The 72,089-nt window shown below is 45.4% G+C and overlaps 1 protein-coding gene and 1 pseudogene across 1 annotated transcript; one reads left to right on the top strand and one right to left on the bottom strand.

Moving 5' to 3' along the window:
- Window positions 1-30,561: 30,561 nt before the first annotated feature.
- Window positions 30,562-32,632, bottom strand: LOC123430102. Its single transcript, XM_045114014.1, has 2 exons — window positions 31,359-32,632; window positions 30,562-31,012 (listed from the first exon to the last, which is right to left on the bottom strand). Exons 1-2 carry the CDS (start codon window positions 32,449-32,451, stop codon window positions 30,981-30,983), a joined length of 1,125 nt encoding a protein of 374 aa, XP_044969949.1. The 5' UTR covers window positions 32,452-32,632; the 3' UTR covers window positions 30,562-30,980.
- An 8,018-nt stretch (window positions 32,633-40,650) lies between these two features.
- LOC123427357 lies at window positions 40,651-43,436 on the top strand (annotated as a pseudogene).
- The last annotated feature ends 28,653 nt before the right edge of the window (window positions 43,437-72,089 follow it).

Genomic DNA, 72,089 nt, shown 5'->3' on the forward strand with positions numbered 1-72,089 from the left:
CGGTCCGGATTCAGATACAAGACGCACATACGTTAATTAGCACCAGCCATTGATGGTTGTTGGTTAATTCTGAAACTACTTATCATCATAGTACTAATATTATCTATTGATACTGTTGTCATAGCACCAATATTTTTTGTACATACATGCATTACGAGCCGAAAGCTTTCTGGTAGCAGACTGGTGGTGTGATGATGCACGCGGCACACCCATTTTTAAATTCCAGCATTGAACCCTTTCCACCCCGGCTGATTTTTTTGAGGGGAAAGCTAAGCTTTATTAATCATAGTCCACATGGGGTGCGATACAATTCGGATCATGGGAGTGAGCCAGCGAAATGTGGCGCCCCGGACCGAGAGATCGGGAGTACTTAGCTAAATCATGTGCTTTGTCGTTAACATTCCGGCTTTCAAAAATAAAACTACAATTAAAATTGATGCTCGATGCTTGATCTCCGTGATGATAGCCCCGTATCGGCCTTGGTTCCCCTTAGGAATGTCTTCCACTACCTGCTTGGAGTCTGATGAGATGGTAAAATTCTGTAGTAGAAGATCTTCTGCCAAGGCCAAAGCTTCTCTGCACGCTAAAACTTCCAATGTAGCGGGATCGGTAACACCCGCAACCACCAACGAAGAGCTGCCGAGATAGTCCACGAATTCGTTTCAGCAAACTGCAGCCACAGAACCACCCCTTGATCGTAGTACACCTCCATCCACATGGATTTTGGCCTGTCCCATTGGTGGCGCGGTGCACCTTTTCCGGGTTGCTTGAACTGCACCAACCTGCTGCTCAGCTTGAGGGAAAGCCCGAGCATTCGAGTTCAGCAACTCTAGCTCCGAGATGAATCTAACAATGAAGGCGTTGGTCGCATGCGGACTCTGAAAAGATCCCTCATGGATGACCTTCCTTCGTGCATACCAAACAACCCATAGTGTCACTGCCAAACGAATGAAGTCGGCATGTGATAATGTATCCATCATTGTGAAGATCCATTGCTTTGGATTTGGCTCTGTGTTAGATATAATTCGTTCCACCAAGTCACCCTGATCTAGGGCCCAAACACACCTGGACATTGAACACTCGAAAAGGGAGTGCGTCCATGCATCTCGAGAGCCACAGAGTTCACAAGTATTCGAGGTTTTCATGTTGCGGTGTGCTCTGACGTCCTCGGTAGGGAGTGAAAGTTTCGATAGCCGCCAAAAGAACATACGGATCTTTGCCGGTATCTTTGTGTTCCATAGGGATTTCCACGAATGTGCATCAGTGCTTGAGCTTGACGGACTTGAAGTGCCATTCAGCCAGGCCTCTCTGCGTTGGCGAGTAGCTACTAGCATCCTGTAAGCCGATCGGACGGAGAAGATGCCGTTCCTCTCAAAATTCCATGCCCAGTAGTCGTTGATGTTCCTGGTGCACAACGGGATAGAAAGGATCGCTGGAATGTCAATGGGCAAGAACACCTCCTCGATCTTTTTACTAAAAAATATACATTAATTAGTTCATAATGAAAAATATTCTCTTCCATTTGATAAGTGACGAATACATAATTTTGTTACTTGTTGCAGCACACGGATTTTTTTCACCCGGTACAACGCACGGGCATTTGTACTAGTATAATAATATACGATGAACAATTTTATTATATACATTGAATATTTTTTTAAATACATTGAAAACATAAGCTGAAAAATATACGATGAATTTTTTCTAAATATATGATGTTCATCATATATTTTCCATAGTATAAAAAATCATTGTATATTAAGAAAATACCCATCATACAAGATCACTGTATATTTAAAAAGTTCAATGTATATAACAAAATTGTTCATTGTACAGTATGAAAAAATAAATGTAAATTACTGTACATAGTTCATTGGTATAAAAGATACGTGCACCATTTATTAGTAAAAAGAAATGAAAAAAATACACACTGCTTTTAGGTTATATATACCTATATAAGAAATAAATATAAAGAAATTTTAAAGGAAAACGTGAAGAATACCCAAGATTTGAAAAAGGATAAAAGAATCTAACACAAGAAAAGAAACACATACAAAGAAAAGGGGCAGAGAAAATGGCAAGGACGTGTCTAACGTGAGTATATATATACATATGCCTCAAATCCATATCAGCTGCATTTGTTTTTAAACCTTTTTTCTCGAGAAAAATACACATACAAAAATAAATGGAACTATTGAAAAGAGCTAGGATGTTGATGACTCACAAGTATAGGGATCAATCGTAGTCGTTTCGTTAAGTAAGAGTATCGAACCCAACGAAGAGCAAAAGGAAATGTCAAGTGATTTTCACCAAGGTGGTTTCTGCAAGCACTGAAACAAGCGGTAACAGATAGTTTGGTAGCAAAATAATTTGTAACGAGTAACTAGGGACAAAACTAAATAAAGTGCAGCAAGATAGCCCGATCCTTTTGAGTGCAAAGGACACGCCGGAACAAGTACTTATAATGATGCAAACGTTCTTCAGGACACACATGAATTTCATCTAGTCACTTTCATCATGTTCTTTTGATTCACGTTCTCTACTTTGATGATTTGATATGTGGGTAGACCGGTGCTTGGGTGCTGTTCTTACTTGAACAATCCTCCCACTTATGATTACATCCTCTCGCAAGCATCCGCAACTACGAAAAGAGAATTAAGACAAAGTCTAACCATAGCAATAAAAGTTTGGATCCAAATCGGCCCCTTACGGAATAACGCATAAACAGCTTCTATCACTCTAGCAACCCATCATCTAACTACTACTCCACAATAAGTTCCCTTAGGCCCATGAATGGTGAAGTGTCACATAGTCGACGTTCACATGACACCACTAAAAGAATCACAACATACATATCATCAAAATATCAAACTAATACCAAATTCACATGATTACTTATGACAAGGCTTCTCCCATGTCCTCAAGAACAAAAGTAAGTACTCACTCATCATCATGGTGTTCAAGATCTGAGGGGTATTGAATAACATAAAGGATCTGAACATTTACTATCTCAAGAGGCAAACCAACTAGCATCAACTACGATGAGTAATCAACACTACAAGCTAATCACACATACCAATCTGAAGTTCTGACACAAAGATTGAATACAAGAGATAAACAAGGGTTTGAGATGAGATGGTGTTGTTGATGGTGATGATGAAGATTGGTCCTCCGATAATGAGAGGGTTGTTGGTGATGACGAAGCCTTCGATTTCCCCCTCCCGCGGGGAAGTGCCCTGACGGAATCTGCCTGTTGGAGAGCAAAAGTGCTCCTGCTCTAGTTCTTCCTCTTGGCGACGGCGCCTCGTCCCGAAAGTCTCTCCATAGAAGTTTTAGGGTAAAATGACTTATATACTAGAAGGAGGAGGCTAGATGTGGGCCAGGGGCTCCACACAACACCCTGGGGCGCGCCCTCGTGCTGTGTGGGCACCTAGCTTGCCTCCTCGAGTGGATGTTTGGCCCAGTACTTTTATATATTCCAAAATAATTCTCCATGAAATTTCAGCCCAATCGGATATGTGCGGAATAGGTATCTCTGGTGTAGCCTTTTCAGGCCCTGAAATCCAGCTGTCGGCATTCTCCCTCCTTGTGTAAATCTTGCATATTAAAAGAGAAAATGCATTAGAAATACTCCATGAGGTGTTATATTGATCAAAAACTTTATAAGTAGCAGAAATAAAACATGATGCAAAATGTACGTATCAACTCCCCCAAGCTTAGATCTAGCTTGTCCTCAAGCGAAAGCCGAAGTCAAAAAACATGCACACATGCTTAGAGAGAGAGAGAGGTGTCGATAAAAGTAAAATACGGACATGGAAGCATCATGAACAATAACATAACAACAATAAATATCATCATAGACTTCTCATGAGCAAGTAATAATTCACCACAATATTGATGTATTAAGCATAATCTTTCTTGAAAACTAACAAACTATGTTCTCAGTCAACAATGCAATTGCAATTCATTGTACTTTCAGGAAGGGTCACATGCAGGAGCCTTTTGGCAAGTCCAAATACTCCACTATCATCTAGTCTTTCATGATTGTTAACACTCACTCCATACATATGGAGCATCAAGTTCAAGTCGGATACAGAGGAAGATAGGAATCCCAACTTATTCACCTCAAGGGTGATGTCAACAATAATAACTCATGCTCACCCACATTCAACTGGATATATGTGCCTAGATCTTTCCCCAACACATGATGCTTGCCAAAGGATAAAATAAAAAGTAATATAGGGAAAACTTTGCCTCTTTGCATAAAATAAATGATAGGCCCTTCGCGAAGGGAAGCACAGGTTGTCATGCGCTTTTAATTTTGGATGCACTCACTCTTAGAGCAAAGGAACGTCACCTGGTATTTCCCCTTATGATAGAAACCTTTATTATGCAGTCTGTCGTTTTTATTCTCTGCCATCACAAGTTCGTACCACGCTTATTTTCCCTTACAATAAAAGACCGCACATATTTAGGAGCATTTTTTATTGCTTTATTGCATCGATGACAACTTACTTGAAGGATCTTACTCAATCCATACGTAGGTATGGTGGACTCTGATGACATGTATTTGGTTAAAGGGTTTTGGATGCACAAGTAGTATTTCTACTTAGTGCGGAGTTTTTGGCTAGCAAAGGTATTGGGCAAGCACCCCATGTTGGAGGATCCATGACAATATAACTTCTGTGTGAATATGAACAAACATAACTCATTACGTTGTCTTCCTTGTCCAACATCAACCGTTTGGGATATAATATTTAATGGGCGCTCTCAATCATAAAAGATGTCCAAGATAGAATATCTGCATGTGAATCTTATCTTCATTATTAACTTTTTCATGAATTGCATCATTGACCGATGCTATGTTTGTCAACCTTCAATAAATTTTACCACTTATACTCTTCCTAATGTGATGTTCTTACTCACCATAAGATTAGCATATGATCTTTTTATTTTCATTATTTCATTGCTTTTGATTAGAGCACAAGATTAAAGAAAAATAAAATCAAACTACTCTTTATTATATAACACACACACGATTACATAGATAGATGGAAAGAAACTGGCACTCAAAGATAGATCATACTAAACTTTTATTCTACTAGATCACGAAATAACTAAGGATCGAATTGAAAATAGGTAAAGATAATAAGAGTGATGGCGGTACCCATATCATCAAGCTTCCTCCTTAGGCGATGGTGGTGATGAAGCAATCATGTCTTTTAGTTCCATTAGAGCAATCAATCTGCGGTTCACGCTTCTAAGGGCCGTGATGTGTTCCTCCAACAAAATAACTTCACGGGTGAGATAAGTGTTACGAACACGAGTTATTTCACATAACCTCAAGGCCTCGATAAGATATGGGGGTAGAAGGTGATATTAAGGTTGAAGGATATCCTCTTCCTCCACATCCTTTTCCGTCAAAGCAGATTATCCTCCTTCTGGGTCTTGATTCTCTACCTCCATCTTGCCCTTTCATTTCAACTCGTCCTTGACCTCCGTAACATCCACCCTCTTCAGATAAGAATCCCTTCCTTCATAAGCTTGGGGAACATGGTTCTCCCCGACAGATTCCTGGGACGAAATATTTTTAGATCTGACAGAAAACAACAAGAAACATGAACATAAGATATCTTGCGGTCCGCTGGCCAAATCAACCCGGGGAGTATATATAGACTTTTTATCTTGCATAACAAGTAAAATGGGAGGAAAACGGAGTCGGGAAGGGGCACCAGGGACCCACACAACATCACGCCGCACCCGAGGGGGGTGCCCAGGTGCTGTGTGGACACGTGGTGGACCCTCTCGGCTTCCTTTTATTTTTATATTTTTATAAATATTCCAAAACTGAAAGAATATATTTTTGCGGAATGTTTGGAGTCTGTTTAGTTACCGTATCACATACCTATTCCTTTTTCAGTATTATGGAGTGTTCCGGAAGGACTCCTTGATATGTTCTTCCGGTGTAATAGTCTCAATAATATTAGTTTCAACATTAGTGGGTGTACATGAAATGTAGTGCTTGATCCTTTGTCCATTTACCACCTTCGGGTTAGTACCCGCGGCATTATTGATCTTTATGGTTCCGGAACGATAAACTTCTTCGATAATATATGGTCCTTCCCATTTAGAGAGAAGTTTACCTGCAAAGAAGCAAAGACGAGAATTATATAATAAAACATATTCACCCACTTCAAATTCCCTCTTTTGGATCCTCTTGTCATGCCATCGTTTGACTTTTTATTTAAACAACTTGGCATTATCATCGGCCTGGTTTCTTCATTCATCAAGTGAGCTAATGTCAAATAACCTCTTTTCACCTGCAAGCTTGAAGTCATAGTTAGTTTCTTTAACACCCCAAAAATCTTTATGTTCCAATTAAAGAGGTAAATGACATGCTTTTCTATAAACCATTTTATAAGGAGACATACCCATATGATTCTTATAAGAAGTTCTATAAGCCCACAAAGCATCATCTAATTTCTTAGACCAATTCTTTCTAGATCTATTGACAGTCTTTTGCAAAATCAACTTTATCTCCCTATTACTCAATTCAACTTGAGCACTAGATTGAGGATGGTAGGGAGACACAATCCTGTAATTAACAACATATTTAGCAAGCATCTTACAGAAAGCACCATGAATAAAATGTGAACCACCACCAGTCATAATATATATAGGGACTTCAAACCTTGGAAAGATTACTTCCTGTTGACGCTCAGAAGTGGAACAATCGTAAAAGTTGCTTAAAACTATGTTAAGATTAATTCAAACTTATGATTGGAAGTCGCCACGGGATGACTTTCTTCGAGAAGATCAAGATGGATATGAAGATGGTCTAAAACAAATCTCGAATGCAAAAATTAGGACAAGTTCAGAGATGCTCATATTGACACCAGATTAAAGAATGGCATGAAATTCGATTGAAATGACCTCTCATGTAAAATATTTCAACACAAAAGTTGTGTGTCTCGTCCAAACGGTTGATTCTGATATAAAAGTCGCCTCAATCCAAGACCATATGTAAAAGTTAGAGCCATCTGAATACGGCCCTGTCATGAGGCAAGACTGGCTTGTCCCATCACACATGGTGTGTGATGGATTGTGCGAGTAACAGTCTGTTTTGCGCGAGCTATTCGGCCCTGAAGATGGTCTCGAATCGAAAAACGTTCAACATGAAAGTTGTTCTCCTCGTCAAAACAGTTAAATTTGCTTCTTTTTTTACATTGATGTGAGGTTGTTTACTACCCAAAAATAACCTGCAAGCTGCAACCAGTTTTTAACAAACGGTTTTGGAAGGTTTGGACCAAACAAATCCGAATTGGACTAGGGTTTTGGACGTGAATTGAAGCCCTTTTCTTACACGGGAAGTACAACCGCCTCTTATATACCTAAGGGGTGACGGTCTATTGAGCGACACACAATCGAACAAATCAATCTACTACTTTTTATCCTTTACTTTTACCTCCTCCCTTGTTCTTCTTCTTTCTCGTTCTTCGCTTGGAGGACAATGATCCACGAGGCCCTAGGGGTGGTTAGGCCGACCTAGGGCAGCCCATAGACGCCGCACGCCCTAACGGGGTCCCTCCCGGGCGTGTGGGGTTTCCGTTCTGCAAAAGCGCCCACCGGATTGCGTGTGTACCGCGCTTCTGTACGGGTCACCTTCGACGTGAGCTGCGGTGCATCACCCTCGGCGTTGGAGATACACACTGACGTGTTCGTGTGCGAACACACTTTTTGGTGACTCTGCTGGTGACGAAGCTTTGAACGGTCTCCATCCCATTCTTGCTATGAAGAGATCGTCATTTAGGGTTTGCAATCTACAAAGGTAATATGAATACCCAATTCACTTATGTAGATGCAAATAATGCATATGTAGATCGTTTGATGAGCATAATGTATTGGCTGGCCCTAGTTTTATCCATCATGCATCTACTTATGTGCAACAACCGATTCAGAATAATCTCCATGCTTCAATTTCATATAATTTTAGCAACATGCAACATATGCATTCCAACTCCCGTGCATCGGCAACCCCACGAATCCATATGACGATGAACAACATGATGAGTTCAGTTAATCAAGTTGAAACACCCCATGTAGGAACTTTCAATAGCATGCAACACATTGTTTCACCTTTTTATTCAATGGCAACTAACTTGCAATATGTTGATCTAAACATGCCGATGGATAGAGGTATTGGCCATGCTACTACTAGTTATTTAGCCAATTACCCTCAAACATCATATGCTATGCCTCATACTATTAATTTTATGGCACCATACGCAACTGCTGATGTTCAGAATTCGGCCCCGCACCTTCACGGTCATGGCCGAATAAGTGAAACTTCTACAGGAGCACAAATGCCTTCACCTACTACCATGGCATATCATGTCCCCCAACACAATTACAGAATTGCGGCAACATCTCATTGACGAAAGGGTCTAAAAGCATTGGGGGGCAACCATATCCAGACTGGGTAATTGAGAACAAGCTTACATTCTCTTGGGATTTGTGCAACTCCATTCACCAGGAACTAATGGATGACAGGAAGCCTCATGATTTTGCCGCTGTAAAAGCTAGAGTTGTGCAAATGATGCATTTTCTCAGTGTTGTAGCATCCTATGTACCCCCTAAACCATTGCAAAGTTTCAACACCTCACTTCCGAAAGAGTCTCAAAACATTGGGGGCAATCTCATGAAGAGTTGATTGGAATTGAGATGAAAAAATTTAAAGCTCGCCAAGCTGACATGTGGGCAAAAATTAGACAAGAGCAAGAAGCCTTGCAAATTACAAAAGCAAACAATGTTGATTCGGAGAACAAAGACAATTCGGTTATTGAAAAAGCTGAATCAAATAATACATGTACCGAATCTATTCAAGAAAAAGAGGATGATAGGTTGTTGGGGAGCTATTCAAAAAAGGAAGAAGATATCATTCAAGTCATACAACCATCATGCTCTTTTAACATATTTGAAGAGGTATGTCTAGCAAGTGATTTACCTATTTTCCAATTTAGTCGTAACATTATTGTTGACACTTCTATAAGAAAAATTCTCATAAGTAATGTTGAAAGACCAATGAAGAAGGGTAATTTATTTGTTAGCAATAAAATCATTATAGAACATATCGGTCAACACATTGTACCATTCGCAGAGAACGATAGTGACTTATTGTTGCAGTGAAAGCTTTGCTCATTGCTTTACTTCAAACTTATATCCAAGTGGGTAGATTTGTTTGTTTCATACTTGGCTTACACATGGTCTCAATTGAGACATGTATGTCCTAATTATTTTGATTTTAGATTGTTAAAGCCAAGGTTATGTTGTATTGATAGAACCGATGCTGACATAATATCTTATCCAAAGACATCGGAAATAGGGCATAAAATACAATGCATAGCCTAATTGGGAGATTCCAAATCCGAACCATTCGTTTTCTTACCTCCAAAGTCGTTCGCACACCAAGATTGGCTAGAAAACAAGAAGTATACCTTCAATTCAAGCATGTGTGATAAAATATTTGATTTGTTGCTAAAAACAATTACATTAGAATTCTTGATCGCCATGTCAAACCATCAATCCAAGGACAAATGTATTGTAAGTTGCATGATTCGTCCGAGCATAATTTTGAGGATTGCAACATGTTTTGTCGAATAGTTAAATCGGCCATTGATAAAGGACGATTAAAATTTGTTGAAACACCAAGGGATGGTCCTGATGGAAAACGTTTTTTGCATCAGCTGCTTCAAGTTGATCCATTTAAGAAAGAGAAGGTAAAGACTGTGGACAGTGGGATCAAACTTTCAAGTAAGGAAGTTGTTCAAGTGCACGATGATAATATTCTTGAGGGCAAAAATTCCATCAAAGTTGCAATGAAGACGCCAAATACTGGGGGTCAGCAAGACGATCCAAAGATTGATGCAAGCACAACGAAAGAAAGCAAAGGCCGAGGCAAGCGTAAAGGTAAAAAACTGAATGTCACTTTCGCGCAACTATTGAAAAAATATCAAAAGATAAGTGATCATGAGAGTGCTTGTCGGCCAAATAATTCAAAAGCATCAAGATTACCCCCTAGGCACAAATCTGAAGACCGGTATTGGCAAAGGGCAAATTTTAATGCATCAAATTCATATCCATATTTTCAGCCGCCAATGCCAATGCCATGGATACCTCCCTATGCTCATGTGGATCCATATATATCATGGGACAAGTATGATACAAGGGCACGTTCTCCATCTTATGTTAAACCATATCACCAATATTATGCAGCTCCAAGAGGATCAACATTTGAACAATCACATGTCAAAGACCATTTTTTGATCATAAAGAATTGGTCTGGAGCTCGAGAAAGAAGAAAGAGGTGGCCAAGCAAGCCCGCCGTGTCAAAAGAGATGGTGATAAGAGTGCCACTTCAGAGTTGACCTCAAATGAAAAATATCCAATTAAAGTGTTGACACTGGCTGCTAAAGGATGTGAGGCGAATCAACCAAGTGCTGAATCTAAAGAAAATAAGTTAAGAGTGCACAAGGCCAAAAATGAATTACCATTGAATAAAACAGAATCACACCCGAGGTGCCCACTCGGCTTATCATATTGGCAAAGGAAAAAACTACAAAAGCTTGGTGAACAAGAACTTAAATAGAGGAACATGGCATGGGTTCCCAAAGGGGGCAATCAAAAGAAAAGTGATGTGCAAGCTTCGACTGCAATAAGTACAACAAAAGCAAACAAGGAGAAAAATGAAAGCAATAAACAATTCAGCCGAAGGTTTCCATCACCCCATCACAATCATCGGTCCTGATATTATTCATATTCTTCAGCTATGCCATCGATGCCAATGCCATGGAGTTCATCCTATGGTATGATTGGTTATCCTCCATGGACTTATTTTGACCCATGGATGCAATATAATCTCTTACATCATGCAAGGGTATTACGACATCATCATACATTCGATTAGCTGCACTTTTGCTGCTAATGGCCGATACACAATTATAGTCCTAAGAGTATAGACGGAAGATAGATACTTATCCTCCAAATAATATACAAATGGCCGATGAAGTGTTTACATCGTCCTTAAAACAAACACTGAACAAGTTATTTTCCAGCTCGCAAGCTTCGCCGAAAAATAGAGGGGCATGTGTTGACGCTTCAAAGTGGCACAATCGTAAAAGTTGCTTAAAACTATGTCAAGATTAATTCAAAAACGGTTGAAAACGGAGCTCGGATGCAAAAAATATGACAAGTTCAGAGATGCTCATATTGACACTAGATTAAAGAATGACATGAAACTCGATTGAGATGGCCTCTAATGGAAAATGTTTCAACACAAAAGTTGTGCGTCTCGTTGAAACGGTTGATTTTTATATAAACATTGCCTCAAACAGGATCGTATGTAAAAGTTAAAGCCATCTGAATACGGTCCTGTCACGAGGCAAGACTGGCTCGCCCCATCAAACATGGTGTGGGATGGGTAGCGCGAATAACAATCCGTTTTGCGCGAGTGATTCGGCTCCTAAAATGGCCTCGAATAAAAAAAGGTTCAACATGGAAGTTATTCGCCTCGTCAAAACGGTTAAATTTGCATCTTACATGATTTTGATTTGAGATATTTTACTACCTCAAAAAGTAACCTGCAAACTGCAGCCAGTTTTTAACGTACGGTTTTGGAAAGTTCGGACCAAACAAATCCGAATTGGACTAGGGTTTTGAATGTAAATTGAAGCCTTTTTTACACGAAAAGTCCACGGCCTCTTATATATCTATGGGGTGACGGACAATTGAACAACACATAGTTAAACAAATCAATCTACTACTTTTTACCCTTTACTTTTACCTCCTCCCTTGTTCTTCTTCTTTCTCGTTCTTTGCTTGGAGGGCAGCGATCCACGAGGCCCTAGGGGTGGTCAGTCCGACCTAGCGAAGCCCATAGCCGTCGCACGCCCTGACGGGGTCCCTCCCGGGTGTGTGGGGTTTCGGGTATGCAAAAACGCCCATCGGATTGCCTGCGTACCGCGCTTCCGTACGGGTCTCCTTCAACGTGAGCTGCGGTGCATCACCCTCGGCGTTGGAGGTATACAGTGACGTGTTCATGTGCGCACACTTCCTTAAGCATTTTAATAGAAGTGTTATGATCAGCACTTCTAGTGGGGATAGCCTGAACCCACTTAATGACATAATCAACAACAACAAGAATATGAGTATACCCATTAGACTTAGGAAAAGGTCCCATATAATCAAAACCCCAAACATCAAATGGTTCAATAACAAGAGAATAATTCATAGGCATTTCCTGACGTCCACTGATATTACCAACCCTTTGACACTCATCACAAGCTAATACAAACTTATGAGCGTCCTGGAAGAGGGTAGGCCAATAAAAATCGGATTGCAATACCTTATGTGCGGTTCTAACTCCTGCATGGTGTCCTCCATAAACTACGGAGTGACATGTGATAGCCCGAGACCGACACTCCACAAGATTCCCCTCTTATTTTGTTGTCGCCGTGTTATTATTTGTTTGCTGCATGCATCATCGCATCATGCACATCATCCACATTGCATCGACACTCCGTTGCCGCCAGTTTTCAAAACCTGCATCCGCTATTAGTTGATGGTTCTCTCCGTGTTCGTCCTTGATTGTTTGAGCCCGACGACACACGCACGCACCCGAGGTATCGTTAAAATCTTGTTTTTAAAAGTGTGTATAAAATATTCTCGAATTGGGTTGAAAGTTGGCGTGCGGTCCTACTTTAGTGTAGGTAGGCCGCCTGCAAATTTCGTCGCAATCGGAGTCCGTTTGACACCCGAAGGGTCGACCGTAGCGGCACCGTTATCGGTTTATTCGTCGAAAGTTTTTGGTGTTTTAAAATGGTGTCGGGCCGCAAAACCCCTCTGTTCTCTCAACCCATCATGATTACACAGCCCAGCCTAGCCCATCCCCGTGTTCGGGGCCGTTCGATCACGATTGCGTGGTTGAAATCGGTGCTAAAATCCCCTAACCCTAGCCCCAATCCTATATAAACACCCCTACCCTACCTATTTGGGCGCTCCCCTAATCCTCCTCGGGATACGCGCCCAAAACCCTAGCCAGCACGACCCAGCTCCTCCTCTCTCCTCAACGGCCAGGCCCGCGAGGCCCAGATCCATTCCGCCCGTGCCCGGATTGCCTCGCCGCCGCCCGCAAGCCAGCCCCTTGCCTCGCTCTGCCCCGAGCTCCCACCGAAGGCAGCAGCCCGAGCTCCACCCAGCATACCGCGCTGCCTCCACATGCCTTCGCCACCGGCCACCGGTGCCCTGCCGCCAGATCTGCACCGCCGCCCCGGCCACCTTCCGTCGCGCCGGCCACCGGTCGCAGCCAAGCCGGTCATGGCCCCGCGCTGCCCGAGGTCTGCGGCCGCCATGAGCTTCGGTGCAGGCCATCTCCGGCCCGGATCCGGTGCGATCCGGCTGAGACCCGTCGTGCACAGCCTCCTCCGGTCGCCCCGGTCATCGCCGGCCGCCCTAGCAGCTCGCCGTAGCGTCGGCCTGCCAGCCGTCGGTCTTGCCTCGCTCGGGAACGAGCAGGAGGCCAGTCGCCCGGCTCGGGCACGTTGACCGCGCGAGCTCTCCCCTTGGGTCGGCCTCTTCCAGGCCGAGCTCCGCACCACGCCGGCCTAGCTCGCTCCTTCCTCCTCGGGCTGCTTCGCCCCTCCAGGCCAGCAGCTGGTCAGGCCCAGCTCAGCCCCGTCGCCCCTCCTCTCCGAGCCGAACATTAGGCCCAGGGTGAGCATCCCTCGAGCCTGCGCTATTTCGCGCTGCGTGCGAGTTGTATTATATTGCGCCCATGCATGTTTTAGCCTATAGTGAGATTCGGCCCATTAGTACAATTTTTTTTATTAATTCCTCAGATTTTAGTTATTTACACGAATAGTGCCTATTTGAAAATGCTCGTATAATTTGATCCATGAGTCGGATTGCAACAAATTATATATGCAACTTGGCTAGAATTTCGCGTAGATTAATATTTTCCAACTCTGATGCATAACTGAAATTGTTTGACGTGCTATTTGCATCGGTTTGTGTGTCGACGTGTTAGAAACTGTTTAGGTTATAGTTAATTAACCGTAGCTCCGTTGGAGATGAGCCATATATGTAAATGGACTAAAACGACGAGTAGAATCGCGTGAACCACTTTGTTTTGCCGTTTAACAAACATAAAATATGGTTAGGACAAATCTGGACAGAATTAGAATGTAATGCGTGGGGTCGTTTTGGAGATGCTATATGTCATTTCCGGCATCATTTAAAATGCCTAGATAGGTAGTTTAACTTGTGCGTCACCCCTTGCCATGTTAACAACATTTTAATATTGCGTGTTAACAAACCGGAGTGAACTAAATAATTAAACGTGGAGTTTCGTCAATATACAACTCGTTGCATATTGAGCTTCACTTAATGTATAGTGTTTGATTGTCGTGAATTGCCATGCCCTGCCTTGCATATTTGAAATTGAACATGCATCATATTAGGTGTGCATCATGTCGTGCATGTGCTGTGGTGAATATTGTGTGTTGATTCTTGTTTCCGGTTTGCTTCGTCTCGATAAAGTTCCGCAAGCTTGTCAGAATGTGAGGATCCGTTCGACTACGTCGTTTCGTCTGCTTCACGGAGTCGTTCTTCCACACAAGATCTCAGCAAGATGATCATTTCCGCACATATCATTACTATCATTGCCATGCTAGTTGTCTCGTTTCTTTCGCTATGTCTTGCTGCCTACCACCTGTTAAATTAAGCCTTCCAACATTGCCATGAAAACCTTCAACCTGTTCACAACCTAGCAAACCATTGTTTGGCTATGTTATCGCTTGCTTAACCATGTGTTAGCGTTGCTAGTTGCAGGTGCAGTGCTTCCATGTGCTACCATGGGTTCCTTGTTGTATCACCATATTACTTGCTAATTAATTTAATGCACCTATATACATGGTAAAAAGTGGAAGGCCCGGCCTTCTAGCCTGGTGTTTTGTTCCACCTTTGTCGTCTTAGTTTCGGCTACCGGTGTTATTTTTCATGAATGAGCGCTCCTAACATGCTTGGGATTGTTATGGGGACCCCCTAGATTCTCTTTTTGGGATAAAACTCGTCTAGCAAGGCCCAACATTAGTACTATTTCCTAATAACAAACTGAAATATGCATACGGTTTGATCACCCCGTGGATAATTAATCAACCCCCGGGCCAATGCTCCTTATGAGTGTTGGTCCAACTTAGAGCACTGTGTGGGGTTAACCCAGGGCAACTGTGGTGATTTCTATCAGGCCACCGTCCGCGTCTCTTATCCGTTTGTCCCGAGAACGAGATACGCGACTCCTACCGGGATGGTCGACACGCCGGGCGGCCTTGCTGGACTTGTTTACCTTTCTCGAGCATCTTGTGCGAGGGATTCCAAGGATACTTTGGGCTATCTCGAGGTTCAGGTTTTCCAATATGAACCCGAGGAGATCATGGGTTTCCCTGATCGAGGTCATTCCGTCGCAGCGTGTGGTAGTTTGTGATGGACTAGTTGGAGCACCCATGCAGGGTTAAATCTTTCAGAAAGCCGTCCTGTGGTTATGTGGCAACGTGGAAACTTTGTTTAACATACGGTTCTAGATAACGCAAAGTAAACTTAATTAAAACTTGCCAACTGAGTGTGTAACCGTGTCTGTCTCTTTCGTGAGCTCCTTCTATGATCGAGGACATGGCGGGGTTATGTGTGACATAAGTAGGTGTTCAGGATCATTCATTTGATCATTTTTAGTTCACGTCCGACTATGCGCAGATCATCTCCCTCTTATTCTTGTACTCATAAGTTAGCCACCTCAAATAAATGCTTAGTCGCCTGCTGCAGCCTCATCACTTAACCATATCTTACCCATTAAGCTTTGCTAGTCTTCATATGTAATGCCCCAAGAGTGTAACTTGCCATACTTGGAACCTTCTGTATGTGGGTCCATCTTTTCATTGCAATGAGAGTTATATTCCATGTGGTATTTCATGTGCTCATGTCTTGTTTTCCTTTGCATGCATGCATCCATTCCATTCATCCATGCCTATTTGTGTTTGTTGCCTTGTGATCATGTGTATGTGGTGTGATGACATGTGATGATGTGATGATGATATGTGAAATGATGTGGGTGTTGTTTGAAAGTAGGAAGCACTATGTGGATTGCAATAGGATTCAAAACTTTCCCTTTCTCTATTTATCTCAGGCTCAGGATTCAATTGCTCCTTTCCCATTTGAAAAATGCCCATGCTTTAGTATGTATTGTGGTGGATGAGATGCTATGTATTTGTTGTGTTGAAACTATGTTTTAGTGGTGCAAATATTCACAAAACAGATCAATTAAATTCTGTTTTGTAAATATTTATTTGCTCCTAATATTCCTTTTCCATTTTATTTAAATAGGTCATAATTCCTTATGACCAGGGGCATTTTCGTTTTATTTTTAGCCTCAACAGATTTGCATGTGCTTTTGTTTTGCTTCTGTTTATTTTCTAAATAGAAAACACGAGAGGGTTTTATTTTTTTCTTATCTAGCGGCTTCGAGTGGGCTCTCTCCCACTAGCCGGCCCAGCTTCCCTCGCGCGCAACCCTTTCCCGGTAGACGGCATCTTCTTCCTCTCCTCTTTCATCAGTTTCGTCAGAGAGAGAGACAACGCGCCAGCGAGCAACGCCGTCTCACGGACGTCGAGGCCACGCGTTCCTCGCCTACTCCTCCTCCATAAATACCCCTTGGCGTCCGTGCAAGGCCTAGGGTTCCTCCCTACCGCCGCCACTCTTTCCCCATCTCCTCCTCCCTCTCTGTCATCGGCATCAGGTAAGAGAGCGAGCTCCTCCGCCATGGCCGTGACTTGAGAAGGTCCTCGCCGTCGCTGCCGTGGCTCTACGTCCTCTCCAACCCCTCGGCGAGCACGCGGGACCTCCAGGGAACCCATTCCCGCAGCTAGGAGGAGCGGATCTGCACTCCTTCCCCTACATCAACGGCGGGCTTCTTCATCTCCGTCGATCAACCTCCGCCGCAGCTTCTTCCACTTCTTCCTCTACCTCCTCTCCGACAGGCACGACGATCTCATCTAGTGGGTGAGCACGAGCTTCTTTCCCTTCCCCGTAGCTAGATCTTGCTCCTAGGGGCCCGTAGCCGTGCCGTGCTATTCTCTCTATAGCCGGCGCCACCGCACGTCGTGGAGCCATAGCTGTAGGCCTCCTCGAGGAGAGTTAGCTTAGGAAATGGATCCGTGGGAGCTCCTACTCCCTTCCATCGATGGGTCGTAGGCCAATTTGATGTAGAACGCTGGTGAGGTGCTTCCCCTGTTCCGGCCACCGGCAGGCAGAGGAAGGACTACAAGGGATGCTCAATAGAGTTACCTCCCCTACTCTGTTAAGTTCCGAAGCAGCAGCGTAGTGGTAGGGGGTCTTTTGGTGCAGCGTTAGGTCGTGGGTTCGAAACCCCTTGGCGCACCCCTTTTGTTTTGTGGATTTCGGCACAGTAGCGTCAGGGGAGTGCATAACCTGTTTACCCTCTCCCTTCTGTCGAACCAGAGTGGCGTAGTGCAGTGGTGTTGTTGCTGGGGGTGAACCAGGGAGTCTTGGGTTCGATTCCCTCCCAAGCCTTTTATTTTTTTCATTGCTTATTTCTTTTGTTGTTTCGTTTTCTTTGCTATGTAGTTGCTGTGGTGTACCAAGTTACCTTGTGTGATATTTTTCTCCTCACAGCAAGTAGGTGTTCCTAGTATTTTGCTAGCAAGTGTAGATATGCATGTGTAGGTAGTTGAGTGCAAGTGTATGTTGAGCTAGCTCATGTACATGGGTATGTTTAGCATGTGTGTATTGCACTAGGCTAGTGATGCAAGTGTGTGTGTGTTACTCTTGTGTATGAGTGATGAACTTGAGCACTAGCTTGTGCAAGTATGTGGGGTGTGTGTGTGTGTGTGCCCCCCCCCCACATACCTGGTGTGTAGTGCATGTGATCTTGGTGTGTGTGTGTGTCACACATGCCTAACGCATGATGTGCCTTGATAAGCACTTATGGCAAGCTTGTATGTGTAGGTGTAGGAAGCATGATGTGGGTGAAAACTAGAGTGTGTGTTCTAACTAGCATGTGTAGGTGTTGGAATAGTTGTGCTTGATGTAAGTGTGTGTCTGGTGGTGTGCTAAGGCACATGAACATGAGGTCTACCCCTCATGTGCACCATTGGATATGTGAGTGTGTGCAAGTGCATATGTAGGTGATGATCTACTGAGAAGCATGTGATAATAGCACTATTCATCCCTTTGTGATTCCATGTTTATTTTCTTCTTAGCTTTGTGCCCCTTTGTTCTATGCAAGTACCTAGGTATTATATATGTTTTTGGGGTAGAATCATCCCAGGAATCCAATGGTGGGATCAGATTCCACTTTGGAACACTTCCTGGAAATGTCATATTTCTGTTTTGTTCAATGTTTATAGCTTGGTCCCATGTGATGTGATGAGCCCAAGAGGTTGATTCCTTGTTGTGGCAGTACAGGGTGAACCTCTCTACAACATGGTGGTGTTGTTTCATGCTTAGGAGTTTATATATGCAAGTTGTGCTTAGTCAAAGTAGGCATGTGGCTAAAAATTTCAGCTTAGTGAAAATCTGTGATTTTCACTAAGTCTGAGAAACTGTTGTTATTTTCTTCCCTTGTAGTTGTGTTTGCATAACTTCATGTGTTGGGAATCAGCCCCTGCAATCAACTGAGAAGTTGTAGCTTTTGTGTTTGTATAGCTCTTTGTCAATTTTCATTCCATTTGGCTTCATGTAGATATTGTTTTGGGTGTTGTCAAAATGCTTTAGAGCATAAACAGCTAGTGAGATTTTGAGAATTTCACTAAGTCCGTGAAAACTGATATTTTTGTCCAAGTTAGTAGTTGTAGAACTTTCTGTGTGTAACTCCTTTGTATTATCTTTTTGCTCATGCTTGTAGAGCTTTTGAATAGATTCTTCCACATATCTTATTTGGCACATTTGGGTGGGTGTAGGTGCTTTGCATGTAGCTCTCAAACTGTTATATTGCTGTTTAGGACAGAATGTATAGTTTTGATGTTTTGATGCTTGTGAGTGCATAGTTGATGGTGTGGTGAGATTCCGTGCACCACCCCCTCCATACTTGTTTGTTTTGTGATTTGGCAACCTGGTAATACCAGAAGTAAGCCATTGGAGTGTGTTGTGATGGATTTGATCCGTAGAACTCCATTTCTTGTTTTGTTGTTTCCGGTTGATCTGTAGCTCCGTTCCTAACGTTCTTTATATGTTTTGGCATCGTTTTTGCGTGATGCATCTATTCATGTCATCTTCATGCATGTCAAGATAGCTTAGAGTGAAGTTATGTCCAAAACTTTGTAGTTTCTTCTCATGCATGTGCTAGTGACTAGAATAGAGATGCATGTTCATTCTCATCTCATGCATCATGTGTTTGTTACATCTTGTTGTGCTGTTGTTCATTGGATGCTATTTTTGTGTTGGGTAGCACCGGGATCGGAGAGCGATTACGTGGATTCGGGAGAGTACGTGCAGGACGAACACGAGCAGTTCCTAGCTGAAGACATCACAGGCAAGATGACATGACCTTGATACCATCTCTAGACTTGTTATGCTAGATTCACGTTTCCTTTGTAATATGCTCGCTGCCTACCACTGAAATAATTGCCTCCTGATATTGCCATGAAAACCAAACACTTTTCCCCTCCTAGCAAATATTGAATGGCTAAGTAGGCTTTGCTTAGCTTCTAATGTTAGTGTTGCTAGTTGCAGGTGCAATTGTCTCATGTGATAACATGAGTTTGATATCATTATGTTAAATCTGTTATTTAATTAATGCACCTATATACTTGGTAAATAACGGAAGGCCTAGCCTTTTGCCGGGTGTTTTGTTCCTTTATTGCCGCCATAGTTTCCGGCTACCGATGTTTGATTCCATAACTGAACGCTCCTAACACGTTCGGGATTGTTATGGGGACCCCCTTGATAAATTGTATAGTGTTAAGACTTGTCCGGCAGGACCCAACATTGGTTTTAATTTGCTAATCACTTAATAATAATCTTCATAGGGAATAGCTACCCTGAGGAATTAATCAACAACCCGGGCCAGTGCTCCTCATGAGTGTTAGTCCACCCACCTAGCAGTCGGCAATACCACCTCGGGGAAACTTGAGGCATTGGTCATTGTCCACTATGCATAGACGGTGTTGTCCTGAGACTGAGATACGCGGCTCTTATCAGGGTCGTCGACACACCGGGAGGTCCCGCTAGTCTTGTCTTACCTTAGCGATATATCTTGCGTATAGGAATCCCGGTGAAGCTTTGGTTCTCCCCAGAGTTGAGGTTTTCCTCTAAGGAATCCGACGAGATCACGAGATTCGTGATAGAGGATTACTTTGCGGCCCGTGACCGTTTGTGATGGACTAGTTGGAGCACCCCTGCAGGGTTTCATCTTTCGGAAAGCCGTGCCCGCGGTTATGTGGCAACTTGGAATATTTGTTAACATCCGGTTATAGATAACTTGAACCTGATCTAATAAAATTGCCAACTGTGTGCATTACCATGGTTGTCCCCTTCGAAGACCTCTCTTTGATCGGGAACACGATGGGGTTATGATTGACGTAAGTAGGTGTTCAGGATCACTTAGTGATCAGCTAGACTTCGCCTGTTAGTATAGACCACCATCAATAACTTGTTCTACGTAAGTTAGCCACCACAAATTCTTAGGATGCTGCAACCTAAACACAAAACCTTCCTTACCTAATAACTTGACTAGTTCTGGCACCGACGTCATAGATTGATGAGTCCCCGTGGCTCACAGATTACTTCAACACCCCAACAGGTACAGGTACGCCCGACACAGGTGATCCCGACGGCAGGCAGCTGGCGTGGCAGTACGATGAGGAGAACGACCGCCTGTACGTGAACTATCCAGAAGGCTGAGGCATGGTCGTGATCGTGGGCAAGCATGCGGGGTAGCATAGCCTTTTATCATGTTATGTAGTCCGTAGCGGAACTACCTTGTCTGAATAAATGTGTGATGTAAACTCTGATATTATCTATGAGATGGCAGATGTTTCCCTATTTGTCATTCTATTATTATGTATGTGCTATGTTACCGTGCTTGCGAAACGCTTAGATGCGCTTCTTTCCATTTTGGGGCCTCGTTCCCTAAGTCGGAAAGGACAGCATCTTAGTCGTTACATGATACCTTTGGAAATGAGATTGATGAGTCCCTTGGATCACAAATTACTACAACACCAGTTGCAGGTACAGGTAAAGAGATACTTTGATGTGAGCGCACTGATTGTGCTATTTGGAGTTTCTTCTTCTTCATCATCATCATCGATCTAGGATGGTTCCATGCCGGTAGCCTGGGATAGCAAGGATGGACATCGTTCTTTTGTTGTTTGTTTTCGTCCATAGTCGGACCCTGCTCTTCTTCATGATGGTTGATTATGTTGTTATATTAATGTGACTCTGATGTAGCTTGTGGCGAGTGTAAGACAACTCCTTATACTCATCTTTTCAGTACATGTACTTGTAACAATATCCATTCTTGTGAAACGACGAGATGTGTTTCTATCCCTGTCGAGGCCTTGCGCCAAAATAAGTATAGGACCGCATCTTGGGCGTTACAAGTCGGTATCAGAACAGTACCGACCTAGGATCCCCCTTGATTGATCGAACTTGGCCGAGTCGAGTCTAGTGAAAAACTACTTTGAGTCTAGTTATATATCGGAGAGTAATATTCTTTTTTCTCCTCTTCTACGCTCTGGTGAGGAATCTTGACGTAATAATTTTAATTCCACTCCTCTTCTAACTCAAAAATTCTTTTTAGGATGACGCGGATATTTTTGTAACTATATGATGTCGATGTGATGGAGTTCTGACTTGGTGCCTCCTGCTATGTTGATTTTATTCCGGGGAATTGAGCTCTAGGGGATTCTTGAGCACATCGTCATAATTCAGATTTCTTAGTATCTCAGGACGGAGGATGTTCGAAATTGCTTCAGTATTAGTAGTGGTGAGATAACCCCGACATCCCCAATACTGGTGCATAGAGTTCGGGGGTACTGCCATACTTGGTATCGTTGTGATTACGAGGATCTGAGATAGATGAGTTTCCGAGATCTCTGGTTATGTGTTGATGGATGTGATACACTGTACGGGTTAGTATAGGAGTTGAGTGATATATTACTCCTTGTATCCATGGACCAGATTGCATGACCAGAAATTTCGGGAGTTCTTAGGTGGGAATTCAAGTAGTTACTTATAGGACAATCTTCGAACAGATGCATGATGTGAGGTTGGGGTTCGACATTTAGTGGATTTGTTTGTTCACGTCCGTCTTACAACTGTTCTTGTTGTGTCTTAAAGAGTCCTTGTAGCTTGCTACGACTCGGGGATGCTTCGTATATTGTGTGCACTGCCTTGTACATGATGTCTACTGTAGGATAGAGCCCATGTGATCCTATCCATGAAAATATCGAGCGGAATCTCTGTCATGAATTTGTTCTGGCTTGTGTTGTAAGCTTCATCCTTTGTTTTGTTGGAATATGGAAATTCGAGTTGCTTCGATGTCAAGTGGTGATTTCATATCTTTCCTAAGTGGTCTTCTCATATTTTATGGGAATAGAAATTATTTTGCTCAATCAAGTTGTCTTTTCAATTCTTTTCAACCGGAGTCGTCATGTCAATTCTTTTTCACCCTATGTGCTTCTCCTCAAGTCATTTCTATCATATTCAAGATTTGCAAGGTAAATCTCTCATTTCTTTCCGGAGTTCATCTCATCTGTCCCAAGTTGTCTTTGTTTTTCCACGCCCCTCCCTTTTTCTTCAATGTTTCAGTTATCATCCAAGTGGAGTTCAATTCATGGATGCTTCCGCTATCTTCTCTTCCGTGTCGTATCTGGTGATTCCTTGTGAAGATTTTCAGGGGTTTCAGTTCATCATTTCATCATCTCCGTGTTCTTCTTTGGTGGATTGAATTCAAGCTTTCGATGTTCATCATATCCTTTTGATTCGTTCAATGCTCTCCCATGTTGGAAATTCTTATTCAAGTCTCTTTTGTTTATTCATCCTTCTCTATTCTATCCATAGTGTTGTAGATATCTCAGAAGTTTCTTGTTTTCAATCCTTTCAATTAATTTGAGGTTCTCACCTCTTCAAGTTTTCAATTATACGGGTGCACTTCCGTGTTGTTTTCATTTCTCGATCCTCTGAAGGCCATCATTTTAGAAGATTTCTTCGTTCTCAGTTTTCAGCTTTCATCCTCAAATTCTTCTCAATTGTTGTCTCTTCATTCGTCTCTCAATTATTCTGGTGCCTCATTCAAGTTCTCTGTTAGGCGGCTCAGGATCTATTCATTCTCAAGTATTCTTGTGGGAGTACCTCAAGTATTCTTTCTCTTGCATTTCGAAGAGCAATTGTTCCTCCTTTATCCTTTCTGGTGGTATTATAACATTCTTGTTAGTGGAGGAGTCTTGAAGAGAAGTTTATTTAAGAATTAAATATGTAAACCCACTGAATCCTTTGATCATGAGATATTTTGACCCATGGTTTCTTCATTGAGTTATCTTGGATTAGATTTCACCTAAAACTTTTCCTAGGGATTGTTGCTATTATGGTGATTATCATTGATCCAAGTCCTCTATGTATTCTCTTGGTGTAAGAAGTTTTGCCTTCTTGTTTCATCCAATCAATATTTGTTTCTGTTAGTGGTTGGTTGTCACCTCATTGTTCACATGGTTTTCATAAGTCCACTACAAGCTTGTTCTTTTCGTTGTTGGTTTGCCAACAATTCCGTTCAATTCTTCTTGCAAGGATGCTTCTCAATTCAATTGTGATAGTAGTTTTCCTTTTCTTCTTCATTCTTCTTACCAATGAACTAGTTTCTATTATGTTGTTCTGGAGTTGTTGTGATGTTCCTCTCTTTTACCCATTATCTAGTTTTGTCAAAATCGTGTTCTTTCCTTTCTTATTCATTTAACCGGAGTGTTGTGTCTTCTTTCATGTTCTCTCCTTGCTTAGTCAATGTAGTTGGTTTGTTGTGAATCTTGTCAAGATCTTTCCATCTCACTAGTAGGAAAAACCTTATAGGTAGGAGCCTAGTAGTAGCGATGGAAAATAGCACACGTTGCTTCTACTTAGCAGTAGCGTTGGAAATAGGACGCGCTACTGCTAACTACCGTAGTAGTAGCGCAGGAAGAATTTCCAGTGCTACTGCTAAATGGGGCCCAACGAGGCCACCCACCGTATCTGTAGTAGTAGCGCTAGACTGTAGAAAGTGCTACTGCTAAGTTCCATAGCAGTAGCGCTTCCCTGGAACCAGCACTACTGGTGCCCAACGAGGCCACCGACAGCAGCTATAGTAGCAGCGCTGGTTGGGGAAAAGCGCTACTGCTAAGTGCAATAACAGTAGCGCTCCTCTGGAACCAACACTACTACTACGCGTGGGCAGCTTCATTTACACCCACACACCCCCTCTCCCCTTCCTCCCCCTTTGCCCTCCTTTCTCCTTTCCTCCTCCATTGTTACTTCTCCACCATTCTTGCCCTTCTTCTCTCTTTCTTCTACCTATCACCCGCACACACACCCTCTCCCCCTTCCTCCCCATTTGCCCTATCCCCTCCTTTCTCCTTTCCTCTACCATTGTTGCCCTTTCACCCACACACACCCTCTCCCCCTTCCCCCCTTTTCCCTATACCCTCCTTTCTCCTTTCCTCCACCATTGTTGCCCTCATTTCAGCCACACACACACCCCCTCTCCTCCTTCCTCTCTCCTTTGCCATATCCCCTCCTTTTTCCTTTCCTCTCTCTAAGTTTTCCACCATTATTACCTCTCCATTATCTGGCCGTGCACAATCTCTCTCGGGATATATATAGGTGAGTAAAAAGTGCATTTAAATAATGGGAATATGTGTGTTTGCGATATGAAGGGATATTGTGCGAGTGACATGGCCCGTGAGTTGCTTATGTTTTCCTGAAATGTCGATTTATTTCTGTTTCGGTGAATTACGAGCAAACTCGATATGTCCTATTTTTAGGCAAGGTCATGCCAAATTTTTATATGCATGCATTTTGTTTATGACCCTTTTGCTTGTTATACCTTACAGTCATGAAGGTGAGTGGTAGGAAGGTGGAGCGATACTTGCAATCCGCGATTATGGACATGTATGAAAATAAACGGACTCGGATTAGATGTCTGTGTACAAGATGCAGAGTAATTTTGGACCCTTTTGATCGTGGCAGTTTGAAGGCCCACTTGCTAATCAATGGTTTCATGGATGTCTATACTCGATGGATAAGTGCAGATGATGATGAGGACGTCCACATGGTAGGGAATAACGACATGGTTCTAGACGAAGAGATGACCGATCGACAAGAAGACGATGGCGCCGGACACGACGGCTGTGAAGAGTCCGGACACGGCGGCGGGGAAGAGTCTGGACATGGCGTCGGAGAAGATTCTGGACACGGCGATGTAGCAGAGTCCGGACATGGCGGAGAAGAGTCGATGGACATGCCGCAGACTTTGACGCTACTAAGTTCAGTCATGTAGGAACCTCATGTTCGAGACCTCCTTCGCAAGAGTACGAATAGCGACACAATTGATTATAGAGAGGAGGCCAAGCTGGCGCAACTTGAAGTAGACTCGAAGACTCCATCATATGACGGTTGCGATCCCGAGGTTACCCGCTTGAGTTTCATGCTCGAACTTCTAAATACGAAGGCCAAAAACAAATGGACAAACAAAAGCCTCGATGAGCACTTGAAGTATCTACAAAATAAAGTTCTTCCCACAGGGAACATGTGTCCTACTAGTGTCGATGAGGCCAAGAAAATCGTTTGCCCTTTGGATCTGCCGCACATTAGATACCACGCATGCACCAACAATTGCATCATTTATCGAGGTGACCATGCGGAAAAAACCAGATGTCCAGTGTGAAATGCTTCTCGATACAAGAAGGCAGGAAGGAAACCTCCTCAGAAAGTTGTATGGTACTTTCCGATCACTCCCCGTCTGCAATGGTATTTCATAGATCTATGGAAGCAAAGCTCATGCGCTGGCACGCGGAGAGAAAGAAGCCTGACGATGGAGATGATCCGAAGCTGAAACACCTCGCAGATGGTAGCCAGTGGAGAGCACTCAATGCGGAATATCATTTCTTAGAGAAGATGCAAGGAACATCGTGCTTGGTGCGTGTACCGATGGCATGAATCCATTTGGAAACCAGAGCACCAACCACATCACATGGCCCGTCTTTGTATGGATGTACAACCTCCCCCCATGGAAGTGCATGAAGACAAAGTACATACACATGAGCATGTTTATTCAAGGGCCGAAACAACCGAGAAATAATATTAACCTATATATGGGGCTTCTGAAAGAAGAGCTAGACACGTTATGGAAATCGCCAGTCAAGACATGGGACGCCAGCACAAGAGATTATTTCTATATGAGAGTTGCGCTGATGACGACGGTGCATGACTATCTTGGTTATGGGTACATACACCTCAGGCCAGGTGTTCCACGGATACATCGGATGCATGAGGTGCATGGATGATAAAACGTCTCAGCAGCTTACGTCAACGAAAGATGGCGGGTCTGGGAAAATCGTGTACATGGGGCATCGTAGATGGCTCGAAAAGGATGACCCGTGGAGAAAACGTGGAGATCTATTCAATGGTTTGGATGATCATCGAGGGCCTTCACGTAAGAGGAGCGACACCAAAATCAACGAGCTGTTGAATAACTAGCAACAGTGCCTCGCGCGGGGAAAGATGGAAAAGGCGCCAGATCCGCTACTGAAGGTATGGAAAACGAGGTATGTTTTCTGTGACTTGGAGTACTGGCCCAATCACGACACACCTCATTGCCTTCATCAAATGCATATAACGAAGAATGTCCTCGAGAGCTTGCTTGGCACATTGATGAACATGCCATAGAATACCAAGGATGGGCCAAAGGCAAGGAAAGACTTGGAGGATTTGGAGATCAGGGGGGATCTCCACATGCCCCATCAAAATTTGACGGAGGAGACAGATACGGAGACGGTGACGGGGCCAAGGGGAAGAAAAGTCAACAAGAAGGAGCAGAATTGTTCCCTCCTTCTTGCTTCACCTTAAGTCCGAAGGAGATCGATCAATTCGTCAAGTGCCTTACGGGAATCAAATTTAGTTCCGGTTATTGTGGGAAGATAAGCAGATTTCTAGACACCAAGAAGAAAAGGTTCAGCGGGATGAAGTCTCATGACTGTCATGTGATGATGACGCAAATACTCCCGGTTACCATTAGAGGGATAATGGACAAGCACGTCTGTGAGACACTTACTGGTCTCTGCAACTTCTTCGACGTTATCTCTCGAAAGTCCATCAGTGTGAAGCAGCTCCGAAGGCTACAGGAAGAGATTGTTGTCATACTATGTGAGCTTGAGATGTACTTCCCGCCCGCATTCTTTGACATCATGGTGCATCTGTGTGTCCACATCGTGGATGACATCATCGACCTCGGGCAGACATTCCTTCATAGCATGATGCCATTGGAGAGGATGAATGGGGTGATCAAAGGATTCGTTCGTAACATGGCCCGTCCCGAGGGGAGCATCGTCCAGGGGTATCTGACCCAAGAGTGCATCTCCTTTTGCGAGAATTATATGGGCAAAGAAGACCCTGTTGTTGGTTTGCCCGTCAACAAGCACCATGGGAGGCTCGGAGGAGAAGGTCACAACAATGGTCAGAGGGAATTGCACGTGGACTACTCGGATCGACGGGACGACTTTGACAGGGCTAACTTAGTAGTGCTACAACACCTAGATGTGGTAGATGATTATGTAACACCGCACGCAGAAATCATCGCAAAGAAGTACCGTGATCAGGGGATGCGCAAGACGGACGACAAAGTTACTATAGACACAACGCCACTTTCTTGCGTTGGTTCAAAGAGCAGGTTCGTCCTAATCCCCCCGAAGAGGGCAGTGCGGACGGGTTTCTCATACACGTCTTAGCACACGGCCCCGCTCCCAAACTCGTGTCCTATGAGGCATACGATATCAATGGGTACACGTTCTACACGGAGGCCAAAGACATGGGCAGTGATTACCAGAACTCGGGGGTGACGACTGAATGCGTGACCGACTCCAACGGCACAACTGAAAGATTCTACGGAAGGGTCGAAGAGAACTTGGAGCTTAACTATGCTGGAAAGCACGATGCGACGATGTTCCGTGTCTGGTGGGCTAAGGCCGTCGTAAGAGAAAACAAGTATTTCACTACCATGTCTATACCCGACGCAAAGAGCGCTACCGTTAACGTTAACGTCATCGCTAAAACTGAGCGATGGATACACGCTAAGCACGTGACACAATGCTTCTTCATAACCGACCCGACCAATCCCAACCGTGTTGTCGTGAGGAGAGGCAAAAGGAACATCGTCGGAATGGGTGGAGTCACCAACGAGGAAGACTACGACCAATACAACAACCCAATGAGGGAAGATGATGATGACGATGAAGCATATGTGAAAAGAAGAATCAAGACTACATTACCTAAGAAAGATCGTACTCCATGGTGCCGGAAAAGAACAATCAAGACAACGAAAAAGAAAGGGAAGAAGCTCAACATGAAACGTCTTCGATGCAGCTGAGAAACAATCATTTATATATATGTACATATTTTATGTACGCAACAACACATGGTTCTGGTAATATTCGCGTAGTGTGGGAGGGAGATGTTCTCTTCATCGAGTGCATGCGTGTGCGAGGCCGTCGGGAGAAAAACAAAAAAAAGGGAGAAAGCAATACAAAAGAAAAAGGAAAGTAAATAGAAAAGAAAAGGAAAATAATAAAAAGGAAAGAAAGGTAATAAAAATAAAATAATAAAGAAAAATAATTAAAAGAAATTAATAAAGAAAAGCAATAATGAAAATAGTTATTGACACGAGAGTGTCTCACGTCATCTCTACATAGTTCTCGAACCCGCAGGGCCTCCACACTTAAAGTTCTGTGACGTTTCAATGTAGTTGAGTTATGTATGTTGGTGACAGAAGGTTCGGATTCCCGGATGAGACCCGAACGTCACGAGGAGCTCCGGAATGGTCCGGAGGTAAAGATTGATATATGGAAAGTTCCGTGTTGGTCATCGGAAAAAGCTCAGGCGTCACCGGTAGCGTACCGGGGGTGCCGGAAGGGTTACGGGGGTCCACTGAAAGGGCCCACTAGCCCCGGAGGGCCACATGGGCTGTGAGGGATGCGCACCAGCCCCTGGTGGGCTGGGCGCACCTCCCCACCTAAGGCCCATGCGGCTGGGCTGGTGGAGGGCCAACCCTAGGGGGTGGCACCACCCTAACTTGGGGGGCCAAGCCACCCCTAGGGCAACCGCCCCACCTCCTTTTGCCGGCGCCCCCCTCGGGTGGAAACACTAGGGCGCAACCCCTCTCCCCTTCCCCCCATACATATATATGGGGTGAGAGGGATGCAACACATCAATGCCACGGCGCAGCCCTGTCTCTCCCATAGATCAATTTTCTCCACTAGATCGGTTCCGGTTTTGCTTGGCGAAGCCCTGTTGAACAGCTCCACCAACACTGCCGACATGCCGTCGTGTTGACGGAGAACTCATCTACTTCTCCACCCTCTCTCTTATTGGGTCAAGGAGGTGAAGATCGTCATCGAGCTGTACGTGTGCTGAACGCGGAGGTGCCGTCCGTTCGACACTACATCAAAACAGATCGTGATGGGATCGCACGATGGATAGCGATGAGATCGCGGGACGGATCGTGATTGGATCGCAAAGACGTTGGAGTACATCAACCGCGTTATATACGCTTTCACTTAACGATCTAAGAGTATGTAGATGCACTCCCCCCGCTCATAGATGTTAGTCTTCATAGATCGACCTTGATGAGCGTAGAATTTTTTTTGTTTCCCATGCGACGTTCCCCAACATCGATCTAAGGGATCACAACTTGCCGCGACGTTCCCCAACATCGATCTAAGGGATCACAACTTGCCGAGACAATCGATATTGTTGTTGCCGAAACGCACATATCATACACCAGAGAATATTTGTTTTGCCTCAGCCCGTGAGCTTCATCAGTTGTTTTTCTTTTCTATTTATAAGACATAGATTACATGACCAGACCTTGGACTCATACAGGGACATGGCTAGGAATAACTTGCAATCTAACTCCAACTAGGACTCCTATACTAACATCACCGTGACAGATCGAGAGTTTGGAATATCCAACATAATTGGTTTCAGACTTGGCTAACATGGTTCTATGTTAAATTCTACTTCCTCCGTCCCATAACGCAAGACGTTTTTACAATTTGATAAGAGCAATATTGTGCAGCAAAGCTGAAAAAACATTTCCATGCCTCCAAAAGGTTGAATTACTTAGATAACCTTGTCCCAAGAATGAAAAGTAAAACAAAAGCACGTGTAAGAATTTTGTTTTTAAAATAACTCAAACAAACAGTAATGTACGCCAAAATGACCAGTATCATAGTCACCTCCTTTTGCGGTCACAACTGTGAGTAGATCAACAAATCTGCATTGTAATTTACTCTGCAGTATCAATTCCACAGGAGCTTACTAAGCATGAAATAAGTATACACTAATAAAACCAGAATGTAAATCTGCTACATAGATCATACCGGTTGGTACAATCTAGACACTCAAAGACACAATACCAAATACTAATTGACCATCACTGTCTTGCTTAAGCTTCACAACTGCAAAGAGAACATACTAAATTGACCGTGATTAGATAACTTTTTTCCTTGTGTCAACTGCCACACTGTAAACTAAACATACCAACATTGATCATGGTAACTACTTAAACAGTTCAGCTTGAAAGCAAAATACTTCTGAAAGCAAAATACTTGGAGCGTCATTATGCAACAAGCCAAGAGCAGCTGGTCCTTGTTACAGGATGACAGTGGGTCCTCATGACCTCATGGCGATTGCAGTCTGCCCATAGCATGATCTGGAAAGATACAATTGATTAAGCTTATAACCATTATGCAGCTCTTTATTCCGAGTAATTAGGTATGAAATCTAAAATAACAACATTATTCCGAGCTATATCTAAGCCAATTTCAAGAATTGTAGATAAAATTTGAATGAAGCAGGTTCTCCAAGGAGGGGCTGAAACAAACAAAATATTACAGCCTTGCACAACCTGAAGATAACAAATAGGGGCAGTAGAGGCAAGGAGATGCATATAAGATTACACAGCCTTGCACAACCTGACTAGGGGCAGGAGCAGTTCGGAGCATATGACATTGCAAATATTCACACATCATAATTCTCAAACGAACATCAATATGTACCTGGAGTGTAGAAGCTCATGTAGGGAACAACGATGACGTCGTAGTTTCTTGATCTGCAGGTGTATACCTTACAAACATGGCCTGACTTGAGCTCCATGGAGAACACTGTGTTGCCCGTCCTAACGAAAATGAGTCCGTGGCCGTCCGCGAAGCCAACGACCTCAGGTGGTGTCGAGAGGCCACGAGTGCGGAGCATCGTCTTGTGCTGGATAACTCTGCGCTGCACCCATTCCACATCTCCGTCGGGGCCGTCCTTCATCGACCAGAGGTAGAGCCTGCCATTCTGCACGCCGGCGAACCCCAGCGTGCCATCCTCCGCTTTCACGAGGACAGTGCAAGAGTAGTACTCGTGCTGGGACGGCGGCCAGATCACCGTGAGTTCCTGCCTGACGATGTCGTACCCCAGCATTTTGAAATTGATGTACGGGTCGCAGGTGAAGTAGAGCGTGTTCCCCACAAGGACGCTCGGTCGCCCGTCAACTGACGCCGGCTGCTCGATCTCAATTCGCTGGCTCCAGGCACCGGCCTCCGACGAGTAGGTGCACGCGAACGTGATGCCGCGTTCGCCGCATCCCACGAAGGCGACACGGAATGGTCCGCCGTGACAGTCGAGGTGGTCGCAGCCGACCGCGGCGCAGAGCACGGCCGCGTTGAAGCCGAGTGCGTAGGACGGCACACTGGGGATCTTGCACTCTACACCCGTGACGGGGTCCCAGACGACGAGACGCTGGCCCTGTGCGGTGTGGAGGAGCACGCGGCCGTGGCGGGCGTCCAGCACATTCAGGCCGGGGCGGTCGGAGGCGGCGGGGCGGAAGGATGAGGTGGGGACGAGCTGAGCCATGCCTTGGAAGTGCTGCTTCAGGTTGAGGACGAAGCCGAGCATGGGAGGTGTTCGATGGAATGCGCGGTAGCGGTGGAGGTACGCCGGGTTGGTGAGGAGGCGGCGCCAGCGCCAGCACACGAGGGAGGCGCGCACAAGGCGCGCGGGGTCATCTGGAGGGAGGCGGAGGAGGATCTCTGGGGCCATGTCGGCGATTGTCCAAGGCGCCGGTGCCGGCACGAGGCGAGGCCGTTTCGGCACGGACATGTCCATGGTCGGTTGCTGGCTCCCGGCGCTAGGGGTAAGCAGGCTGCAGGCCAGAGAACGGCGACCGGAATGGGAGGAAGTAGAGGGGGTCACCGGTCACGCGGCTTGCGGAGGGCGGAGGGCAACGGCGGCGGTTTGGGAGGGAGGAATGAGCTGGCGCGTGATTGCCTAATTATCCAACAGTAGATGCACACTAATAAACAGAAAACGTGTACGTACAAAATAGCATCGCATACATAAGAGCATCTTTAGCCGAACCGTATAACACCGATCCGTAAAACGCGTTTACATTTCATGAAAAAACGGTTTTACGAACCAGCACGGTCGAGGACAAAGTCAGATCTTACAAAATAAACATGTAAAAAATGATATTCGTAAAATATGTTTTTTTACGGATCGACTTGAGCTGCGGTGGAATAGACCCCTTAAACTTAAACTATAAATCGAATTTTCGCTTACATTTCCCCCCACTTCTTCTTCTTCTTCTCACCCGTGTCCATGGTCAACTAAATTTGTTCCTAAATACGGAGTCGTCGATCCCTCAATCCATCCAGGAGCTAGCTAGCTAGCTAGCTCCTCCGTCCACGAATCCATCCGGGAGCTAGCTAGCTTCGGTGTGCACGAATCCATCCAGAAGCTAGCTAGCTAGCTCCGGTCGTGGAATCCATCCAGAAGCTCGGAGCTAGCTAGCTAGCTTCCGCCGCCGACGTCGAATCCGGCCAGGACGAGCAGGATGGCTGCCAGGACGGGCGGCCGACGTTCGGGGACGTCCGAGGCGGCATACGTTGGACGTGGACGGCGGACGTCGAAGTTTCCGTGGCAGATGGACTCCCGCCAACTGCTTTCTCTCGATACAGGGCACCGTAGAAGCGTCCGCGAAAACTGTGCTTTTGTAGATCGGGAGGAGCTTTTTACCGCTCTTCGCAAAAATATTTACGGGTCCGATGCGTTTGCAGGATCTGATCGAGCAACTTTTTTCGCGCAGAACTGTATTTTGACATTTATTTTACTGGTCAGGGCATTATACTGGGTGTGCTAAAAATGCTCTAATAGTAACAAAATTACAGACATTTTTTTAAATAAGATATGTTCACGTCTCACTTAGAGACATAAACAGATCATGACACACGTGCTACTGTTTGTAGCCGTAAGTGTTACAAAAGCGATGTTGTTGACCATAACATTGGTGAAGACTCGTCTAAGTAGATGACTGTGACATTCTTGACTTTTGCTACAGTAAATATTGTAATTAAGTTACAGTGATCACCCGCAGTGATGCCACATCATCGAGAATTACCGTCGATGACCTGCATTGAATTTCTATCTGGATTCAGAAATTGAAAACAAAAGATAATTATAATTGTAAATTCCTATTAACTATTAGAGAAAGAAAGTATTAAAAATAATAAGAAAAAAAAGAAAGAAAAGAAATTAGAAAGAATGAAATAATAGAAAAGGAAAAAAAGCAAAATAAAACAAAACAAAACAACAACAACAAAAAAAAAGGAGAAGAAAACCCCCACCCCCCTGGCCGAGCTGGGCCAAGAGGCCCAACTGGCCAGCCCACCCCGCGCCCCTCCCCCTCAAACCCTAGGGCGAGGCAACCCCTGCCCTGCCTCGCTCCCTCCCTCCCTTTGCGCCGCCGCCAGGGGGCTCCTTCCCCTCGTGGGGGGTCCCACCCCCACCGACAGCTCCCCACCTCTCTCGTCTCCCACCCCCCCACACGACAGACCCTCTCGCACGACCCCATCTCGTCCCCACCCCAGGAGCCCCTCTCCCCCACGAACACCTCTCCTCCCGTCGCCCCCCTCAGATCCACCCCCTCCCTGGCCGGAGAGCCCTCCCGCCGGCGAGCTCCCCCACCAGCCCTCCTCTCCACCTCGCCCGACTCCCCACCCGCCGGCACCCCCCCCGTCGGCCCCTCTACCTCCCCCGGCGGCCCCCCTTACGGCCTCCCCCTCCTCTCCCTCGGCAGCCTCGAGGAGCCCCGCCGGCGGGAACCCCTCTCGGCCCCAACCCCTGCCCCCGTCGGCCTTCCTCCCGCTCGGTCCAGGAGGGACCGGGCAGGGAGACAGGCCCCCTCGGCCCTCCACCCCGCCGGCGAGCCCCTCCCCCATCGGGCCTCCCCTACACCTCTTCCTCGTCGGAACGACTGTCACCGTCCTCACCGGAACCGCGCCGTCACCGTCACCGCCTCGTCCTCCTCCTCGCCGTCACCTCCATTTCCCGCGAACTCCGGCTTCATCGGGCCGTCTCATCAACGTTGGTGAGCCCCTCCTCGGGCTCCTCCCACCGTCGCGTTCCCCTCACCGTCCCGGTTCCGTTCCGGCAAACGGGACCCCGATCCGTCGACGGTAGTGACCGGTAGGAGGATTTGAAGAAGGTGTTTTCCCTATGTTGAGTTAGCAGAGAGTTCTGTGTCTCTGTGTTAACACAGAGAGAGATGGGAGTGTTGTTGAGTTAAAAGAAAATAAAATCAAATGATGTATTCCGTATATATGAATGTATGTATGTATGAGATGCGATGTATGTATTGCGTATATAGGTATTGGAGGAATACGATATTTGCTTGTTTATATCTATGAGTAAAATCGAGTATTTTGGCCTAAGGTCACTTATCGGTGGGGCCAACGCACCCGCTGTCTATGACAGGGAGGCCCCACGCGATAGTTAAAATAAAAATAAAAATAATGTTTTTATTAAAAAAATAAATAGATATATTAGTTAAATTAATTAATTAGAATAATTAGAGTATGTCACGTGGGTCCCCCACTAAATTAATCTGATTAATTAATAATTAATCTTAATAAAAACTTGTGCCTATGACGTTGGGGACCCGCTGGTCAGTTGACCAGTCAACTGCTGATGTCAGCATGACATCGCGATGATGTCATAATAGGATTTTATTAAAATAATTAAATCTGTTTTTAATTCCTAATTATTAAATAAAACTTTAAAAATTAATATTAAATAATCCGTAAGTCAGATCAAAATAATTTCAACATGAAAGTTGATCAGCAAAACGAGACGAACCCGGGTACACGGTCCATTCGTCTGTCACGCGTCCCTAGCATAGCAAACATGGAACATTTCCATCGTTTCCAGTATAACCGGTAGTAGCCCGAGACCCGGAAAATATCATCAGATATTCTTCCGACCCGTCTATGACGAATGTTGCTGCGTTAGCTCATGTCTAGCCTGCATCTTGCCATGTCATGCTTTGTGTTGCATCGGTGCTATTATTTATTGTTTCTTCCCCCTCTTCTTACCGGTAGACCCCGAGACTGACGCTGCTGCCGGGTACATCTACGACCGTGCCGATCAGTCCTTTGCCGCAGAGCAGCAAGGCAAGCAAACCCCCCTTGATCATTCCTATATCGCCTATGTCTTTCTTCCTACTGCTTGCATTAGTATTTTGCTACTGTTGTAGTTAGCTCCTATATCTGATGCATAGCCTATTTTTGATGAACTGCTACTTTCAGTCCTGTACCTTTAAAATGCCTAGTATAGGTGGAGCAGTCATCCCCTCTGACCCCGTAGTCCAGTTGCCCCGCTTGTTTTCAAGTCTCGATCTCTGATCGACGAGCCAGACCCGACACAGCACATACACCCCCTTCGTTGTACGACGCTACAAAGATACTATCGGGTACCGAGGGTGACACCTCGCTAAGTACTCCTGATGATGTCTCTGTAGTATAGCTAGTCGGTCGTGGTTATCGAGGGTGATTCCTCTTTCACCATTCCCGATGACGCCTCTGTCGTGCCACCCCGCGAGTGTGGGACCCCCGAGGGTGATTCCTCTAAGCCCACCTTGACGGGTACATCGTTCGGAATCCAACGAGGGTGATACCTCGGATTCCCCCCGATGTTACAACCACACAGTTACTCGACCATGTTACTGGGATCATTGGTGATTAGTTGTAAGACGGGTGGATTCCCGTGAGACTGTGTTGATGGCCTAATTAAAATGCTAATGGATTTGGGTATTTGATCTGGGTTGGTCGGAGACCTTTTCGCACTAACCGGCTACGCGGGAAGAATTATGGGTACTCGGCGTCGCGTTATCAGCCGAAGCTTTTCAGATGCCAGCAATGTAGCGGCGCGCTCCCGAGTGGTCCCGAGATGCATCGCGCTTGTGATTAAGGGATGCTAGGACTGACGTCGGCCGCCCACGCCACGTGCAGGAGCGTGAAGGGGAACTGGGCCCATGAACCCTTTGTGATTAGGAGTTAGACCGGCGGGCTGGCCTCTTTGATTAGTCTTAGGTGGGGCTGCGACGTGTCGATATTCCGAGGCCGGGCAGGACCCAGAAAAGTATGTCCTGCCAGAGTGTTATCGAGCGTGACGGGACATGTGGTGCACCCCTGCAGGGATGAAAATTAACTATTCGAATAGTCGTGTCCACGGTTACAGGACGACTTGGAGTTGTGCCCCGATCTTTTACAACTACCAATATTACTTAACTGGATTTACTTTGCCTCGGGATTGCTTCCTCGCAGGGAGTCGAGGGAGGATCTTTAGGCGTGACCTCACTTTAATATTGCTGCAACAATATGACTATTAATGTTTTACCCCCTGTTCTACTCTTGTCTATTGCTGCAAGACCCTGAAGATGCTAGTCTTCGATAGGACTGGGCCTTCTCTCTCTATTCTCGCATTGCTGCAGTCAGACCACATATAACCCCCCTTCTTTGATACTGATGCATAATTAGAATAGTTCTGATGTAAGACTTGCGAGTACTTTGGATGAGTTATCTAGTGCATGCAATTTATGAATATCATTAAAATTCTAGTGCATGCAATTTATGAATATCATTAAAATTCTAGTGCATGCAATTCACTTGCTTTATTATGTCTGTTTTCTTGATGTTTGCGAGTATATTCAAATGTACTCACTGGCTTGCCCCTCGCTATTGTCTTCACCAGACCGCGTATCTGGAGAGGAGCACAATGATTACAACCCCACAACCTAGGCATCGATGGTAGCAGCCCCGCGAGATATGAGTTATCCAGGTCCGTTGTTGCGGGAATGGAGTCCCATGGACAGTAGAGATCCATGAGTCGCTTCTGCCATCAACCACTAGAAATCCCTATTGTACTCCTTGGACCTTCATGGTTTTGTACTCCAATTTTTTAATTGCTTGAAAATTCTATATCAAGGAAATGTCCACCAGCTAACAGTAATCCCGAGATTGGTGAGCACAAGGGTCATTCACTAGGAGTCTATATCCCGGAAAACCAGCCCGGACAACCTTGGTATGAGAGCTAGACTGACAAATGGATAATCCTATCTTAGCCAGGTGGATAACCCTAGGTTTACACACCATCCAAACCTTATCATATCCATAGCCAATCCTATCCTATCTGGTAGCCTACAAAGTGACCACCCTACACCTTTCGGTAGTCGGTGCCCAACCTATCAACCTAGCCTAGTGGTCGCGCGCCTGTGGCCGACACCTAAGTTCTCACATCCGCAAGCATGCTATGGAAGACTCTTTTGTCCTATAAAGGAAGCGTTTTCCCCAACCAAGTACACCACAACCACCTTTCAAATCCCAACCACCAAGATGTGGGGACGAGTTGTTTACAACGAGACCACCGCATCTGAGCTCTGAGGTTTTGTAGCCGTTCTCGCCAACCTCACGCCGTCCTTTTGCCCTAGAAGAGTCCCCAAAATATGTTGTGTACGAGGAACACACAAGTGATGCCATCCATAATTTCTAGGCCACGGTGCACATCTACGCCAGGGGTATCTCGCTAGAACGCCCCTATCGGTTCACTGGAGGGACAACTTCCTACGAGCCCCAAGCCATCCAACTAGTAGCCCGGGAAGCTATAGTTCAACTTCGGCGCATGTCGCCGAGGGTTAATTGTCGCTCTTTTTACTACTACCCTAGCCATGAAGGCTATGGCAGACCAATCCAGATCACCAACAGAGGCCATGAGACGAACCCAACACTGTTGCATCTTGTGTGCTACTTAAGGGCACAAGAGGAACTGTTCGATTAGGTCACACTCAACTTGATTGCGACATGCAAAGAGCTTGCTCGCCTAGGCCCGATGAAAATGGAATCTACACCCGACACCAACAACCCAGTAGTGTTGTTCAAAATACCAATCGAACCCTCAAGGTTTTCCCCTGTGACCAACCCGAGTAATTGTTCATCTCCTAAGTAGAGCTGCACCGCATTTTTGGGATCTTCTCCAACGGGGTTGTGACCACTACACCCGCGTGGGTCATCATTGCTACCCCAACCCTATAGCTATGCATCCTACTCTAGGCAACCCCGATGCTGAAACCCAAGGAGAAGCCTCGACGTCCACGAGACACGCTCTACTGAATGTCAACAAAGTAGACTAAGCATACCCAAGTAGTACCAAGCCTTAGTATTTCCTACGTCGCATAATATTATGATCCTCTATTGTCATAGATAAATTGCAAAACCGTTTGTATGCCATTATTTTAGTGGTGCTACATGTGACCATGCATAGATCTTTTGGCATTGGGTTGCCTAGTAAATTCTCGGCGTAGCTGCCGAAAACCATCCTAGTCACAACCACAATAATACGAAACATTTTGCGATTATATCTGTGACATTGACCCCGACCACCCTAGAGCAGGATCGATACCCAGGATCATACCCACACCAAAATATGTTATCTAGCCCCGACTCTATATAAGAGGCCACTCCCGTGACCATACCATGCATCCCTCGCCTTGTGCACTGCCTTCACAGCCATTTTCCCCATGTCGCACCTTGGGATTCATCTGAGAAGCTGAGATGCAACCCCGAGAAATTTTGTTAGGATATTGTGGGACTTTACCGGCCGCACTATGGGCTCCCCCACCAACCCCAGTACGAGTTGTTCAAATCGAGGATCACTTCCACTGCCTCGAAATATTTGGGAGTTGTACACATCCCACCAGTAGTCCCAAATCAAGACCCTACCAAAGTCGCCTTCATCGGGGAAATCTATGCCAACTCTAGAAATGGCCATAGAAGTTGTTGCCTACAAAGCAACTACCAGCCTTTTGTTTGCAATGTTGTATGCCAGCGAATGGGGGTAGTATTACTTCCCGAGCCGTGCAGCACCCGAAGAAGAAGCATATTTTCCCAGTGGGCGAACAAAGAAAAATCTAGTACTCACCAACCTTGTTTAGTATGCCATCACTCACGAGCGTTTGACCTAGCGAGTGATGGACTTTCTCCAAACCCTTGCTGTTATGAATCCATAGATCGCCATTGGCAGACCGCTGAGGGAAGACCAGGAAGGACACATCCTACGACACATCCATCCGCTTTCCCCGGAGGAGGAAGAATGCGTTCCAATGTCGGGGATATTTCCTCAGAACACTGTAGATTGTACCTTTGCACCGTAGACGTTAGTCTAGCATTAAATTGCAAGATGTGATATCTCTGTGTATCTTAGGATTTACTCTTTCAATATATTATTTTGATTGTAGTGGCTTATAAGTAATTTTTGTTGCTATGATTTATAATTGACTGTTTTTCACCCTTAGCAAATCATGGAGAGAGATTTTTTCAAAGCACTAATGCAACAAAAAATTTCCAACATAAATTTAAATTATGTGTCACCATGACATCCGGCTCACAACCACACCCACTCTACCACATATACTCAGTGGAGAACGACGTACACATTTAGCACCCAATTTATTGCCTCACTAGCACACCACGGGTCTCCGAAGTAAAATTTGTGGATGATTATTTCTGTGAGACTTAAAGCTAGCACAGTAACACCCACTCGTAACCGATATCGATGCCTAGTCCTCATGAGCACCGCCACTGTGAAGAGACACCACTCGAGCAGCAGCATCGCGGCGATCATCTTGGATCATCACGCATAAGAGCATTGAGAATCCAAGCAACACCGCACCGCTCCGGCCAGAAGGATCGTACACGTCCACCATTAGAGCCTCGTCTTGAGCTCGTGTATCCAGAAAGAAGAAGGAGGAGGAATAAGAAGTGAGGTAAGGTGTGAGGAGGAAGAGAGGAACATTGCAGTCGTTTTATAGCTCAAGTTTGGTGTACAGTGAGCGAAGTCCACCAGTGTCGCTCGTCACTCGATTGCTAGTGTTCGGAGGCAAATCCATGACTAGTGTTAATAGAGCACTTGCCCACGATGTGAATGCACGATGTGCTGGCAGCAAACATGTCGTGCACTACCGTAATATGACCCTAGATGTCCTACGCGCTAAACGCCGCATGTGGAGAAAGCGTGGGAAAGCGCGAGAGAGAGGAGAAAGAGGAGAGACGGAGGTAGAAGAGACTAGCAGTGGGCCCTAGGTCCACCTATCATCAAGAGAGAACATTATACAATCGGGTACGACAAGCAAAATTGGGAATTGCAAATTTTACTTTTTTCCGAAATTGTCGTAGCCCTAAGCAGCAATTCCTCTGTTGCCCAACCGTAGGATTTCTCTCACAGCCCCAGTACCTCACTGTAGTTGCACCAATTATCTGCACTCTCACTATAACCACATCGTATTGCGTGAGTAGAATACTTAACTTCCATAGTATTCTACACAGTACTAGGAGTAATTTTAGCAACCGCCCTTAGCAAATCTTGAGGACGAGATTTTTCTTAAGGGGGTAGAGTTTGTAACACCACAAAAATTTGACATTGTTTTTATTAATTAAAAAATTCCCATGAATAATTTTTTAAATTTAGGTTGGTCCTCTGTTATTTTCAGCACCTTCTCTGTCCTATGTTTTCTAAAATTCTTCCATCCAAGTATAAGCTTTTGAAAAAATATTGTGGTACTTGAGGGTTTTCTTAAAACATTTCAATTCATTTTGTAAATTCAGTGGGAAATATTTTTTATGATAAAAGTTGTGAAATTTATTTACTTTTAGTTACATTTTCATTCTTTAAAAGACGTGTTGCACTACAACCATTTTAAATACTTTCTCTAAAATTCCACCAAAATTTGGAGATGTCATGTAATGCATATATAGCACTTCTATGCAAAACCCCAACTTGTCCTTTTTGAAAAATTTGACCAACCATCCCAATTTCATTTCTAACCCAATTTGGTCTTTTGAAGTGCAACCCTAATTTCTCTTACTCAAATGGATGTGAGGTTTCTTCTACTTATAGTCCTTTCAACCAAAACCTTAGGTCAAGGATACCAACCCAATTGCAACTTCGAAGTACATCTAAGGACTCCCTCAAGTTGTTGTCAAGATGTGTATTTCTGGAAGGATTACACTAGCAATGTTCTTAGTTTGCCAAACTAGCTTCACCACCATCTATATCATCTAAAGAGGCATCATCCTGGTAATTTGTGTCACGAATTTTTTTTTCCTATTCGGCCCTAGCATTCTCTCAAACACCTTATGTGCATGGAAGAAATTGGCAAGACCCTAAACTTTGCATTGTGGGCCTGCTCCCCTGACCCTGCCACCATGTCCTTGGATCCTTTCATGTCATTTGTAACCCTCCTACCAAAACTTAGCTCCACTAGGATAACCTAGCGTGCTCTGGCATTTCGTCGAGCACCTTGTGCGCATGCCTAGAGCGCGAGCAGAGCGCGCGTAGTGCACGCGCCCGCAACTAAGCCGCCACGTCCACCTACCACACCCTCCTACTCGCCCTGACCCTCCTCTAATCGCAGAGCTACGCTAGACCCCCACCGAGAGCTCCCCCCGTTCGCTATCGCCGCCCCAACACGCCATGCACTGTTCAGCATAGACGTGCTTATCCCGGTCCCCCTTAGCTTTGCCGCCACCCCCACCTGCCTCGCCAGCGCAGCGCTCCGGCCACAGTAATGGAGAGCCACCGTGGCCATCTCTAGAAGCCACACGAACCGCAATTCTAGTACTATAAAAGGGGACCCGTTCTCGCCCACCTCCGCAACACTCCCCTCCCATCTATCGCGAGTAGGGATGCAAGCGGCGCGGGACAACCCGCTAAGCTGCAACGCCGCCCCGCATAATTAGCCCACTAAATGCTGCCGGACAAACCGGGTGAAGCGGCTTTAATGATCCGTCCGCGATGTCGAGCGGGATCCCGCATGTCTCACGTATGAACTGAATTTTTAGCTCAGTCGACGTTGTACTCCAGCGGCGAGACCACATGTGGCCCTCTTGGTGGCTTGGTGCTCTGCAGACTCATCGTGCTCGCCCTCGTGTTGTGACAAAGACATGCGTTCGTGCGGATCAAGTTCGTACCAAGTCCTGTGAGCGGCATTGCAAGCCTGCAGGAACCGAAGGGGAGGGCGAGCCTCTGCCGGAGCTCTCTCAAGTCCAGAGGAGCGCGTGCGGCGCGCCGTTGCTGTAAGCCGGGAACGGCTGGCCTACACGCAGCAGCGGCGGCGGCTTCGGGCATCCGACGACGTGAGCGCACCGGTGCACCTGGCCACCCGGCAGTACATCGCCGAGTACCTCATCGGCGAACCGCCCCAGCGCGCGGCCGCCCTCATCGACACCGGCAACAACCTCATATGTATCCAGTGCGGGACGGCGTGCGGCCTCGAGGCGTGCGCCAAGCAGGACCTGCCCTACTACAACCTCTCGCGCTCGTCGAGCTTCGCGGACGTGCCGTGCCGTGCGCGGACAGCGGCAAGCTATGCCCTACCAACGGCGTGCATCTTTGTGCCCTGGACGGCAGCTGCTCTTTCGTCGGCAGCTATGGCGCCGGCAGCGTCTTCGGGTCGCTCGGCACGGAGGCCTTCACCTTCCAGTCAGGCGCGGCGAGGCTGGGCTTCGGGTGCGTGAGCCTAACGCGGAGCACGAAGGGCGCCCTGAACGGTGCGTCCAGGCTCATCGGGCTCGGCCGCGGCCGCCTGTCGCTCATCTCCTAGACGAGCGCCACAAAGGTCTCCTACTGCCTCACCCCCCTACCTCGGCAACCACGGCGCCTCCAGCCACCTGTTCAGGTCTGCTTGCACATTGAATAAATTGCGGGTTTATGACGGATTTATGCGGGCTGCCGCATTGTCCCACGTTAATTCTAATGGAGGGTGACGGACAGCCGCAAATACCCGCAGAATGCGCTCCCGCCCGCAATAACCATTAGCGGGCAGCGGCAACCCGCCCCGCTTGCATCCTGAATCGCGAGCCTCCCAGAGTTGCTAGGCGACCGAAACTCATCATCTCCCTCACCTCCGATCAAGTTCTGTCGCCACCACTCTCTGTTAAATTCCTTGCAACCAGAGCCTCTCCAGTCTCCACACTCACTCTCTTCACCAGCAGTCTTCCTTCAACCCCGCGAGTCGATTCCTCCTCCTAATTTAGCTCGTAAGCCACACTAGATAGAAGGTCATCCACGCCCGTAGCCGCCGTCCGTCGGAGAGCTCGCATTCGACGGCTCTGCCCACCCCAGCGATCGTATCCCACATCCACCTGACCATTGCGAACCATTGAGAACGACAGCGCGTCCATCCCATGTCACCGTGCTCCCCATCGCCAGCAAGGATCACCGGAGGTCGTGCCTCTGCTTAGCCACAGGAGGGAGTAGGCCGGTTGGACCGGTCAAACCTGGCAGTAGGCCAGGTGGGACCTACTTTCAGTGTCATAGTTGTCCCCGCGCACTGGTTTAAGTGAAAGTGTATTCCCAAAAGTATGTATTACTACTCCTATTTAGAAAGCGCATTCATTTCTGAAAACATTTTGTTTTATGTTCGTATTTAAAAATAGAAGTTTGACCCATCTTTGACTGCCTCTAGTTTCAAAACTATAATTCCAAATGAACTAATTCTTTTTCTATTACTTCTCAAATTTCCCCTAGTTTATTTTAGTATTTATTTCAAAAAATTCCAAACAAACTTTTATACTGTTTTCAAATCGTGTGTTGATTTGAATATTTTGAAAATATGAAAATGGGGTGAAGGACATTATTTAAAGTTTTGGAGTGCACCCAACATTTCTACATACTCAAGGCAAGCATCTTGAACACTGATATGATATAGTTGAGTGTTTGTTTGCTATGGTAAATAAATCCATGACTATGTTATTTGAAATAAAACTTTGCACATGGGAAAATTATCCAGTGCATGAATTTCTTCGTATAAAGTATTTTCTGTTAAACATGAGATAATTGTCATAGCAGTTACTACATCATGCTACACATGCCTATGCTTGTTCGGGCAAATTTCTAAGGAAGGTTTTCGTTTCGGGTAGACGTGGCCGTGGAACTAATATCCCGTAGTGACGAGGATGAACAGTGAAGGCATGATGGGGCATGATGGGTGGTGACCCTGTTGGGTACTACAAAGTAAATATGTTGTATTAACCATTGCAGGGAAACTTAAACCTCCTGAGTCGACCGTAGATCGAGTTTTGTTCCAGTAACCCCTATACTTGTTCCGTGCTACCACTTATCCCTACCACAAGTAGGGTATGGTTCAGTAGGTTGTAGACCCATTTGTTTGCACACACCATACAGAGAGGCCATAGTGAAAGATACAAGTGGCCCCTGGTAGGCATATCACTTGGTCCGGGTGCATGGGTGTTTCGTTTGGACCGAGGGGGTAGTGCCCATCTCTGCGCGCGTTATAAATATTTTGATCCCATGCTAATCGAGATCGAGGTCTCCTCACTTAGAGTTTTACTTAACAATTGCCATGGGTGATTCCTAGCATCAGGAAGTTAAGCTGGTGTGTGCGGGTTAGGTGTGTTTTCAACTCAAAAACCGTAACCATAATTGGTCAACGTTGTTGGTTGATTAAAGAAATCCATTACTCGTGGGTAAAGAGTACACCCTGTGCAGAGTATAATATCTATTCGAATAGCCGTATCCACGTTTAAGGACTACACTCTAGGATAGGTCAAGTGTCTGTCTTGTGAGGAATAGATTGAACCATGATATCGATGAATCATGATGGATGATCGTTATTATCAACTTTGTTGTGGGCTAAATATTTCCCTTATATGAATTGTTGAGATTTTTCCACCTGAATACTCATGTGATTATTTTCATTATAAACCCTTTATGCGGCGTCGCTTTAGTCGTCCGAGCGTGGCAACATATATTATTATTTTTCTTATAAGTCCTTTATCTGGTGTCGCCTCAGACGCCCGACTGTGGGACTCAGATATTCGTTTCTGATAGAAGCCCTTTATGTGGCGTTGCTCAGACGCCCGACTGAGGCATGTTATGCATTTTCCATTCGAGGTATTGCTTTAGACACCCGATTGGCACATTTTATTTTCTTGGAATCCTTGAGAGGACAACTGCTCAATGTTCCATTTGTATTCTACCTTCTCGTATTATTTAATTATTCTTGGTGCGGATAAATTATCTACATACTTGCATTTATGAATGAATCTTATAGATTATTGAATATCATTAAAATTCTGGTGCATGCAATTCACTTGCTTTATTATACATGTTTTTTTAATGTTTGCGAGTACATTCAAATATACTCACTAACTTGTCCATGGCTATTGTCTTGGCCAGATCGCGTATCTGTAGAGGAGCACGATGACGACAACCCCACAACCTAGGCATCGCTGGTAGCAGCCCCGCGAGATAGGAGTTATCCAGGTCAGTTGTTCCAATGGGAATGGAGTCCCATAGACGCTGGAGATCGACGATTCGCTTTAGCCATCAACCACTAGAAATCCCTATTGTACTACATGAACCTTCATGGTCTTGTACTCCAATTTTGTAATTGCTTGAAAATTTTGTATCAAGGAAATGTCCACCAGCTAAGAGTAATCCTGGGGCTGGTGAGCACAAGGGTCACTCTAAGTTTATATCCCGGAAAACTGACCCTGACAGTTACTTGTCACTTGTTACGAATTATCTTGCTACAAAACTATTTATCATTGTTACTCATAGCACTTGCAGAGAATACCTTGCTGAAATATGCTTATCATGTTCTTCTGCTCCTCGTTGGGTTTGACACTTTTACTTATTAAAAGGACTATGATTGATCCCCTATACTTGTGGGTCATTAGTAACCCAACCTTTATTACGGGCGATCCCTTGAATTGGGACCTAGGAAGAACAAGCTATTGGTTAATCGAGGAGAGTAACCAATAACCCTCTCTATGTGAAGCTGCAAAACTCTCGGAACTATAAGAGAACTATCCTGCAGACTTGCAAGATGGCTTAGTGTGTTTTTATTGGTTAAACATCATAGCCCACGAAGCTTGGGCGTTCTCTAGTAAGCCCACGAAGAGACCATGGAGTATGACGTATACTCTCCACCCACGGGGTAGGCTACTGGCGACCATGTACTAGTTGGGACTTTGAGTACAACTTGTTCTCAAAACCTGCAACTTAAGAGTAGTCCATTATTAAGTTGTGAATGGATGTAGCTTAAAGCTCTATGCACATGTTCATCTTATCAATCTCTGTTGAAACAAAAATATATTAAATGAGTGGCAAAATCAGGGGAAACACTAAATGGACATTTGAGATTTGGTGCGGGTTTATTGAATACTAGGCTTGGCCCATGTATTTTTATTTTCATGAAATTCCTAAAGGAAACCTCAAAGGGCCATATATAAGTGGCAAGTGAACGTGCTATGTTTAGTCCCACCCCGGGTGTGGAGGAGGTTGAGACCAATTTAAATAGTCAAGGCTCTCCACTCCACTAAATGAGGGCCAATGAGAGAAACAGAACACCACACATGCGGGTTGGCCTCACATGAACGGGGTTGGACGCGAACAAGGGTCGGGTTAAGGGCGTGGGCATGCGGCATGCATGTGAATGGTATGCCGAAATTCTGGTACATGGCCTTGCATGAGCACATTTCCCTTTTTTTCTTTTTGGTTCATTGGGAGACAAGTTGATTGTTTTCTTGTGTGGTAAGTTCACGACTTGAAAACCAAGTCAGGTTGAGGTCGTGACCACGACATGATACAACGCAATTTCTCCTATATATACGACTTACCTTTCATGGCCACACCAAAATAAATTAGGATTTTGCCTCGAGATCTTTTTATAGTTCTCCTTTAAGTTTTTTGGGTTGTGTGCATCTGTAATGCCCTTAGGACATTTCGTTGTTAGAAAGACTCGGTATAATTGGTACCTTCATGATATTAATATATTCCACTTGTTGAAAATCTCCCAACTTACTCCGTCACTGTAGTCCACTCCATCTTGAATGCTGGGTTGCACCACTGAGCAGCTCTTCGGAACCTCTCATCCTTGTGATTCTACACCAGGAAAGATTGAATTATATTTTTAGAAAGTGCATCTTGCAACTGCTTAACTTCATCATCATGAGTCATCTTCCATCCAAGTGAGGTGGCGTCGCCTATCGATGTTTCCAACGTCATTGTGACGCCCTCGATTTAATCGTACTCTAACCATACACGCAAATGCGTACGATCAAACCCAAGGACTCACGGGAAGATATCACAACACAACTCTAGACACAAATAAAATAACATCAGCTTCATATTACAAGCCAGGGCCTCGAGGGCTAGAATACGAAAGCTCGATAAACACACGAGTCAGCGGAAGCAACAATATCTGAGTACAGACATAAAACATGGGGTGCCTTAGAGAAGGCTAGCACAAAAGATACAACGATCGAACGAGGCGAGGCCTCCTGCCTGGGAACCTACTAACTACTCCTGATCATCAGCGGCCTCCATGTAGTAGTAGGTACCGTCGGGGTAGCAGTCGTCGTTGGCGGGGACCTCCATCTCCTGGGCTCCATCATCTGGTCGCAGCAAAACGGATCAAGGGGACAAGAGGGGGAGCAAAGCAGCGGTGAGTACTCATCCAAAGTACTTGCAAGTCTTACATCAGAACTATTCTAATTATGCATCAGTATCAAAGAAGGGGGGTTATATGTGGACTGACTGCAGCAATGCGAGAATAGAGAGAGAAGGCCTAGTCCTATCGAAGACTAGCATCTTCAGGGTCTTGCAGCAATAGACGAGAGTAGAACAGGGGGTAAAACATTAATAGTCATATTGTTGCAGCAATATTAAAGTGAGGTCACGCCTAAAGATCCTCCCTCGACTCCCTGCGAGGAAGCAATCCCGAGGCAAACTAAATCCAGTTAAGTAACATTGGTAGTTGTAAAAGATCGGGACACAACTCCAAGTCATCCTGTAACCGTGGACACGGCTATTCGAATAGTTAATTTTCATCCCTGCAGGGGTGCACCACATGTCCCTTCACGCTCGATAACACTCTGGCCGGACATACTTTTCTGGGTCCTGCCCGGCCTCGGAATATCCACACGTCGCAGCCCCACCTAAGACTAATCAGAGAGGCCAGCCCGCCGGTCTAACTCCTAAGCACAAAGGGTTCGTGGGCCCAGTACTCCTTCACGCTCCTGCACATGGCGTGGGCGGCCGACGTCAGTCCTAGCATCCCTTAATCACAAGCGCGATGCATCCCGGGACCACTCGGGCGCGCGCCGCTACATTGCTGGCATCTGAAAAGCTTCGGCTGATACCGCGACGCCGAGTACCCATAATTCTTCCCGTGTAGCCGGTTAGTGCGAAAAGGTCTCCGACCAACCCAGATCAAATACCCAAATCCATTAGCATTTTAATTAGGCCATCAACACAGTCTCACGGGAATCCACCCGTCTTACAACTAATCACCAATGATCCCAGTAACATGGTCGAGTAACTGTGTGGTTGTAACATCGGGGGGAATCCGAGGTATCACCCTCGTTGGATTCCGAACGATGTACCCGTCAAGGTGGTCTTAGAGGAATCATCCTCGGGGGTCCCACACTCGCGGGGTGGCACGACAGAGGCGTCATCGGGAATGGTGAAAGAGGAATCACCCTCGATAACCACGACCGACTAGCTATACTACAGAGACATCATCAGGAGTACTTAGCGAGGTGTCACCCTCGGTACCCGATAGTATCTTTGTAGCGTCGTACAACGAAGGGGGGTGTATGTGCTGTGTCGGGTCTGGCTCGTCGATCAGAGATCGAGACTTGAAAACAAGCGGGGCAACTGGACTACGGGGTCAGAGGGGATGACTGCTCCACCTATACTAGGCATTTTAAAGGTACAGGACTGAAAGTAGCAGTTCATCAAAAATAGGCTATGCATCAGATATAGGAGCTAACTACAACAGTAGCAAAATACTAATGCAAGCAGTAGGAAGAAAGACATAGGCGATATAGGAATGATCAAGGGGGGTTTGCTTGCCTTGCTGCTCTGCGGCAAAGGACTGATCGGCAGGGTCGTAGATGTACCCGGCAGCAGCGTCAGTCTCGGGGTCTACCGGTAAGAAGAGGGGGAAGAAACAATAAATAATAGCACCGATGCAACACAAAGCATGACATGGCAAGGTGCAGGCTAGACATGAGCTAACGCAGCAACATCCGTCATAGACGGGTCGGAAGAATATCTGATGATATTTTCCGGGTCTCGGGCTACTACCGGTTATACTGGAAACGATGGAAATGTTCCATGTTTGCTATGCTAGGGACGCATGACAGACGAATGGACCGTGTATCCGGGTTCGTCTCGTTTTGGTGATCAACTTTCATGTTGAAATTATTTTGATCTGACTTACGGATTATTTAATATTAATTTTTAAAGTTTTATTTAATAATTAGGAATTAAAAACAGATTTAATTATTTTAATAAAATCCTATTATGACATCATCGCGATGTCATGCTGACATCAGCAGTTGACTGGTCAACTGACCAGCGGGTCCCCAACGTCATAGGCACAAGTTTTTATTAAGATTAATTATTAATTAATCAGATTAATTTAGTGGGGGACCCACGTGACATACTCTAATTATTCTAATTAATTAATTTAACTAATATATCTATTTTTTTTTTAATAAAAACATTATTTTTATTTTTATTTTAACTATCGCGTGGGGCCTCCCTGTCATAGACAGCGGGTGCGTTGGCCCCACCGGTAAGTGACCTTAGGCCAAAATACTCGATTTTACTCATAGATATAAACAAGCAAATATCGTATTCCTCCAATACCTATATACGCAATACATACATCGTATATCATACATACATACATTCATATATACGGAATACATCATTTGATTTTATTTTCTTTTAACTCAACAACAGTCCCATCTCTCTCTCTGTTAACAGAGAGACAGAGAACTCTCTGCTAACTCAACATAGGGAAAACACCTTCTTCAAATCCTCCTACCAGTCACTACCGTCGACGGATCGGGGTCCCGTTTGCCGGAACGGAACCGGGGCGGTGAGGGGAACGCGACGGTGGGAGGAGCCCGAGGAGGGGCTCACCAACGTTGATGAGACGGCCCGATGAAGCCAGAGTTTGCGGGAAGCGGAGGTGACGGCGAGGAGGAGGACGAGGCGGTGACGGTGACGGCGCGGTTCCGGTGAGGACGGTGACGGTCGTTCCGGCGAGGAAGAGGTGTAGGGGAGGCCCGGTGGGGGAGGGGCTCGCCGGCGGGGTGGAGGGCCGAGGGGGCCTGTCTCCCTGCCCGGTCCCTCCTGGACCGAGCGGGAGGAAGGCCGACGGGGGCGGGGGTTGGGGCCTAGAGGGGTTCCCGCCGGCGGGGCTCCTCGGGGCTGCCGAGGGAGAGGAGGGGGAGGCCGTAAGGGGGGCCGCTGGGGGAGGTAGAGGGGCCGACGGGGGGGGGGGGGGCTGGTGCCGGCGGGTGGGGAGTCCAGCGAGGTGGAGAGGAGGGCTGGTGGGGGAGCTCGCCGGCGGGAGGGCTCGCCGGCCAGGGAGGGGTGGATCTGAGGGGGGCGACGGGAGGAGAGGTGTTCGTGGGGGAGAGGGGCTCCTGGGGTGGGGGCGAGATGGGGTCGTGCGGGAGGGTCTGTCGTGGGGGGGGGTGGGAGACGAGAGAGGTGGGGAGCTGTCGGTGGGGGTGGGACCCCCCACGAGGCGAAGGAGCCCCCTGGCGGCGGCGCAAAGGGGGGGGAGGGAGCGAGGCAGGGAAGGGGTTGCCTCGCCCTAGGGTTTGAGGGGGGGGCGGGGTGGGCTGGCCAGTTGGGCCTCTTGGCCCAGCTCGGCCAGGGGGGTGGGGGTTTTCTTCTCCTTTTTTTGTTGTTGTTTTGTTTTGTTTTGCTTTTTTTCCTTTTCTATTATTTCTTTCTTTCTAATTTATTTTCTTATTATTTTTAATACTTTCTTTCTCTAATAGTTAATAGGAATTTACAATTATAATTATCTTTTGTTTTCAATTTCTGAATCCAGATAGAAATTCAATGCGGGTCATCGACGGTAATTCTCGATGATGTGGCATCACTGCGGGTGATCACTGTAGCTTAATTACAATATTTACTGTAGCAAAAGTCGAGGATGTCACAATTCTCCCCTACTAACAAGAATTCTTGTCCCGAGAATTAAGAGGTAGAGGGAAAGAGCCCGGGGTATTCATCACGAAGATGATCCTCGCGTTCCCAAGTGGCTTCATCTTCAGAGTGATTTGACCACTGCACCTTAAGGAACTTGGTGACTTTGCGACGAGTCTTACGTTCCGCTTGGTCGAGAATGCGGACCGGATGCTCTTTATAAGAGAGGTCTTGTTGTAGCTCAAGCATATCGTGATCCACTGCTCGAATAGGGTCCTTGAAGCAGCGACGGAGCTGAGAAACATGGAAGACATCGTGAACCTGAGAAAGGTTCGCCGGCAGTTCCAATTGATAAGCCACTCTTCCACGCCTTTCGAGAACAGTGAAAGGACCAATATAATGAGGAGCTAACTTGCCCTTGATTCCGAAACGGTGTGCACCTCTCATTGGTGTGACACGAAGATAAGCCTTTTCGCCAGGTTGATAGACCATATCTTGATGATGACGGTCATACTGACTCTTCTGACGAGACTGAGCAGCCTTCAGATTCTCATGAATAATGCGGACTTGATCTTCTGCATGTTGAATAATATCCGGACCGAAGAGTGATCGTTCCCCAGTTTCTGACCAATTCAGAGGAGTTCGACACCTTCGCCCATACAATACTTCGAAAGGGGCCATCTTCAGACTAGCTTGATAGCTATTGTTGTAAGAGAACTCGGCATACGGGAGAGATTCCTCCCATTTCTTACCAAAAGAAATGACACAAGCTCGAAGCATGTCCTCGAGAATTTGGTTGACTCGTTCAACTTGTCCCTGGGATTGAGGATGAAATGCAGTGCTGAAGGACAGATGAGTCCCCATAGCCTTCTGAAAACTTTCCCAGAATTTTGAAGTGAACAAGCTGCCACGGTCCGAACTGATTACCAACGGAACACCGTGAAGTGAAACAACTCTTGACATATAAAGATCTGCCAGCTGACTAGCATTAATCGTTTCCTTGACGGCCAGGAAATGTGCAACTTTGGACAGTCGATCAATGACGACCAGAATAGCATCATTACCTTTCTGAGATCTGGGAAAACCAGTGACGAAGTCCATTTCAACATGGTCCCATTTCCACTCGGGAATAGAGATAGGTTGCAGAGTTCCAGCAGGCTTTTGGTGTTCTGCTTTGATACGCCGGCATATATCACATTCTGCCGCATAGCGTGCAATGTCTTGTTTCATATTGGGCCACGAGAATCTTTGCCGGATGTCTTGGTACATCTTGGTACTACCCGGGTGAATAGACAATGGTGTGTCATGAGCTTCTTCCATCACCTTCCCAGTCATCCTGAGATTTTCCTTCTTATTTGGGACGAATAGGCGACCCTTGAAATACAAGGCGCCACCTTCATCAATAGTGAAAAAGGAGGGTTTACCCTTCGCAATATAGCTCTTAATCCTGTCGACATCATCGTCAAAGTCTTGCAGATTCTTTATGGAGCTCACAAGATCTGGTTCAACCACTAGGTTACTGAGGGAACCCTGATTAACAACACGAAGGTTCATCTTTTGACACTCTTCAGGAGGGGGAACAAGGTAACCCTGAGGAACAATGTGGAGGTTCAGCTTACGGAATTCCTCTTGCACACGATCGTGAACCTGATGAACCTGGAGGTGGTTGTAGTATGACTTGCGACTCAAGGCATCAGCCATTACGTTAGCCTTGCCAGGTGTATATGATATACTACAGTCAAAATCTGCTATACGCTCCATCCATCTTTGTTGACGCAGGTTCAGCTCCGGTTGAGTGAACAAGTACTTCAGACTTTGATGGTCGGTGTAGATTTCACAGCGATTACCGACAAGGTATTGTCGCCATTCCTTCAATGCATGAATGACTGCGGCAAGCTCGAGATCATGAACTGGGTAGTTCTCTTCATGAGCACGCAGTTGACGTGAAGCATAAGCGATCACCTTGCGATCCTGCATTAGGACACAACCTATTCCTTGACGAGAAGCATCACAGTATATGACGAAATCCCTTTTCGTATCTGGAGGAGCAAGTACTGGAGCGGACGTCAGTTTGTCCTTGAGTGCCTGGAAACTTTCCTGGCATTTATCAGTCCATTCATACTTAACACCTTTGTGAAGCAGGTTGGTTAAGGGCTTCGCAATCTTGGAGAAGTTCTCGACGAATCGACGGCAATAGCTGGCGAGTCCGACAAAAATTATGACTTGCTTGACATTCTTCGGGGGAGTCCAGTCAAGAATAGCTTGAATTCGTTCGGGGTTGACCGCAATACCATCCTTGGGAATCACATGACCAAGGTAAGTCACTTCGTCTAGCCAGAACTCACATTTGGAATACTTCGCATAGAGTTTATGCTCCTGAAGCTTATCCAGTACAAGACGAAGATGTTCAGCATGCTCTTCTTTGTTCTTCGAAAACACCAGAATATCATCCAGATATACCACGACAAATTTGTCGAGGTAGTCCATGAATATATAATTCATCAATCGAGAGAAGGTTTCCGGTGCATTGGTTAAGCCGAAGGACATGACGGTGTACTCGTATGATCCATATCGAGTAACGAAGGCGGTCTTAGGAATATCCTCCTTGCGAACACGGATTTGGTGGTATCCCAATCTCAAGTCAAGCTTAGAGAAAATGGTGGAACCAGCAAGTTGATCATACAAATCATTTATCCGAGGGAGAGGATATTTGTTCTGAATAGTGGCCTGGTTGATAGGATGATAGTCTTGGACCAATCAATTTGTCCCATCCTTCTTCTTAACAAAGAGAGAAGGTGCTCCCCAAGCAGAGGAACTCGGACGGATGAAACCCAGACGGAGCGAGTTGTCAATTTCTTGCTTAAGTTCAAGGAGTTCATGTGGTGGCATTTTATAAGGACGCTTGGCAATAGGAGTGGTACCGGGTACCAAGTCAATATCAAACTCGACAGCTCGAGCAGGGGGAATCCTCGGAAGTTCTTCTGGAAAGACATCTTGAAATTCTCGGACCACTGGTATGTTTTCAATCCCTTCCAGAGGCGACGCATTTAATGCATTCAAAGCATACAGTCGTGCCTCAGCATTACGGACGAGATGCGCATGGTAGCTTATTACTTCATCTGAAGGGTGTAGGAGGTGGACGGTCTTGGTGGCACAAACGATCGATGCCGTATGAGCTTTCAACCAGTCCATCCCCAATATGAGATCAATGTTGGATGACTTTAGTAGGATGGGGTTGGCAAGGAATTCTAATCCTTCAATTTCAACTGGAACATGGGGGCAAACCACAGAGGTTCGGCATTCGCCCCCAGGGGTGTTTACCACTATCGGGATGTTCATCTCTTCGCTCCTAATATCATGCATGTATGCAAAATTTTCCGACATAAAGGAATGCGATGCTCCTGTATCAAACAATACAAAAGCAGGTACTGAGTTAACGAGAAGTGTACCCATCACGGTAGCAGGCTGGTCTTGAGCTTGACCCATATCAATGTTGTTGGCCCGACCACGAACATAAGCAGGCTTAGCGTTGAAGTTGCGGTTCTGGTTGTTGCCACTGCCAGTTGCGGGAAGTGTCAGCTGATTCGGATTCTGCCTGCAGTCTCTAGCACGGTGACCTGGACGGCCACACTTGAAGCACAGCCCGTCCTCAGGACGGGAAGGAGGAACTCGAGGCGGTGGAGCTGGAAGCCTCGGCTGCCTAGGTGGTGGAGGAGGCAGGCGAGGTGCAGCATAGGACGGCCTCGGAGTAGGAGCAGGTGCATGGTACATGTTGTTGGGAATCCAGATCTTCCGCTTCTGTGCAGATGAGCCCGAAGATGAGCCCATGTCACGGGTGCGCTTGCTGCTATCTTTGTATTCCTGCAGACCAGTCTCAACCTGAATAGCCTTGTTCACGAGGGTGGCGAAATCAGCATAGTCCTGAACGAGGAGTGTCAGCTTGATATCAGGGTGGAGGCCTTCACGGAACTTCTCCTGCCTGCGTGCATCAGTCGCAATGTCTTCTTCAGCATAGCGACATAATTCCAGAAATTCCCGCTGATAAGCATCCACAGTCTTGTTGCCCTGAACCAAGTTGCGGAACTCACGCTTCTTCCGGTCCATGATTCCCTGGGGAATGTATCGAGCACGGAAAGCAGCCTTGCACTCTGCCCAAGTGATGATAGTTCCATCGGGCTGAGAGCGCCTGTGGCTGTCCCACCATTGAGCAGCGGGACCCTTCAGAAAGTAGGCGGCAAAGTTGACATAGCTCGCCAGGGGCACGTTGGCAGACTCTAGCTCATAAGAAATGTCATGGAGCCAGTCATCAGCATCAAGAGGCTGAGTTGAGCTGCGGTAGACCGCAGGGTTGAGACGGCAGAAGTCTTGCAGTGTCACGCCTTGCGGTTGGTTCATGTTCGGCCTTTGGAACTGATCCATGATCCCTTGCATAAACTGGCGGTTCAGCTCAAACTGTTGGATCATCCCCGCCATATACTCAGGAGGCGGGGGTGGTGCATCGTTGGCAGGGGCACGCGGGCGGCCAGCTGGTCTAACCATCCTGTTAAATATTTAGCAGGGGTAGTTTGGCTTAAGGTAATTGCAAAGGCATCGCGCGCATTCATGAAGTAATTAAGCATAATGGAAGGGAAATGCGATAGATACTCCATAGTAGTTGAGTTCGACATACAGACCCATACATAAGTTCGATTACAGACTAACGATTACAAATTCGAAATTTGGCGATAGCCCGGACGCATTAGACGATACCCTGGACTCACTAGGCGGCGCGCAGGCACGCGGTGGAAGAGTACCACAAAGAGATGTAGCGATAAGGCTAAATCAACGTCGGAGAGGACGATCGAATCCTGGTAGCTGGCGGTGATAGAAGGTAGGGATAGGACCCTGTGTCCCGTTGTGACTCTGGTGACGGTACCGCATCCAGTCGAGGAGCTGAGGTCCAAGTGTAGGGGTTCTACCCCCAACATCTGTCCACCCGAGAGCTGATGGTAGCTCTGTCCTGCTTGGCTCGTGGATGCGCATAGGGGGAACCCTCGGGCAGTGTGATGGCTGCAGCTCTGTCAACGCGTCGTAAATACGAGCGCGCGTAGCATACATCTCCACAGTCAGAGCTCGGAAAGCACGATCCATTGCCTCAGTGTACTGCACCAGAACCCGCGCGTCGTAGTGACGCGTCACGTAGGGGGCACAGACAGCGACGTAGGAACGGTCGCTGCGCTCCCGAACGTCAGAAGCGTAGGCAGTGAGATCAGATCCAGTCTCATCCCCAACAGGAGCATGCGGGATGTATCTGAAAGGGCTCTCCTCCAGGTGAGGGTACGCTCCACGGAGACGGGTGATAGCGATGTAGGCCGCATCATGGACGGCCATCTCGACCGACACTCCAATACCACAGAACACGTGGCGCTCGAGGGTCTCGCAGCCCCTCCGGTCGAAGATGCGAACCTCAGCCTGGTACTGGTACTGGTTGTACTCGCGGAAATCCTCGAACACAGTGTACTCGGGGTACCAGCGATATCCCAGCCTGGTCAGGAGGTCGACCAAAATGGCCGGGAACCCAGTCGTCTCAGTGGCCCGTGTCAGGCGCACGTGCTGTCTTGCGGGACGCATCTGAAAATAAGATTGACGGATGTCAATGACAGTGTGTGTAATACATATTCAGGAGAAAAAGAGTAGATAGTCCAGCGCTCCGGGTCGATGTGATTCGAGAACCTAATGTTAGAGTTAGTAAAATCTTTGACCCGAAAGAGAAGAGAGAGTAGAGCCGAGAGTATAGGAAAGGAGTAAAAGATACTAATACCACCTAATTGAGATGTGGGCCCGTAAGCCGCAACATCAGTGTTAGTAAAGTTTTTCAAACACTAGACTCAACCTCGGCCAAGGAGTTGGAAAGGGGGCTACCTACAGGCAGTTGGCTCTGATACCAACTTGTGACGCCCTCGATTTAATCGTACACTAACCATACACGCAAGTGCGTACGATCAAACCCAAGGACTCACGGGAAGATATCACAACACAACTCTAGACACAAATAAAATAACATCAGCTTCATATTACAAGCCAGGGCCTCGAGGGCTAGAATACGAAAGCTCGATAAACACACGAGTCAGCGGAAGCAACAATATCTGAGTACAGACATAAAACATGGGGTGCCTTAGAGAAGGCTAGCACAAAGGATACAACGATCGAACGAGGCGAGGCCTCCTGCCTGGGAACCTCCTAACTACTCCTGATCATCAGCGGCCTCCACGTAGTAGTAGGCACCGTCGGGTTAGCAGTCGTCGGTGGCGGGGACCTCCATCTCCTGGGCTCCATCATCTGGTCGCAGCAAAACGGATCGACGGGACAAGAGGGGGAGCAAAGCAGCGGTGAGTAGAATCGGACAAAACTTTTTGTGAATTATTTTTGGGTTTTATAAGGATTTATGGAGCGAAGAACCGCCAGAGGGGAAGTGTCAGGGGGCCACAAGACAACAGGGCGAGACCCCCCAAGCCACACCGTGATTGCTTGTGGGGCCCTCGAGGCTCCTCTGACCCAAACTCCAATCCTATAAATTTATATTCTCCGAAAAAATAGGAGACAAGTTTTCATCGTGTTCTACGAGATGGAGCTGCCGCCACCTTATGTTCTTCCTTTGGAGGGCTGATCTGGAGTCCGTTTGGGCTCCGGAGAGGGGGATTCTTCGCCTCGTCATCACCAACCCTTCTCCATCAACATCACTATGATGTTCACCACCGAGAGTGAGTAATTCCTTTGTAGGTTGATACGTCTTCGTCGCATCTATAATTTTTGATTGTTCCATGCAATTAATATACAACTTTCACATATTTTTGGCAACATTTTATATGGTTTATTGGACTAACATATTGATCCACTGCCAAGTGTCAGTTCCTACTTGTTGCATGTTTTTGTTTTGCGGAATATCCATATCAAACAAAGTCCAAACATGATAAATCTTTTACGGAGAATTATTTTGCCATATACGTGATTTTTGGGAGGTGGAATCAACGTAAACGGAGGCCCACAACTTCCACTACCCACCAGGGTGCGACCCATACCCCCTAGCATACGGTGGTGGTTAGTGCCCACCGTATAAGTCAGTTGGGGCAACTGGGCAATTGACATAATTATAAACGCACCGCAATGCTAATTATGCTACTTGAAAGTTAGAAGCTCAATAGTAATGGGAAGTACACGAAGATAAGTAGACCGTTTATTCACCAGCATCTACTTAATAATCATCCAGCTTGAGATATCTATCCAGAACATCTCGCTGGTATTAAGTTGCGAGCCCCACCCAAAGTGTAAACTCAAATCAATGGACAACTGCATTAACGAACTTGGCGTAAGGTAAACAATCCTTGCAACCGCGGTCACAAGCACCGTTCTTTTCTCCCTGGTGGCAACAACACATCCCCTAGTCTCATGTTTCTGTCACTCAAGCTAGACATGAGGGGGCATGAACCCACAATCTTGCATAACGCTCCCTCTTGGAGTTACAATCTACTACTCGGCCAAAGCAATAAAGAGAAACAAAGAACATGCATGAATCACTAAGAACATAATATAAAAGGATAATCAAATATATAACTCATCACAATCAGAACATAATCTCATAATCCATCGGATCCCAACAAACCAAGCATAGCAATATCAGGAAAATTACATAGATGCCTTGATCATGTAGGGCATCTCACCAGGGCTAATCATTGAAGCACAAGATTGGACAAAACACATCACATAGCTACCGGTCATGGACTCATGGTCTAAGGAAGACTACTCACGGCACGTCCGGGAAGCGTCCATGGCGGTGGAGAAGCTCCCGGAGGTCAATCCTCCCTCCGGCAGGGTGCTGGCAAGAGGTCTCCTGACACTCCCGATCTCGGAAGCACTGCGGCGGCGGATCGATGGAGAAAATCGCGATTCTGGATATGCTGGAAGGGTTCCCGATCGGAGGGGTAAATATAGGCCAAAGGAGGGCATCGGAGGAGGTGGGGCCCACCCATGCGACCCGTGTGCGCGGCCAGGGGCCAGGCTGCGCAAGGAGGCTGCCTCGGCAGCCCCTGGCTCCACTCTGGCCCATCTTTGGTGCTCCGGAAGCTTCCACATGCTGATTTTTGTATATTTTTCTAGGGATTTTTAGGACTCTGTAAATTTGGCTAAAAGTCTGTGCAAAAAAGACATCAACAGACAGGAACTGGCACTGGGTGTACTGAGTTAGTAGGTTAGTTCCAATATGTGTAAAAGGATATGAAAGTGTAGCAAAACATATAACAATGTCACCAAAAAGATCATGGAACAAGCATAAATTATAGATACGTTTGGGACGTACCAACATCCCCAAGCTTAATTCCTGCTCGTCCTCGAGTAGGTAAATGATTACACAAATAATTTCTATGGTGACATGCTAACACATATAAGAACTTCAAAGTATAGCAAGTAAGATATGCAATTCAAGTCAAGACAATAACAAGCAATAGTCTATATTTAGTATTTAAAATAGAAAAGTAAGAACATAAAGGTGCAAGAGCTCTCGCTGTCCGTGACTCGAATGTCTCCAAATGGTGTTTGCGTGCAAGAAGTGGGAGATGGGTTTAGAGCATAAAAGTATTTTTTTAATTGAGAATTCAATCTACTAAACTTCACACTTGGTCTCCTTCGGAATATTATTTTGACTCATCCCCAGACAACTAGTCAGGCAGAAGTCAAAATGATCCTCTCCCTTTCGACTTTGAGCACTCATGCAATGGATGAGCTCAAGCAAGATATGTTGGCACTTAGGATGGCAAATAGAATAATGATGGGGAAGGAAGACAAAAAGGGTGTGAAAGGCTCACATCAATGAGGACAACCATAGGCGAGAGAAAGCCAAATGATAGATATGATGTGAGGGCAACGGATGCACATATGAGCTAAGGTAAGCTCTCCAATGGAATTAGTGGGGGTGCATCCAACTTGCTTGCTCATTAAGACCTAGAGCTCATTTGAGGAGGGTCGTCATTGGAATATACAAGCCAAGTTCTATAGTGTAAGGGTCCCCACATAGTTATGCTTGAATGATAATCTCTATGTAGTACAAATATAACAATGGAGTATGAGTGTGGATCTTTCAAAAGGAATAGTAGTGTTGCCCCCTTCTCTCTTTTTATTTCTTTTTTATTTCTTTTTTTAGTTTTTTGTGGCCTCTTTGGCTCTTTCTATTTATCTCTCATTTGTCCTCTTTGGGATCTTTTAATTTGTCCTCTTTGGGATCTTTTCCTCACTTAAGGGCAACACTCTATGTTTTACAAGAATAAAAAGAAGATCATCACACTTTATGAGAAGTACTCAACATAAAGACAAATGAAAACTATCATGATGTATGCAAATGTATGCCTCTGCCAGTGTAGCAGGATATGCAATGAAACTAGCGCGTCATGTAGCAATAATAAGGGCAAGGCCCAACTAGCATGCGGCTCCTCGATCAAGCAAAAGCATGTATGACATGAAGATCAAGTCATTAGATGGTGGATGTTGCATGGTAATGTATCTCGGAAAGGCTATGGAAATGCCTTAATTGGTAGGTATGGTGGCTGTTTTGAGGAAAGATATAATGAGGCTTGTGATGACAGAGCGTATCATGCCAAGGGTTTGGGTGCACCGGCGAAGTTTGCACCAACTCTAAAGATGAGAAAGGGCAATGCAGGGTACCGAAGAGGCTAGCAAAATATGGATGGTGGAAGTTCCAACAATCGAATACTCGCATTAGTGTGAAGAACTCATACACTTATTATCGGTAACTCTCTATCTAGCCAGGAAATTCTCAGAGAGACAAGTACCCCGAGGAGGAGTGTTTGGGGGTTTGGTTATCCTTGCGCATCCTCGACCAATGGTAACGTGAGGGTACTCTATATATTCCAACCCCTCCAGAAGTTAGCGATCAATTTAGTAGCTAGAGTTCTCAACTATTTTTTTAGTTTTTAAAAAACACACGGATTTCCCAAAATACGACACCTATCACTAATAGGCTCAAGATCTTGGCACCAATAGTCCAAACATTACTCAAATCAATACCTCAAAACTATTACAAGTTACTACTATACTTAAATAGCAACCTCAATTACCTACTCATGCAAGACACACAACTCAGTGCAACAAGCCAACTCTCTAAACAAGATAAGCATGATAACTCAAGAGAGTTCCAAAAGCAACATAAATAATAGCTCTTAAAAAGATAAAGCATGAAAACTAAGAGCTAAGCATGACAGTAGCTATGAAAAGATAAAGAACACACAAAAAGATAAGCATGAAAACCTATGTTGTGTTCTAGGGTGGAGTGGAGCGTGTTTCTCTCCCAAACAAGGAAAGCTAGGTTTCGACTTGTTAAGAACAACAAGCAAAACTAAAACAAACTAAAAAGTAAAGAGCGGGACACTCCAAGCATAGCACATAACCTATGAAATGATAAAAATATAGCATGGAGATGGCCGAACTGATGATTGTGGATGGAGAAGGGGATGCACGGGGGAATCCCCAAGATTAGACGCTTGAGTCTCCTTGAATATTTCTTGGGGTGCATGGGGGAATCCCCAAGCTTGAGCGCTTGACACTTCTGGATCTTCTTTCATCATCTTCCATCGCATACTTGAAAACTCCCTTCATACGAAACTCATCATAAGCTGATTAGAGTGGTTAGTGCCCATAATAAATAATTTATTTCCTACCGGAAATAAAGATTTTCACAAAAATCTACTGTTTCTCATTATTGCCAAAAGATTTTGGCAATGGAAAAGCAAGCTTAAGATTTGCAAAACAATGAAAACGCAAAACATGGCAGAATCGATGAAAACAGAACAACAGGTAGTAAATAATGTTTATAGGGCACTTCTAAAACTCAAATAAAAAAACTCAGAAGATATGCCAAAAAGACAATTATATATAGCATGCTGTAAAAAAAAGTCAGATCGAAAATATGATTTGGTGATGTTTGGCGAATTTTTCCGTCAGGCAGACAAAATCTGTTTCTGGGCAGCATGTCACAACTTTTGAACTTTCTTGCAATCGGAGGCTAAAACTTGGCACAAAGCTTGAAAATAAAGATACAAAGCATCAAGACCACAAAAACTAAAAGTAAAAACAAATTGGGTTGCCTCCCAACAAGCACTTTCTTTTATGCCTTTGAGCTAGGCATGATGCAAAAAGATCAAGTATTATCAACTCCATAAGAATAAGTTGCCCGAATAACAGACTCATAATGTAACTTAATCTTATTTAGAGGGAAGTGTTCCATTCCCTTTTTAAGAGGAAATTGGAATCTAATGGTCCCTTCTTTCATGTCAATGATAGCACCAACGGTCCGGAGAAAAGGACGTCCCAAAATAATTGGATATGATGGATCACACTCAATGTCCATAATAAGAAAATCAACGGGAACATAATTATAATTGTCAACAATAACAACATCATCAATTTTCCCTAAAGATTTCTTTACGACAGAATCAACAAGGCGAACGCCAAAAGAACATTGATTATAAGGTTTCAAATCAAGCATATCATACATTCTTTTGGGCATAACGGAGGCACTAGCTCCAACATCACATAAAGCAAAGCAAGAGATATTATTCAATTTAATATTGACAATAGGATCCCAACCATCTTCTAGTTTACTAGGAATAGAAGTCTCTAGCTTGAGCTTCTCCTTCGTAGCTTTGATAAGAGCATTGGTAATATGCTCGGTGAAGGCAATATTGAGTGTACTAGTGTGGGAGTCTTTAGCCATTATTTGCAAAAAGGTGATCACATCGGAAAGACTACAATTATCAAAATCAATATCATCACTATTAAGTAGAATTCTAGTGTCATCCACTATATTTGATTTGCCATCTATTATAAGAGTTTGGATGTCTTCCCAAGTTTGGGGACTTTCAGGAGCAACTTCAAACCAAAGATCCGGTTCCTTCCCCGGGAGACCATGCCAAGGGCATAATTCTCCATAATGACTAACATAGTCACAAGGTCTGTTACTTTTATAAATACCCACAGTGGAAATTGGGGCAATAGAAGAGAAGGTAAAATCATTGTTGTTGTGACTAGTGAAGTCACACAACTTGGTGTTCTCAGTGGAACCCATAGCAGCAGCAACAAGCAAGAACAAAGCAACTAATTTTTTTTGTGGTTTTTGGTATAAGACACTAAAGAATAACCTAGAAAGCAAACTAACAAGACTAAAAAGCAAAGATAAAAGATAGCGTGCAACTCCCCTATCTTGAAGATTGGAGCCCCCGACAACGGCGCTAGAAATTTGCTTGATGACGAGTTGATGGATATAATTCCCGCCCCTCGATGGTTACCCCAAGTGGAAGGTGGAGATGTAGTCAGCAGCAGATTTCCCTTACACGGGGACTATAAGGTTTATCGAACCAGGAGGACTCCGAGGATCAACAAGTAGGTGTCCACTGGTCTGGTGCTAGCAGAAGACGTGGACCTTCACACACAAGAAATAACTTAGCTCCCAACAAGTACAAAGAGGTTGTCAATCTCTCCAGCCTTGTAGTTTGCAAAGGATCAAAACACAAGCGGGAATAGTGATAGTGATTGCAACGGAAAAGTAAATAAAAACAGTAAATGGTGGAGGTGTAAGCAATGGTGGTAATATGGACCTGAGTCACATGATGTTCACTAGTGATGTGTCTCTCCCAAAAGACGATAACCAACTATGCATAGGTAAACAAGTTACAGCTGGGCAATTGACAAAATTATAAATGCACCGCAATGCTAATTATGCTACTTGAAAGTTAGAGGCTCAATAGTAATGGGCAGTACGCCAAGACAAGTAGACCGTTTATTCCTCAGCAACTACTCACTAATCATGCACCTTGAGATATCTATCCACAACATTTCACTAGTATTAAGTTGCGAGCCCCACCCAAAGTGTAAACTCAAAGCAACGTGCAACTGCATTAACGAACTTTGCGTAAGGTAAACAATACTTGCAACCGCGGTCACAAGCACCGTTGTTTTCTCCCTGGTGGCAACACCACAACCCCTAGACTCATGTTTCTGTCACTCAAGCTAGACATCAGGGGGCATGAACCCACAATCATGCATAACGCTCCCTCTTGGAGTTACAATCTACTACTCGGCCAAAGCAATAAAGAGCAACGTAGAACATGCATGAATCACTAAGAACATAATATAAAAGGATAATCAAATATATAACTCATGACAATTTGAACATAATCTCATAATCCATCGGATCCCAACAAACCAAGCATAGCAATAGCAGGAAAATTACATAGATGCCTTGATCATGTAGGGCAGCTCATAAGGCCTAATCATTGAAGCACAAGATTGGAGAGAAGACATCACATAACTACTGGTCATGGACTCATAGTCCAAGGAAGACTACTCATGGCACGTCCGGGAAGCGTCCATGGCGGTGGAGAAGCTTCCGGAGGTCAATCCTCCCTCTGGCAGGGTGCTGGGAAGAGGTCTCCTGACGCTCCCGATCTCAGAAGCGCTGCGTCGACGGAACGATGGAGAAATTCACAATTCTGGATATGCTGGAAGGGTTTCCGATCAGAGGGGTAAATATAGGCCAAATGAGGGCGTCAGAAGAGGTGGGGCCCACCCAGGCAACCTGTGGGCGCGGCCAGGGGCCAGGCCGCGCAGGGAGGCTGCCTGGGAAGCCCCTGGCTCCCCTCTGGCCCATCTTCGGTGCTCCGGATCTTCCGTCATGCTAATTTTTATATATTTTCTCTTGGGATTTTTGGGACTTTGTAAATTTGGGTAAAAGTCCCTGCAAAAAAGACATCAGCAAACAGGAACTGGCACTGGGTGTACTGAGTTAGTAGGTTAGTCCAAATAGGTGTAAAAAGATATGAAAGTGTAGCAAAACATATAACAATGTCACCCAAAAGATCATGGAACAAGCAGAAATTATAGATACATTTGGGACGTATGACTTGCATGATAGGAGCAACCTCCGGTGGTTGGCTGGAGCTGTCATCCTCAGAAGAATGGACCTCTTTGTGCTGCCACACTTCGTATTCGTCCTACGCTCTGGAGCAGCTGAGCTGCCGCCTCCTGAGATAAAAAACATAGCTAGATGAAAACACGAGAGAACACCGATGAGAACACAACAACAAGCATAACGATAGTCGAGAAGGAAACAATGAACAAGAAGAAAACGAGGGAAAATGCCAGCCCAGGGCGGTAGTACCGTTCATAGGGGCGGTAGTACCGCTTATGAGCCGTAGCACCACTCGGACGAGCGGTAGTACCGCTTAGGACTGAAACTGTGGGATGAAAACCACCACAGGTCAGATCCGGTACTATCGGGGGTACCTTGACCACAAAATTTCAACAAGATCAACATATCTAAACACAAGCTATCATCCACACCCCTCACAGGTCGCAAATCGGAGCGGAAAAGACCTAGATACATCACATATTGTCCAAGACCTAGATCTGAAAAAGAGACCAAAGGAGGATAAGAACAGGGACAATACCGGTATCCATGGCAAGAGGAGAGGGTGGCGAACGATTCCTCCGGTTGAAATCGCGAATGGGTGGCTGAAAACAGAGATCCGGGACGGCCACCGGAGCCTAGGGATCGCGTGGAGAGAGACACCCATGAGGAGGAGTGGGGAAGAATGGGAAAGGGGAGAGAAAACTGCCCCTGCACGACCCCATAACCCCCCCCCCCCGGTGGGAGGCTCGAGCGGTAGCACCGCTGCTTCGGGCGGTACTACCTCTTATCATCGGTAGTACCGCTCCATAAGGCCCAAAAACGTCCAAAAATCATGGAAAATCAAATTTTGATGAAGAATAAGATAGACGGTCATGCTACTTAGTGAGTTCACTCCAAAATGAAAAGAAACATAGAGAGAGCATGACTTGGAGTAAAAGAGAGAGGTTCCCGTGAGACAAAGGCCACGAGGAATGAGGGGGGGGGGGCTGAAGTCACCTATGCTTGAGTTGGTAGGTATGTCACCGCAAATATTTTAACCTTGGGACCAAGACCATAACTCATCGTTCAAGCACAAGTGTCATCAAGTATGAATAAAGTGAACGACCGAATCGTTTTATGCATAATAGGGGGAGCGAGAGTTCATTTATAGAACAACACTCCGCCTAAATACATGCCTACACCTAAACAAGATAAAATGTTGAGAGTGATAGGGTGTGCCTAGTTTCAATCCACATTGCTCAAATCAATGATATTTAGCTCATACCTTAACTCGTGAAATCTTGTTTCATTGAACGGCTTGGGAAGATATCTGCAAGTTGTTCATTAGTGTTGATGTCAATGAGATCAATCTCCCTACGCTTTATATGCTCCCGGATGAAGTGGTGACGAATACTGATGTGCTTCGTCTTGCAATGTTGAAACAGGTTGTTGGAGATAGAGACGGCACTAATGTCAGAGGCACTTTGTCACAAGTGACACCATAATCCTATACAGTTTTCCTCATCCATAGCAACTGAGCACAACAACTTGCGGCAGCTACATATTCAACCTCGATGGACGAGAGAGAAACATAATTTTGTTTCTTGGAAGACCAACTTACCACAGAGCGGCCAAGGAATTGGCAACCTCCGATAGGTGACTTCCTATCCACACGATCTCCCGCCCAATCTGAATCCAAATATCATGTGAGATCAAATGAAGCCCCTTTGGGATACCATAAGCCAAAGTTTGGGGTATGAGCCAAATATCAAAAGATTTGCTTAACCGTTGATACGTCTCCAACATATCTATAATTTTTGATTGTTCCATGCTATTATATTATCTGTTTTGGATGTTTTATATGCATGAGTATGCTGTTTTATATTATTTTTGGGACTAACCTATTAATCTAGAGCCTAGTGCCAGTTTCTGTTTTTCCATGTTTTTGAGTATTGCAGATAAGGAATATAAAACAGAGTCCAAACGGAACAAAATCTCCGAAAAGATTTTTCTTGGACGAGAAGACACCTATGAGACTTGGAGTAGGGGGCAGGGCACCTGCCGGGAGGCCACAAGCCTGCAAGGCACGCCCTAAGGGTCGCCGCGCCCCCTAGCTTGTGGGTCCCCTGTAGGCCTCCTAACCCTAATATTTGGCCTATAAATTCCCAAATATTCCCGTATTGCCAAAAAGAGCCACACAAATACTTTTACGCCGCCTGGAGCCTCTGATCCCTTGAAATCCAACGTGGGAGCTTTTTCTGTAATCTGCCGGATAGGGAATTGATCATGAAGGGCATCTACATCAACTCCATTGCCCCTCCGATGAGGTGTGGGTAGTTCACCACATACCTACGGGTCCATAGCTAGTAGCTAGATGACTTCTTCTCTCTATGATCTTCAATACCATGTTCTCCATGATCTTCATGGAGATCTATCCGATGTAATACTCTTTTGTGGTGTGTTGGTCGAAATCCGATGAATTGTGAGTTTATGTTCGGATTATCTATGAATATTATTTGAGTCTCTTCTAAATTCTTATATGCATGATTTCATATCTTTGCAAGTCTCTTAGAATTATTGGTTTGGTTTGGCCAACTAGATTGGTAATTCTTGCAATGGGAGAAGTGCCTAGTATTGGGTTCAACCTTGCGATGTCCTCACCCAGTGACAAAATAGGGGTAGCGAGGCACATATTATATTGTTGCCATCGAGGATAAAAAGATGGGGTTTTCATCATATTGCTTGAGTTTATCCCTCTACATCATGTCATCTTACTTAATGCGTTACTCTGTTCTTCATGAACTTAATACTCTAGATGCAAGTAGGAGTCGGTCGATATGTGGAGTAATAGTAGTAGATGCAGAATCGTTTTGGTCTACTTGACACAGATGTGATGCCTATATGCATAATCATTGCCTTAAATATCTTCATAATTATTCGATTTTCTATAAATTGCTTGACAGTAATTTTTTCACGCACCGTATTATTTTCCTTTATGACAGAAGCCTCTAGTGAAACCTATGGCCCCCGGGTCTATTTTCCATATTATATTTTCAGATCTATAAACCAAAAATACCAAAAATACTTTGCTCCAATTTATTTACTCTTGTTCCCGCAATCTTTTATATCTATCTCTATCAGATCTCATCCTTGCAAATAACTCTGAAGGGATTGACAACCCCTTTATAGCGTTGGGTGCAAGTGTTTGATTGTTTGTGTAGGTACTATTATTGGGGCCTTGCTTGTTCCTCCTATTGGATTGATACCTTGGTTCTCAACAAACTGAGGGAAATACTTATCTACTTTGCTGCATCACCCTTTCCTCTTCAGGGGAAAACCAACGCAAGCTCAAGAGGTAGCAACCGCCACATAGTGACTTTCCTTAGGTGCGGATTGAAATCGTGCACAAATTCCCACACTCAACATAATATCTGGTCTATATGCACAAAGGTAAAGCAGAGATCCGATCATAGAGCGATATACCTTTTGATCCATAGCTTTACCATCGGATCAAGGTCAAGATGGCAGTTGAGAGGCATGGGAGTGTTGGCCTTGGCAGGTTTGAGATCTTGAACCTTTTGAGCATGTCTTGAGTGTATTTTGCTTGATTGATTAAGGTTCCTTGACTCCGTTGCTTGACTTCAAATCCGAGGAAAAACTTCAACTCTCCCATCATAAACGTATCAAACTTTTTACTCATTAGTGGAGAAAATTCTTCATTAAATGCTTTGTTAGGAGAACCAAATATAATATCATCTACATATAGTTGGCATATGAAAGAGTTCCCCTTGACCTTCTTAGTAAAAAGAGTGGGGTGAATTTTCCCAACTTCAAATCCACAGTCATGTAACATCTCAGTTAGGTGCTCATACCATGCACGTGGGGATTGTTTAAGGCCATATAGTGCCTTATCAAGAACATACACATGATTAGGGAACTTGGGGTCCTTGAACCCCAGGGGTTGCTTGACATAAACTAACTCCTTAAGGGGACCATTAAGAAATGCACACTTCACATCCATTTGGTATAATTTGAAGTTATGATGAGAAGAAAATGCAAGCAACATGCAAATAGATTCAAGGCGAGCGACAGGAGCAAAGGTTTCACCGTAGTCGATACCCTCGACTTGGGAGTAGCCTTGTGCTACCAACCTTGCCTTGTTCCTAGTGACGACACCGATCACATCTTGCTTGTTCTTAAAGATCCACTTTGTCCTAATGACATTGTGGTTCTCCTTTGGTCTTGGCACTATACGCAACGCTTTGTTGTGCTCGAAGTTATTGAGTTCTTCATGCATGGATTCAACCCAATCCAAGTCTCCGAGAGCCTCTTTTACCTTTAGTGGTTCAATGCAAGAATCAAACACATGATGGGCAATAAAGTTTGATAACTGATGATGTGTGGTTACCCCTCTTTGTGAGCCGACGTAGACATTCTCCAGGACATGAGATATATTTTTGAGTGTTTTGGCTGTCTTGGCAGCTCGTATTTTTTGAATCTCCTCAGGGGTGAGCCGAGAAGCATGTTTGAGACTTTTACTACCTTTTTGAGTTTGCCCTTGATCCCGAGCTTGATTTTGTTGTTGCGCTTGCTCTTGATCTTGATCTTGCTCTGGATCTCGAGCATCCTCAGAGGGGTGTGCAGAATGAAGGACATCATTTGGTGCAAGACCATCTCGAGGTTGATCTTCACCTTGATCGAGATTTCGAGGATGAGGGCCTTCAGAGCGTTCTTTGGAAGCATGTGGGTCTTGCGTCTGTGATGGTTCCACGTGATTGTAACATTGTCCTTCTCCTTCGGCCATAAGGGGTTCCTCAATGGGCAAGAAGTATCCCACACCCATTCTTCTTATGGCTTGGGGAGGAATTTCATCACCTACATCACAAAGACCACTTTGCTCCACTAGGGAGCCATTATTCTCGTCAAACTTCACGTTACACGTCTCCTCATTGAGTCCCGAGGACTTGTTGAGGACAGGGTAATCGCGAAAGTTTGTAGCATAACCAACAAATATGCCCTCTTGAGCTCTAGGTTTAAACTTAGACAAACAAGCACTTTTCTTAAGAATGAAACCCTTACAGCTAAACACCCGCAAGTACTTGAGGTTGGGCTTGTTGCCGGTAAGAATTTCATATGGAGTCTGGTTCAAGCCTTTGCGAAGGTAGAGCCGCTTGGATGAATGACTTGCGGTGTTGATGGCTTCGGCCCAAAAGTTATACAGAGATTTAAACTCATGGTTGTTGCCGCATCCATGAACTTCCTAGTCTTCCTTTCCGCTACACCATTTTTTTGAGGAGTGTAAGGAGAAGAGTATTGATGCTTGACCCCTTCATCACTTAGAAATTCATTTAGGGTGTAGTTCTTGAACTCGGTGCCATTGTCACTCCCGATCATTAGTATCTTTGCATGATGTTGACGTTGAGCTTCATTGGCGAAGTCAATGACGGTTTGTTGAGTCTCAATTTTCTCTTGAAAAGTACACCCAAGTATATCTTGAGTAATCATCCACAATCACCAAGCAATACTTTCTCCCCCCAAGGCTATCGTAAGATGGAGGACCAAAGAGATCCATGTGAAGGAGCTCCAAGGTCCTCTTTGAGTATATGGTAGTCGTGGGGCGATGAGCTGACTCATGGAGCTTTCCTTCAATAGAGGCACTTCAAGCACGATCTTTGGCAAAACTCACATTTGTTAGTCCAAGAATGTGATCCCCTTTGAGGATACTTTGCAACGATCTCATATTGACGTGGGCTAGCCCGCGATGCCAAAGCCAACGCACATCAACTTTAGCCATTAGGCAAGTCGCTGTCTTAGTGGGTCGCTCCGAAAAGTTAGTCATATAGAGAACGTTCTCAACTTTCCCAACGGAGGCTACTTGAAGAGTCTTGCTACACAAAAGGGCCATAGTGTCAATGCCAAAGAGAGTACTAAATTCCATAAGCGCAAGTTGATGAACATAAAGTAAATTGTATGCGAGGGTCTCAACAAGCATAACTTTTTCAATGGTAAGTTCCGGAGAAATTACCACCTTGTCGAGACCCAATACCTTTGAAATCGCATCATCGCCAAAGGTGACTTGGATGGCAATGGATGGGTCGGGATGAACGTCCACCACCAAGTCCTTGCTTTCGGTCATATGATTTTTTGCTCCACTGTCAAGCAACCACGACACTCCACCAGAAGCAAACTCCTGCATAAGATTAATGCTTGGATTTAGGTACCCATTCTTTAATGGGTCCTCTTATGTTAGTCACAAGGGTCTTAGGAACCCAACTATACCATGCAATATACTCATCATAAGAACCAACAAACTTATAAAAAGCATTTCCATCACTAGCACGACACACCACATAAGAGGGGTTAAAGTCGCTGGCTGTGTTGGGTGGAGGGGTAATGCGCTTCACGGTATTACCACCCTTAGCTTGGTCCTTTTTATTCCCATGACCACCCTTCCCGGATTTAACAACGGTTTCCATAAGTTGGGGAGGTTGCTTGGTCTTCT

This window comes from Hordeum vulgare, chromosome 2H, assembly GCF_904849725.1.
Source record: "Hordeum vulgare subsp. vulgare chromosome 2H, MorexV3_pseudomolecules_assembly, whole genome shotgun sequence".
NCBI lineage: Eukaryota > Viridiplantae > Streptophyta > Magnoliopsida > Poales > Poaceae > Hordeum > Hordeum vulgare.

Excerpts from the sequence above, each read along its gene's own strand:
- LOC123430102 (XM_045114014.1), bottom strand. The coding sequence starts at position 32,451 with ATGGACATGTCCGTGCCGAAACGGCCTCGCCTCGTGCCGGCACCGGCG. Across the intron at positions 31,013-31,358 it reads CATGAGCTTCTACACTCCAG|ATCATGCTATGGGCAGACTG; the intron begins GTACATATTGAT and ends GTATCTTTCCAG.